The sequence below is a fragment of the Dermacentor andersoni genome, chromosome 2 (genome assembly GCF_023375885.2).
Source record: "Dermacentor andersoni chromosome 2, qqDerAnde1_hic_scaffold, whole genome shotgun sequence".
Taxonomy (NCBI): domain Eukaryota; kingdom Metazoa; phylum Arthropoda; class Arachnida; order Ixodida; family Ixodidae; genus Dermacentor; species Dermacentor andersoni.
Window position 1 is genome coordinate 189,022,365 of NC_092815.1, and position 72,089 is coordinate 189,094,453.

At 45.5% G+C, this 72,089-nt stretch overlaps 2 long non-coding RNA genes and 1 other non-coding gene across 4 annotated transcripts; 1 reads left to right on the forward strand and 2 right to left on the reverse strand.

Moving 5' to 3' along the window:
- Positions 1–2,523: 2,523 nt before the first annotated feature.
- LOC126540317 (uncharacterized) lies at positions 2,524–22,791 on the reverse strand. Its single transcript, XR_007601516.3, has 3 exons — positions 22,420–22,791; positions 21,543–21,654; positions 2,524–7,493 (listed from the first exon to the last, which is right to left on the reverse strand). It is a non-coding gene; the product is annotated as an uncharacterized lncRNA (long non-coding RNA).
- TRNAS-GGA (transfer RNA serine (anticodon GGA)) lies at positions 21,084–21,158 on the forward strand. The gene has a single exon. It is a non-coding gene; the product is annotated as a tRNA-Ser (tRNA).
- A 9,928-nt stretch (positions 22,792–32,719) lies between the features above and the next one.
- Positions 32,720–37,333, reverse strand: LOC126540316 (uncharacterized). Of its 2 annotated transcripts, none has more exons than XR_011892618.1 (3): positions 37,141–37,333; positions 35,037–35,164; positions 32,720–32,974 (listed from the first exon to the last, which is right to left on the reverse strand). It is a non-coding gene; the product is annotated as an uncharacterized lncRNA (long non-coding RNA). The 2 variants fall into 2 exon arrangements; XR_007601514.3 differs by lacking the exon at positions 37,141–37,333 and adding an exon at positions 36,153–36,355.
- Positions 37,334–72,089: the final 34,756 nt, after the last annotated feature.

A 72,089-nucleotide genomic window follows, 5' to 3' on the forward strand; every position in this document is an offset into this window, starting at 1 on the left:
AGCCGATAAGTGTTTATAAGGGCCGGATCACGTCCGATAAGGTTTATAACGACCGATAAGGGCTGATAAGTATCTGTAGTAGTCGGATCAAGTTTGAAAAGATTGATGATGACCCCGGGCTGCGCAGAGATGGGCAAGCGACAGAACGCTTACCCATATTTAGACAAACCAGTAGAGTTTCTGCGTGAATTTTTTTTAGTCGTGATCTGTGCTATTACGCATTGTGCCGTGCAATGTTGTGCTGCGATGTTGCCTCGGTCCTTCACTGTCGAAACGCTATGTTTCATGGGCTTGTTGCTATGTTTACGCGTGTGCGGTATTGCATTTGGCATTTTGTCTTGCTCACGTGTCGGCTTCATATTGCAACAACTGCATTTTATGTCATCACGTGCATCTACTGCGAACAAGTGCTTCAAAAGTGGTCGTATTTAGGAAATAACGCTTATGCCTTTAGCAGTTATCTTGCCTATTTTTCTTCCAGCTTGTTGCCATGTTGCAGCGTGACACGCAGTGACATCGGTACAACGCCACATCTCTCAGTAAGCGCGATACGCGACGCGTGCAATTCGGTGCCGGCGACCCCTCACCGTGGAACATCGAGACAGCCCGAAAGCCGCTCTGTGGTCGACGGGACGCGCGAACCTGGCAAAGTTTCTGGAATACTCATCGGGGTGCAGCAGTGCACGCTGGTAGTGCTCCTGTCCGCGCTAATCTTCAGTCTGTCGGCGTACTACACGAGCAAGGTAGGCTGAACCATAGATATTCCTCAAACTGTTTCTCCAGGTTAAAGTGTACTAGAACTTACATATAAATCTCGCACTGCAGCCGTTCAACCACTGCAAGAATGATGAGTATAGCGCCGCGCTACGTAAAGGCACGTAAAACCTGACAATTATTTATCCTTTTCTTGGGCACTGCATTTCACCTGCTCACAACTTAGTTTTCGCTCAGCGCAAGACGCGCCGGCGTGATTACGTACTGACTCGAATGTTAACGTTGATTGTATCTGTTGTGTATGTTGTCGCCGAACCTTTTATAATCAGATTGTATGCACGGTACGAATTGTGTAGTTGTTTCTGCAAGGCACGCGGGCGCCAGCGATCACGCTGGAACTTTCTACGAGTCGTCTATAAAGGCACGTTCACACAGAAAGTGAAGTGGCCAAACAGATTTCCAAAACGGGTAGGCGGCCAGAGCGCGCGGCTGTTCATAGCGTCAGCGTTGTCTGGCTGCCCGCGCCGCCCGGGAGGCGGCGCATCTCGCGATTTCACGGACGTGCCGCCGCCTGCCGGCACTTTCGTCTCCATAGAGAACCCAGTCGGTGCAGATGGGGTGGACATCATTTGCATTCTATCGGCCAGATCTGTGCATTCGTTCACCAACGCTTCCACCGTCTCGGGTTTCGATTGGCTGCGGCCAAAGGGGCCAACTTTTCCGCGAGGAAAAAAATAGGTCTGCGGGCGATCCGGCAAAGTGGCTGCGGATTTTCGCTGCCGCTTTGCCGGATCCGCCTGTCCGCTTCACCGCTGCGCCTTCAGTGTGAACGTGCCTTAAAAGCCGACGCGCTTGATCCGCAGACCAGATTTTCGCCGATCGCCGACGTGCACGCCGCTAGAGCTCTGCTTGGAACGCCACTTGCTTTTAGGGGCACAAGCTCGCCCAATAATGAATAAGTTTTATTACCCACTTTATATTTGCGTCATTCGCAAGCCTTTATCTTCTCAGCTTGTCCGGGAATGTTATGTCGTTCTGCACTGTTAGCAAAAATGATCCGAGATGGGAGTAAATGGCTTGTCCTCTAGCGCATTCCCTGATGGGAGGTAAATATACTCCGGGTAGGCGGAGTAAAAGATTTACTCCGCTGCTGAACGGAGGTTGTGGAGGTACTTATGGGAGTATATGTTTACCTCCATCGCGGAGGTTGTGGAGGTACTTATAGGAGTATATGTTTACTTCCATCGCGGAGCTTCTGCGGGCAACTATGGGAGTATATGTTTACCTCCATCGCGGAGGTTGTGGAGGTACTTATGGGAGTATATGTTTACTTCCATCGCGGAGCTTCTGCGGGCAACTATGGGAGTATATGTTTACCTCCATCGCGGAGCTTTTGTAGGGAACTATGGGAGTATATGTTTACCTCCATCAAAGAGCTTTCGCAGGGAACTATGGGAGCACGTGTTTACCTCCATCGCGGAGCTTTTGCAGGGAACTATGGGAGTATATGTTTACCTCCATCAAGGAGCTTATGCAGGGAATTATGGGAGCATGTGTTTACATCCATCACGGAGCTTTTGCAGGAAGCTATGGGAATACTTTTTTTACATTCGAGGGAGGCTTTTCAAAGTACCATAGTATTTCTTTACAATGATCATGGAGGTTTTACAGGAACATATGGGAGTATCTGTTCACATGACTCGGCTAGTATGCCAATTTAAGAATTTTCAATATTGAGTTTCCACACTGAGAAATACACAATATATTGGTTTGCAAGCTAGAAGATGCAAACAAAAGTAAGCAAAGTAGTGCTTTGTAGAAAATAAATTTATTGCATAAGCAGAGGCAAGGAAGAAATGGACGACGCAAGCACAATCTCTTAACTGGTTTTTGATTCTTTCTTGCCCATGTGTTATCTGCACAAACCAAACAGTAAGAATAGAAAGCAACTCATCCAGCTGCAGGTTTAAGCACAGACCTTATGAAGTACATAAAGAATACATGGAAATCAGCCACAAGTGCCTGAACAAGGTGCAATACAGTAATTGTAGAAATAACGTAGCTATAACAGTGCATTCTCTGACAAATCTAGACTGTGGTACTACAAAAGGTAAAGAGGACATCATTTCTCATTAATATTGACATGTGCAAGAGTTAAAGCAGCAAAAAGTTGAGAAGACGCCAAAACACTTATTGCACTTCAAAATTAAATGATTAGGAAAATGAAAGTTCTGGTAGGCACTAACAGAGCCATTTTTACTGTGACAAGCTGGCAGAGTGGACTAAATAAAGCAGAGTTCAGCTTTGCTTTTTTCCCCCATATTACCGAAAGGCAAACATAGTGGCTAAGAGAGAGTCGTAAGGGATGGTAAAATGTTCATTGTATTGTACCCCGATTTTAAGAGCGGGTGAAAGTGCATGCTTTTAATAGCAGCACCGCCTCACAATTCCTTGCGCAGACTGACTCTAGGAACTTTGAAGCCGGTGGATCATGCCCTTAGCTCCAAACATACGTCATGCTTAAATTTCTTAACAATAACATTGAAAGAAAAAACAGTCTCAAGAAAAGCAACAAAAGTGGCAGAATAATGACAAGTGGGCTTCTGATGGCCATCATCCAAACTTCCTTACTGATATTCCACCTGGACAATGCTGCTGGTGCAAGAAGGCTTACAGAGCCTTAGAACCACCATGGGCTCACTTCTGACGATTAAAGGCAAAAAACAGGCAGTGCTGAAGACCGCATCATAAAAGAACATGTGGCCTAGTTGAGATGACAACTTTTGGAAGCTTCATTCCGTAATATCTTGGGAAGGATAAAAAGTAAAAAAAAAAATCTTTTAGAGAAGTGTGCCAATCTGAACTTAACATTACAGCGCAAACACCTAAGACGAACCACAAAAAGACACGACACACACTGGCGCTTTTTGTGGTTCGTCTTAGGTGTCTGCGCTGTAACGTTAAGTTCAGAATTATGTACCAACTAGGCCCAAATGAAGTTTTACTGTGCCAATCTGACAACACTGTTATAAGAGATTTCTCACACCCTTCAGAGGAATAAGGGATCTGATTGCTGGCTCACAGCCTTGCTTGCACACAGCAAGTGCTGCTGCGCTCGAGCATGGTCAAGGCTGGTTGTATTAGTGATAGCCTGCATGCAGGCTAGCAGCAGCTTGGCATCTGCTTTTATGGCAGCAGCCGTACAAGGTCCTTGCCGACTTTTAACACAAAGCCAGTATAATAAAATGCGAGAAACAAAAATTATGAATTACTTATTCAGAAACCGTGAAAATAAGCTATGTATTCAAACAAGGTATATGCACGCAACTTTTATTTTATAATTGTTGATAATTATGTCTCAAAACAAGTTCAAGGCTCCGAACCAGCGTTGCATTTACATTTAATGTGGCTGCATCCACATTGTAACTTTTCTTAACAGCATCGCTTAAGATGTTGGATGCCTCAATGGCACTGCATATATTGCACATAATTAAAAAAAGAATATAGACTGTAACCATTGTGAAACACCTCGTAACAGTGTCGCTGTAAGACAATGACACTGCAGATATTACACATAACTAATAAGTAAATAAAAGGTACATATAAGCAACGAAATAAAAAGTGCACTAGTAGCAGAGAAGGGAGGCATGTTAAACATCACATTAAAATGGCATAAGGCATTTGAACATAATGCTGAGAACACTTGTGGTTTACGATAATCATCAAGTGAAGCATGCAGAAAAGTGTTAGCCATGTTAGCCAATTCCACGGCCTTCAAGACCTACAATGCCATAAACTAGTGTCTCAAGGTGTACACTCCTGGCCATTTGTGCAACTGAAGTCAACGAAGTATGCTTCCATTCAAGCTAGGGTACCATCTCTTTTCCGGTTTGCACTGCACTCTTTTCATATGTTGAATACATACCTTGGCCACCTTGGCAAGGAACAGTACCAACAGATGAGATAAAACAAAAGACAAACACAGTGCTGACTGACAAGTGGATACGTTTGCTGCCATGCTTTCCCTTTTCACACTGTCACGAGTCACCGGCAGAGCATGTGCGATAATGTGGAGCAGACGACATTGGTCAGTGAAATGGAGAATGGATACGTGAGGTGAGGAAGCATGTGAAGTGTCAGAGAAAAATTGAAGGAAAAGGGGAGGAAAACCAAGGAGCGCGCATTGCTGACATGGATGAGAAGCAAGGCAGTTGCATCTCTAGCTGTGTTTGGAGATGGGAAGTAGTAGCTTGGGACCACGGACAGACGAGAGGACATCCAAGAGTTGGCCAACAACAGCTTCCAAGACCTGACTACATCGCCATGACTATGCTCTGCAACCCCAACCCAACGCCACACTGCCATAACCGGCCTTGTCCAGTGCCACAATCACCTGACCACGTCGGCCACACAATGCCTGACTAGTCCAGACTGCGTCCTGTGCAATGCAAGTCTCGTAAGGGGGCGACAACCTCGTCACTCACAACGAAGGTCTATGTCTACGTCATGTTGCAACTACGCAGGCTGACATCTTGCACCACGCCTTGCCGACGTTCACTGCTACTCTGACAGTCAGAACATTCAATTCTTGGGGACTGTCACTTGGCCAGTCAGACTATAAACATTATACAGCTAATTTCTCATTTGTTTTGATTATGTATATACCTAGTTTTGTTAATCTCTTTTGTGTACAGGGTATATTTTGTGCACACTTACTTTGCTGGTCATTTGTTTTGGGTTACATTGTGTCTTGGGAAAAATATTTAACATATTTGCATTGCGTCTCTGTCCATTCCTGAAGCGCTGAAATTCGTGACAGTTGGCAAGCCTGTCAGGATTTGTTCTTCCTGCCGTGCTCTTTCACATGAGCAAGGGTCTCGCTTATGCCACGGATGTACGGTATTGAAGCCCGTTTTTTGGGGGGGTCCAGGGTGGGTGGGTACTGCGTGAGCCAGCTGGCACCCTACTGAGTCAATGAAGTACTCAGGGTATCCCCAAGCCATCAATTCCCACCACACAAGTGAATTGTCTGCCATGTGGTCTTCTGCTGTTGTGCACACATTTTTCACCCAACGAAGGAGAGAGCAGACAACAGACCTCTTCTGCGAAGCAGGGTGCACCAATGTGTAGTTGAGGTAGCGCCCCGTGTCAGTTAGCTTCCTAAACACCTCAAATAACAGGTTTGGCCCTTCGCATGGCACAAGGGAGTCCAAGAATGACAGTTGACCTTCACATTCCACTTCTATGGTGAACCTAATTTTGCTTGCAATTGTTTAAGTGAGCCGTGAAGAGGTCGAGGTTTAACTCAAGGTTAGCTCGTTTACATCGACACCTAAGGTCTTTTTCAGATATGTCGACTGTTTCAGAGTTTTGCAACAACAGAATATTCACCTCCTCACGGCTCACTTAAACAGTAATGCAAGCAGCAATTAAGTTCACCATAGAAGTGGAATCTGAAGGCCAACTGTCATTTTTGGACAGCCTCGTGCAGCATAAAGGGCCAAACCTGTTATTCGAGGTGTTTAGGAAGCTAACTCACACGGGGCGCTACCTCAACTACACATTGGTGCACCCTGCTTCGCAAAAGAGGTCTGTTGTCTGCTCTCTCCTTCGTTGGGTGAAAAATGTGTGCACAACAGTAGAAGACCACATGGCAGACAATTCACTTGTGCAGTGGGAATTGATGGCTTGTGGATACCCTGAGTACTCCATTGACACAGTAGGGTGTCAGCTGGCTTGCGCAGTACCCACCCTCCCTGGACCCCCCGAAAAATGGGCTTCAATACCATAGGTCCCCTGCATAAGCGAGACCCTTGCATGCGTTGTGGTCATATGATGTGCAGGCTGTGCACGTTCCAAAACGTAAACACGAGCTCATGCATGTGAAAGACCGTTCGGAAAAGGGCAAGTTCCCAGGCGTAGTGTAGGTCCTTCGGTGTGCGAACTGTCGGTACGTCTACATCGGAGAAACCGGCAACTCCAAAAAAAGACTTAAACAGCACAGGAATGATGTCCAGAAACGATACTTTGCATCGAATGCCCTGGCCAAGCACTTCGCAACTACGTCACAATTAGCTAGGAAAAATATCGCTTGATTGTTAAGGAATGAAATCATTTTACGCGTCTTTATCTTGAATCTCTAATCATCCATGTCCATGTATGCCAAGTACCTTAATCATGTTTTGAGCTGCAGATAAGAACGTTACCTACTCTGCTGCTGGTTTCATTGTGAACAAGGCTCCCGTGGGAAGCCGAAACATAAATATATATTTTAAACCATTTTGGTTGCGTTTGCTTAGTCCTGACATTTCGCATGGCCCCCACGAGTTCAAATTAATGAGGTTTACTGCATGTACACATGTTTGCAATTACACGCTTACTTAATTTCTCTCAGCATGTCTGCTAGGCTACGGTCCATTTTGAGCACCGCGATTTCTCCTCCTCAGGGGCACCACATCTCGAAAGATATGCATCAAGTGCATCTGGAAAATTAATCATTTCGCTGTAATACATGTATTGTTACAAACATTACACAAACAAATTTGAAACAATGTCGATGATACTGTCCACAGCTTCCAATTTATGGAGGCTCAATGCCGGCTTCTCAATGAAATTGCGGTCGTTCAGGAAGCACCACCAAAGAGCCCCTGTGATGCTCCTATCCTGAGTGCCAGAACTCCGCACACCAGTTTCGCCAGTTCTTTGCAGAACAGGGAGTCCTAGCCATGGCACTAGAGCAGGTGCCACTCCTCGTCAATGTATACATTTGCTAGGTGTACCTGCAATAAAAGGGCAGAGACACGTTAAGACTGCTTAGGTGTGGGAACGTGAAAGCATCTTTAGTGAACCAGATGGCTGCAATGTGACGCGCACGATATGACACACAGTAGGCACACCTTAAAGGGACTGACAACTGATTTTTAAAGACCTAGTTCTTGGCACAACACAAAGCTCACCCTCAGTAGCGTTTACATCTGCAACGGTTACTTCCAAAAGCACATGGATATTGTGGCATCACAGAAGTGTCCTTGTTTCACACCCCAGGTTCTATTCCCACCTAGGCTGCCAAACTTTCTCATTAAAGCAGCTAATTTGCTTTGTTTACAGGAACCTGAGAAATCTGACATCAAGCATTTTTTATGCATCTTTATTGTTTGCGCAATCAGCCATTGGCTTTATGTCACTAACTGCTGGCAGCAAAAAGAAGTATGTCCAGTGGCATTAGTGTAGGGGCTCCACACAAAATTATATAGCTTACCTCTGTTTGAAAGTAATCTTTAAAGAGACTACACAAGCAATACACAACGACTTTCAGTGAGCCCAAGTTGACTTTCAGCTTTGTGAAGCGTAGAAAGTGGTACAGGTTGTACGGCATGGTGTAGCACGAAAAACTGGAAAAAGAAAGGTTCTAATGGACAGAAAAAAGGGAAAGACGGCGCCACACTCAACTGTTTATTAGACACAAAACTTGCTACATATATACCGCGCACACTCTCGACATCAGGGGAAGAAAAGAGCAAGTGTCAGATCATCTTGTTTTCGTCAAACCCAACAATTTCTTTTTGCATCATATGAGAAAACAGATGTTTGACTAACACACGCTTGACCAGTTATACGAATGTGACATGCCTCTAGCAGTTCCTGCGCAGTTTTATCGCTACTCTTACCTAGGATTCTCACCACAGAACAACTTGGCTTACAGTACAGCAGCACGGTATACAATACACAGAAAAATGGGCATTCATATGCGCTTTTAAATTGTTTGCATGTTCCCTCATTCAGTCGTTCACACAACGGCCAGTCTGCCCGATGTAGGTTTTCCTGTAACTTAGCGGTACATGTATCTGGTAAACCACAGCAGTGGAACACTTTTCCACGTAGCACTTTGCATGTTTGACTTCGTACATTTGCACTGCACTTTCTATGATTCGGGGACATAGGCAAGACAGCGTGTTCGAGGAAGAAAACAACAGGTACCTCATACCTGTTCGCTGCCTTGAGGCTGTGGCTCACCCTGTGGTAATAAGGAGCCACTTGAGCCTTTCTTTGGGAATCGTGCTTACTTCCCTCACTCCCCTTCGGATTATTGTAACATTTGAGTTGCTGCAGCGAGGTTTCTGCCACTAGGTGATGACCGAATGAGGAAATCTGGCATTTAAAAGCTGCTGGACACGATGCTTGAAACTAGACAAAAAAGCTATGTGGAAAAGCAGTCCACGTGATTTACCAGACACCGTTAAGTTATGGGAAAACCTATGTCGGGCAGATTGGCCATTGTGTGAATGACCGAATGAGGGAACAAAAACAATTTAAAAAAGGATATGAACACCCATCTCTCTGCACATTGCAAATCGTGCTCCTGTAAGCCACGTTTTTCTGAGGTGAGAATCCCAGGTATGAGTAGAGATAAAACCGCGCGGGAACTACTAGAGGCATATCACATTCAGATCAGTGGTCAAGCATGTGTTAGTCAAACATATGTTTTTATATGATGTGGAAATGAAATTGTTGGGTTTCACACAAACAACATGACCTGTCACTTGCTCTTTTTGCTGCCCCTGATGTCAAGAGTGTGCGCAATATATATGTAGCAAGTTTTGTGCCTAATAAACAGTTGTAAGTGTAGTGCCATCTTTCTTTCCCTTCTTTCTGTCCTTTTGTATCTTTCTTTTTGCAGTTTGTTGCACTACAACAGCATGGCATTTAGCAATGACCAAGTCGCTCAAGAGAAAGTTACTGTGTGGTACAGGTTGTACCAGCCAATCAGAAGAGCTCTCTTAGTATCCGCCTCTGATCACCCTCTGAGCAATTAGACGGCTTGTATCTCTACAACTTTTGGCTTGTGCTGTTAGGCTATCATTACATAAACTATAAATGCAGAAGTACATATTAGCATGCTTTATGAAAAGCCAGAGTAGTACTATACTGACTGGATGTGACATAAATGGTAAGAATGTTCTGGCTGGAAACATTGTGAGTTTATCAACACTGACTGACGAGTAACTGAGAAAGTTGGTGCATTAGCATGTTTAACTTTTGCATACAACACAAGGGACAGAAGAGAGACCACAGTGCACAAAAGCTACCAATTCAATGTTTAAATGTTTATTTTATGGGAAGGAATACAGAAAATATTTACACTGCATGTGCACTTGTACTGCACAAACGTTCTTTTAGAATCAGGGCAAATGTTGCAAACAAATAGAATTAGAAAGCACAGAGTGATTGCTATTCTGTGTCATTTAGAGAGTGTTCCTCTTTTCCACACAATCATAATGAGAGCGGACTGGCACGTCCCAGTATTTAAGTGATATTCCTTACTGTTATTGTTGGCCATTCCGTTACCAGAGGTGAAAAGAACAGATGAACAATCTAAATCTGATGCATAGCACCAGTCATGTTGTATGGTCTCCCTTCCCTCCCTGTGCAAATTCTGTCCTGAAAAGTTACATGAACTGAATGGCAAACTCATAAGGACACTACAAATTTCACCTAGTGAACACAGCTGGTTCTCGGAAAATGCACGAATACGGTGATAGGTATGTGTCGGCATAGTGTAGCACGCTAACTTCGACACTACTGCAATACTTCAGCTGTCACACGACTACAGTGCTTAAGAGACCACAGAAGTGTAAGTGCACAACAAAAAAAAGCAGGTGCATCAACCATAAATTTGACTTCAGCAAACACAACATAGGCTGTTTCGTGTGGCTAAAATACTAGCTAATATGTAGAAAGTATATGCACAGGTATACTTAGCTATAGGTACTCGCCCATCCAACTTAAAAACTTATTATCAGTTGCTGTGCATATGATGCTTGCTCTAGACACTGGTGGTTACAACAAAGATACTTTTAGAATGAGATAAAATGCTTTCATCTGCCCAGTAATCGAAGTTTTATTGATAGCATTATAATTTAGACTTGCTGGTTGAAGATATTCTGACCTCAACAGCACCAAGCAGATTGAATATAAAAATGCCCACTGCGCTGACCAAATACATAGTGTGAAACAGAACACATGAAAAGGGACCCAAAGTATTAGAAATTATTCATGACAGCTGTTGAATTAGGGCTTGTTGGTTGATTATCACTATTAAAATTACAGAAGTGCCAATCGGAATGTTCTATGTGGTGCAGTTGAAATTAAATTCATTTGATGAGCAACAACGAGCAAATGCAACCAGACAATTTAGCACTATGTATGAAATAGTGTTCTTTAATGATTGAGCATCAATACACGGATCTATCAGCTAACTATGTGATCTATACTGTGTTTACTTAAAGTGAAAAATAATGTAACTGGACATAGACTCTTAACTGCTACAATGCCTATTTGCATGAATGGGCATAGCTTGCCAAATTTTTTTTTATGGGAGAGAAAAAAATCAAGCTTACTAGAAAACACCTCAGCACAGCAGTAACGTCATCAATACTTCCTTTTGGGAGAGTTGGTTCATCTCGAAGCATATGGGTAACAGCACAAAAAGACCACAAGAAGGCAGACACGTACACACAGTGCTGACTAACAACTGATTTTATTGGCAAGGATAGCACACCTTGTAGGGTGTCTCACATAACTTGAGCCAAGAATTTTTTTTTAAAAATGAAAGGCACGTTGGAAGCGAACTGAACCAAATGCATACTATTCGCAATAGCCTATAGTAACTCCTACAATCCTTTGTTTTCCCCATAACTTGCCAATTAATTAAATTTAATTACCCAACTCTAATTATTGGCTGAGGACCCCAAGTATGGCACACAGATTTGTAGAGCCCCTTCAGCAACCACCGATCGAGTTGTTTGCTTTACGATACGTCTCACATAGTCATTTCTTCTGAGTTGCAAAGAAAGTCCGCGAAATATGAAACAAGGCACGTGACAGAGTGCTTGCGCAGTGGTATTGTGCTCCTCTCAAGCGTGCCTTCGGTGAACAAGGTCGGCTCCCGTCGGATGATGGCGAAAATGCATGCTGCAGGCGGAGCGGTGCCAATGAGATAAAGAATGCCCTGCCACTTTCTCGTCACCAGTCACGATGCAGCCAACCTTGTTCACCGAACGCACGCTTGAGAGCAGCACAATACCACTATGTTCCATCACGTGGCCTTCATATTTCATGGGCTTTCTTTGCAACCAGGAAAAACGGACTACATGAGACATTTAGTAAAGGAAAGAACTCGATCGGTGGTTTCTGAAGGTGCTCTACAAATCTGCGTACCACACTTGGGGTCCTCAGCCAATAACTAAAAGTTCTGCAATTAAACTTATTTAATTAGCAAGTTATGGGGAAAACAAAAAATTGTCTGAGTTACTATAGGCTATTGCGAATAGTATGGGTTTCGTTCAATTCCCTTCACACGTGCCTTTCATTTTTAAATTCTTGGCTCACGTTATGTGGGACACCCTGTATATGCCAGAGTGAAGCAAGGGAAATGAAAGGGAAAATCATGTCAAGGGTGACAGCGTGCCAAGTTCACAAGCGCAATGAAGCCAACCAAACACAACAAAGCGCAAACAATTATTTTTCTTTTCCTTTGCAATCTGAAGCCCCGATAGCCGCACCCAGAAGATCAGATTCAGCATCAAAGAGAGCAAAGTGAGGGGTGCTAAACAGTTGCTACCGAATTTTCTAATGTGGAAGGTTTTTAAACTGATGTGCGCAGTCTTGTCACTGCTCTTTCCTAGAATCGTCGTGACTTTCAACTGGGCCACACAATCCGTATACTTGCTAACGTGCGCAACTAAATGTGCATATTTCTCATCTAGTGTTTTTTTTTTTTCAGTTTTTGAGGGTGTTCCCCTGAACGGTCATTGATACAGCGAGCAATTTCACGGACAGAAAACATCCCACATGACATGGGGATGCAATACACCACTCCAGTGGAACATTTTGCTAACGGCGGTTGGTGCTTCTTCTGGCATCCACATTTTCTGGCATTACATATACGTTGACACAACTTTCCCAGCTCATTTCGGGCATAGAAACAAATTGGCACACCGTGCCTACTTGCCACCTTAAGATTGTGGGAAAGTTTGTGGATGTAAGGGACCACCTCTGTCTTAGGTGCCTTCAGTTGATCCTCAACCATTGCACTTCCACATCCACACTTGAACTTTTCAAGGAGGACTTCTGAAATGGCAGTCAAGACCGAGATGGGGAACCCTGCAGCTAAAAGACGGCTTACCTGATTATGAAAACTGAGCTTAATCTGATGTGGGCACGATTTTTGGAGAGCCTATTCCATACGCAACACCTGTATACTTCTCTTAATTGTCTTGGAGTGTGCCGAGTGAAAGGGCAGCAATTCCTTAGCCCGTGGGTTGGAGGCCCAGCCAACATGTCCATCGCTGAACGTAATCTTTACGTATAAAAACTAAAATTGAAAGGTTCGGAAGTTCAAGGGTGAAAGGCAACTCACGTCTATGTTTGCTAAATATAGATAACACTTTGCCTACTGTAGAGGGTAGGTGAAGGTGGGCTACTGTTTATAAAAGCACCAAATAAGTGTCAACATGCCGAAAAATTTTTAAAACTGGCCCCCCATTAAACACTTGTTCCAGTGTGTTGTCCACCTTTACCTGAAAAATGTCACAAAGATTAGGGGCTACGCAAGACCCTATGCAGATGCCATCACACTGCAAAAACAGCTGCTTGTCAAATACAATAAAAGTCGAGTTCAAATAAAACTGCAATAAAGATAGAAAATTATGAATGGAAAACCAACGGTGTTCTGGAAAGATACGTCGCCGTTATCTTCTATGCACTCTTTGACACATGCTAGCAGTTGATTCTGTGGAACAGAATTAAACAACTCCTGCACGTCTTCCGAAAAACCGAAACCAACATGATCATTTCGCTCTAAAAACTGTACTACTGAGACTGATTTCTTTAAAAGTGATTGGTCGTTTAAAGCTAGCGCCTTGAGCTTCTTTAGCAAAAATTGGCTAACACTTCTGCCACGATCCCTGTTCACTAACAATAGTGCTAAACGGAACTTTGGGCTTATGTGTCTTGGCTGTGAAAACCCCCCTCAAACTGTTCCCTCTGCTGTTAGATATGTCCCTGGCAAACTTTCCAAGGTATAATTGGTACAAAACTCAACGAACTTAATTTTTCCTCGCACTTCACTTTTCTCTCCAGGGACACAGTTCTTATTAGCCGCTACCAAACATTTTTCATTGTAAATTCCCTTGGGTAACGTATGGGATTCCGTCTGGTCCTGCTGCCGACGTGACCCATCTTGGCATCGAATCATGACGTCTTCTTCTATCTTATTATAATATGACGTGGGAGACAGGAAATGTTCCAGATTCTTGGAAATGCAGTTGCGTTGTAGGCCTGCTTAAACCGGGGAAATACCCTAACGAGCTCTCCTCCTGCAGACCGATCACCTTAGCCAGTTGCGCCGACAAAGTAATGGAAAGAATGGTCTTGTCAAGGCTGGAATGGTTTCTAGAGAAAAATAATTGCTTTCCTGATTTTATGCATGGATTTAGAAGAGGCCGTTCTTCCATTGACGGTGTTATTGACTTGGTATCCACTGTTGAACAAGAAAGAAGTCGCCGTCGGTTAGTTGGAGCTGTTTTTCTGGATATTAAGGGTGCATACGACAATGTACTCCATTATGCAATCCTTGATGCACTGGAAGATTTAGACGTCGGTGGCCGGCTATATGCATGGATTGTTAGCTACCTCAGTGGCCGCACGGTGTATATGTCGACAAGTGATGGTGACACCGGACAGTACCATATACATTGAGGTGTTCCACAAGGAGGAGTTCTCAGTCCAACTCTTTTCAATGTTGCATTGATTGGCCTTGTATCCGAACTTCCTAGCACGGTGAAGATTAGCGCATATGCGGACGACATATGCATATGGACATCTGGAGCCACCTGTCCCCAAATGCGTGCTAGGCTTCAACGTGCAGTGACAATCACAGCTAAGTATCTGCGGCGTCAAGGCCTCCAACTCTCAACAGAAAAATGTTCTGTGATTACATTCACGCGAAAACAAATGACCAGGTATCCGATAATCATTAACGGAGTAGCGATACCTACGGTTACACACCACAGATTCCTTGGTGTAGTCATAGACCGGGGATTATCTTGGTCAAGACATGTCGCCGCACTGAAGTCAAAGCTGAAGAGTTTTGTTCACGTCCTTCGCATCGTTGCAGGAACAAGATGGGGCCCCTCGGAGTCGTCGTTACTCCAACTGTACCAAGCACTATTCGTAGGGTATATACGGTACAGCATTCCGGCGCTCTCAAGCATGAGACTTAGCTGTGTGCGCGCGCTGGAGAGCATTCAAGCTCAAGCATTGCACACATGTTTAGGCCTCCCACGATGCACGTCAACCAATGGAACAATAGCGGAAGCTCTTACTTGTCATATTGGGGTATACTTGCTCTGCGAGCCTCTTCGAATGTACCTTCGCGTGTTGACCCGACACAGGCACCATCCTCTGTCATCGCTCCCTGCCACCCACCCAGGTTCCAGCTTTTCAAGGACTATATCGCGCCATCAACGCGTTTTGCAATCGAGATTTTCTCCCGCCTGTATTCCAAGAATACCCCCGTGGGTTCTGCCTAAACCTGTCGTTACATTGCAGATACCTGGAATTACTAAAAAGTCATATCCGTTGCATCTATTGGCCTCAGGCAACTTGCCCTGTGGCACATTTCTGCAAAGTACGGAGATACTGCACACGTGTATACCGATGGCTCTGTCACACCATATGCCTCCACTGCAGCCTTCGTCATTCCACATATGATCATTGCTCGGCGGTTTAAACTAGGCCATAGCTCAACATCAACTGCCTGCCTCAGAACTTGTTTCTATCCAGGAGGCACTTCGATTTCTCTCCGAGGAGCCTCCTCACGCATGGACAATATTCTGCGATTGCAAGCCAGCTCTTCAAACGATTGACTGTGTCCTCAGACGGGGCCCGTATTATTCCATGGCTATAGAAATTACAGAACGGCTCGACCACGCAACTAGATATGGCCACAATGTCACCTTTCAGTGGATACCCTCACACTGTGGCCTGATCGGGAGCGAACAGGCAGAAGCTGAAGCGAAAACTGCTTTAGATAATGCTTGTAAAGTACGCATTCCGTTCTCACGTGCAGACACAAACGTCCTACTTCGTCGCGTAAACCGCAACTCTACGTTAGAAACACTGGACCCAACCAGATCGACGACACAAGCGATTACACAAATGGGACCAAGAAATGAAATTTCGTATGCCTCACAAGCTCAAAAGAAGCCACACGAGCATGGTGCACCGGATTCGCCTTGGTGTCGCATTCACCAACCGTTATAGACATATGATAGGTGCCAGTGATACTAGCCCAAACTGAATTCTGTGAGGTGCCAGAAACGCTTGAACATATATTTTGTGTGTGTCCCACCTACGCGCAAGAACGCCAGCAACTTGTCTCTTCCATTGCAAAGATCCATGAGAGACCGCTATCGGACGAGTTTCTTTTAGGTCCTTGGCCTAATGCAAACAGCGCAGCCCTGGTAACAAGAGCCGCTGTAGCTTTTCTCCAAGCCACTGGGCTGGACGCACGGCTTTAGAGAGGCCACAACTCTGAATTTGTATATACGCACCTCTTCCTTATACCATCATCATTCATCAGCCCTTTCCCTCCCCGTCCCTCTTCCCCAGTGTAGAGTAGCAGGCCAGAGCAAGTTATAGCTCAGGCCGACCTCTCTGCCTTTCTGTAAATAAATTTCTCTAACTTGGGTAATACGATGAGCCCACTCTCTTTGTCAGCTTGCGTAAGCATCAGGTTGTTGCTCTTAAAAAAAGATATGTCATTCAACAATCTACTATAGTGCGAGTCCGGGGTTTTTGGAGCAAGCTTTAGCAGGCAGTCAACACCTTTGAGAAGGCGGTGGTCCCGATTATCATCTTTTCCTGAGTGGCCACTTTCCAATTTAATGCAGTGAGATCATGTGCAGGAACATCAGCTTGGACCCCAAATTTGGATCCTTTCTGAAGATGATGCATAATCTTCCCTGGTATGTGGACGTCCCCCATGACGACATTGCTTCCATCTTGCGTCATTTTCCTCCTGAACACCGGAGCAACTCATTCAAGATGCAAGCATCTTAATCGCAAGCCAATCAGGATGGTCCTTAAAACACAGAAGATGGAACCAGTCCTGAAAAAGTTGGACTTGTTGTCACAGTTCTGAGTGACTTATTCTGCAAAATCTTTTCACATGCCCCCACACTGGTTTCACAAGGCTGAAGAGGGTACTTACTTCATTAGGGACGAGTCCTTTCCGGATGCAAAAGGTGAAGTGTCTTTCCTTCCTCTTGTAAGGTTGTAAGGCACCTTTTCCACCATCAACCTTCTACTCAGTCACATCGCCCATGCAACATGCTAGTCAAGACAGTTCGCCTTTTCCATCCGGAAATGACTCGTCCATAACGAAGTAAGTGCCCTCTTCGGCCCTGTGAAACCAGCGTGGGGGCATGTGAAAAGACTTTGCAGAATAAGTCGCTCAGGACAGGTTGCACCTTCTGTGATTTAAGGACCATCCTGACTGGCTTGTGATTTAGAAGCTCGCGTCTTAGAAGCGCCTAGTGGCACAGCTCATGGAGTGCAGGTGGAGGTGCATCTTGAATATGTTGCTCTGTTGTACAGGAGACAAGAAAATGACGCAAGATGGAAGCAATGTCAGCGTCATGGGGGACATCCATATACCAGAGAAGATTATGCAACATCTGCAGAAAGGATCCAAATTTGGGGTCCAAGCTGATGTTCCTGTGCATGATATCACTGCAATGAATCGAAAAGTGGCCACTCAGGAAAAGATTATAATCGGGACAGCTGCCTTCTTGAAGGTATTGACTGCCTGCGAAAGTTTGCTCCGAAAACCCCGGACTCGTACCGTACTAGATTGTTGAATGACATCTCTTTCTTTAAGAGTAACAACCTGATGCTTATGCAAGCTGACAAGCAGGGTGGGTTCATTATTTTGGCCAAGAGAACTTACAATGAAAAAGGTTTGGTAGCGGCTAATAAGAACTTTGACCCTGGAGAGAAAAGTGAAGTGCAAGTAAAAACCAAGTTCGTTGAGTTTTGTAAGCAATTAGACCTCAAAAATTTTGCCAGGGACATATCTAACAGCAGAGGGAACAGTTTGAGGGGGTTTTTCACAGCCAAGACACATAAGCCCGAAGTTCCATTTAGCACTACTGTTAGTGAAGAGGGATCGTGGCAGAAGTGTGTTAGCCAGTTTTTGCTAAGAAGCTGAAGACGCTAGCTTTGAACGACCCATTTCTTCTAAAGCAATCAGTCGCAGTAGTAGATTTTAAAGGGAAATGATCATGTTGGTTTCGGTTTTTCAGCAGACGTGCAGGACTTGTTTCATTCTGTCCCGCAGAATCAACTGCTAGCGTGTATCAAAGACTGCATTGAAAATAATGGCGACGTATCCTTCCAGAACACTGTCGGTTTGTCCGTTCATAACTTTCTATCATTATTGCAGTTTCATTTGAACTCTACTTCTATTGTGGTAATAGTTCTGCGGAAACCCGCAAGGTGGAGATAAATAATTGATTATGGGAAAATGAGACATCCACTCAATCGTAGCAATTAATTGCTACGATTGACATCTGCTACCCTACTACCTGCTAGCCACCGGGTTAGCTGGTAGAGTGGCTGCCCTGGAAAGGCAGTGGTCCTGGGTTCTAGTCCCGGACTAGGACAAGTTTTTCTTCAACTGCGAGGCTTTTCTTTAAGGAACCCGCATGGGTTTCCTTTGTAGCAATTGCTATGATTTGGTGGATACCTCATTTTCCCTAAATTAATTACATTTATTGTATTTCACGAGTAGTCATTTCTGTAGCGCGATGGCATCTGCATAGGCTCTTGCGTAGCCCCTATTCTTTCTGACATTTTTCTGGCCAAGGTGGAAAATGCACTGGAACAGATGTTTAATGGATGCCAGTTTTAAAATGTTTTAGGTATGTTGAGAATGTTTTAGTGCTTTTAAAAAAGCAGCCTACCTTCCCCTACCCCTCTACATTAGGCAAAATATTTTCCATTTTTAGCAAACATAGACATGGGTTGCGTTTCACCCATGAACTCCCGGACCTTTCAAGTTTACAGTTTTTAGACCTAGAAATCATGTTCTGTGATGGACATGTTTGCTGGGGCTACTACCGACGAGCTAAGAAGTTGCTGCCCTTTGACTCTGCACACTCCAAGACAATTAAGAGAGGTATAGCGGTGTTGTGTATGGCATCAGCTCTCCAAAAATCGTGCCCACCTCAGATTAAGCCCACGTTTAATAATCAGGCAAGCCGCCTTTGGCTGCAGGTTCCCCGTCTTGGTCTTGACTGCCGTTTCTGAAATCCCACTTCCAAAATTCAAGTGAGGATCAGGAAGTACACTGGCTGAGGATCAATGGAAGGCACGTAAGACAGAGGTGGTCCCTTACATCCATAAATTTTCCCACAATCTTAAGAAGGTGGCAAGTAGGCACGGCGTGTCAATTTGTTGCTCTGCCCCAATTAAGCTGGGAAAGTTGTGTCCACATATCTGTAACGCCAGAAAACGTGGATGCCAGAAGAACCACCAACCGCTGTTAGTAAAATGTTCCACTGGAGTGGTGTATTGCATCCCCATGTCATGTGGGATGGTTTACGTCGGCGAAACTGGTCGCTGTGTCAATGACCGTTTAAGGGAACACGCTCAAAAAGTGAAAAAAAGAAACTAGATGATAAATATGCACATTTAGTTGCGAACGTTAGCAAGTATACTGAATGGGTGGCCTGGTTGAAAGAGACGATTCTAGGAAAGGGCAGTGACACGACCGCACGCATCAGTTTAGAAGCCTACTACATTAGAAAATTTGGTAGCAGGTGCTTTAGCACTCCTTCCCTTGCTCTCTGTGATGCTGAATATGATCTTCTACATGTGGCTACCGGGGCTTCAGACGGCAAAGAAAAATAATTGTTTGCATATTGTTGTGCTTGGTTGGCTGTATTGTGCTTGCGTGGTTAGCACGCTATCACCCTTGACGTGTTTTCCCCTTCATTTCCTTTGCTTCACTGGCATATATAAGGTGTGCCATCCTTGCCAATAAAACCAGTTATTAGCCAGCACTGTGTGTATGTGTCCCCCTTCTTCTGATCATGTTTGTGCTGTTACGCATATGTTACAGCAGTAACTGCAGCACAGTGAATAATGACCTTCATGTATCATTTCAAAAAGTTCCGGCTCATCAAATGTGTATTTGCCAGTGGCAGTTATTCTGGGAACAAGAGATAAATAATGGCAAATATGAATGTTAAACAATGGTAAGCACGCCATGTGCTTAGACATGCAGCATAGTTGTCCCACTACACTTTGAATTCTTATGTGCACAGAAACTGCACAAGCGTGTAGAATAAACAGAAAAGAAGATGGAAATAAAAGCTGCAGCATAGGAAACAGTTTCAAAACAATAAAGCCAAAATAAAAAAGTCAGAAATACACCGTGTACTAAGCAAAAATAATAACTTTTATGCTTTTAGCGCACAAAAAGGGACGAGAGACAGAGGTACGACACGAACACAGCGCTAACTTCCAGCAATTGTTTTATTCTACAAAGCGGTACACATATTTATGGGTAACAGACAACAGCATAAGCATGCACATATGCACTGGTTTCTAATCAAATGAGACAGCAACGAGACATGTAATGGAAAGTTAAGATGATATCGAAGATGAAAAAGCAACCATGCATAGCCAAAAAATTTTTGTAATTGCAAGATTAAAATGCCATCTCCATCAAGCCACCCTCCGTGACACGTTAAAAAAATCAAATTCTTTTTTTGAAAGATCGATTGAAGGTGCGCTAACACGAGCGTTCCCCAAACTAGCGATCTTCGCCGCTTCAATAATCTGTGTTAGCACGCCTTCAATCGATCTTTCAAAAAAAGAATTCGATTTTTTAAACGTCACAGAGGGTGGCTTGACGGAGATGGTATTTTAATCTTGCAATTACACAAAATTTTTTGGCTATGCATGGTCGCTTTTTCATCTTCGATATCATCTTAACTTTCCATTACACATGTCTCGTTGCTGTCTCATTTGATTAGAAACCAGTACATATGCGCATGCGTACGCTGTTGTCTGTTACCTATATATATGTGTACCGCTTCGTAGAATAAAACAATTGCTGGAAGTTAGCGCTGTGTCCGCGGCGTACCTCTGTCTCTCACCCCTTTCTGTGCGCCAAAAACCTAAAAGTTATGGAATGCCAACATGCCCAAACCTACGCTCTTTCAAAAATAATAAAGGGAAAATCAGACAGAATTTGTCAGCTGTTGACAAATTTGACTTCACCCTACCATTTGCTAGCCGCCTGGTTAGCTCAGATGGTAGAGTGGCTGCCCTGGAAAGGCAGTGGTCCCGGGTTCGAGTCCCGGACCATGACGAATTTTTCTTGAACTTCGAGGCTTTTCTTTCGAGGAACCTGTACGGGTTTCCTTTGCGAGAATTGCAATGAATGGGTGGATGTCTGATTTTCCCTTTATTAATTACTTCTCTCCACCTTGCGGGTTTCCGCAAGAACTATTCTGTCAAACAAAAATGAAATTTAAATTGCAGCCAAGCAATTGATGCAAGAAAAAATACTTAACATCAGGACATGTTAGATCTAGTTTTATATAGAAAACAATAACAGCTATGAACACAAATAAGCAGCAAGTTGCAAAAATACTTAGCCTACTTAGTAAGCTGTGTTGAGTAATATGTTGATAAACTTATTCACGAATGATACTGAGGTCCTACTCTTTGGAACACATACACATCATACATACCTGAACCAAGCAATCAGATTACACACTGCGCTATGGCAGTCATTCAAGGTTTCCCTGCATTTCTGCTGGCTCCTCCATTATGTGGACACTGGTGTGGGTTACGGCCTCGCCACTACAAAATAGGTTCGGAAAGTTCGCAGTTAATTTATAGCAGTGGCACATTAACGCTGTCACAGTGTGAACACACGCAAGGAGCATCTAAAATAGTCACGAAAATAATGTTTGCATTAATGAAGGGTGGCAACAGAGGGACCCCTTCATCACCGTAAAATTTTTAACACACACACAGCAGCAACACATTACAAAGAATCTTTGTTTACATACCAATTCAATTTTTTCATGACTTAGTTTAAGCAACTGTCTCGGGTCATGTTTAGTTATGCATAAGTTATGTCAACACATCTTGTCTTAAAAATATTTAGTAATCTGCACCTGTTGCAAGCTTTGACTGCTTACGTTTTTCTTTTTCCAAAACTGCTCGTAAATTCAGAACCGCGTAAGCACAGATTATTTACAACGTAGAAGCATTTATACGCGAGGAAACGTCATTGCAGTAAGAATCTGTTAAAATGCAGATGAGCGTTGTTATGCAACTTAAGCAGAAAAGCGGGAGCTCACGCACAGGCGCACATGATGAACACGATTATTTCCGAACGTAATATTTCTCAACGGAAGAAAACGCTTATAATGATTTTCAATTTCGCATTAAGACAATAAACTTGCCTAGCTAAATTCTGACAACCAGCGCTCAGCAAGCATCAGCACGGGTTCCACTGTTGCCGTGGCAGTTCTATTGGTTCTATTCTACGCTCGTGCACTCTGTGCACACACGAGTGCACGCACAATACACGTGTGGTTAGCAAGCACGATTACTTACCTTTTGAATGGTACGACGCGGTCGAAAAGCGCTCTCCAAGTTGCCGGTGCTGCGTCGACTCCCAGTCTACACGCCGTTACGTAGTGGACGAGCTGAGGCACGCTAATAATACACATTATTTCTTTGCGACGTCCAGCGAACTTCCCGCAACCAGACACAAAAGAGAACGCACTCCAGGGCATGAAAATCGTTGGTCTCCATTTGCCTGGCACGCCACGCATATGGCGAGTTTCAGAGAGACACAAGCTATCTTCTGGCACTTCTGTGTTCGCGAACTAAGTCACATTTCGTTACACCAAACACAAAACCACACGATTAGACAAACACGCCACAACGGCTCGCGCAACCGCCCGGCGACCGGCAGTTGCAAAATAGAGAGCAGAGTAGACGAATGAATGCTATGAGCGTCTTCTTTGAAACAGGGTGGTGGGTTGCGCCACCAACCGATCGCATGGGGCGAGCGTCATCTGTAGACCTTTGCGGTTGTGTGGCCCTCGTGATGCCTTAATATTAACCAGTACCCACTCATTTTGTGCCGTATTGCGCCCAACTACGTATAGTTGCGAGACAAAAAAAACGAACATTGAAGCGTCTATATTGCACGCTATACTTTACTGTAGAAAAAAATTTTATGGCGTATTTTCGATTTTGAACAACTTCTGCCGTATGCAGCCAGCAAAAGCATGGCCTCCGAGAACCGCACTTCAAGTCAGCTGTATTGAAGTTTTTTCATGGCGTTATGAGCTCCTGCCCGTGCTACGTGCGTTGTCACTTCGTTTTAAATAACTTTCTGCTGTCATCAACATCAACTGTAGCCTCAGGAATTGTTGACACGGTATCAGGTGTACGCTTGTGCAGCGTGCGATGTTTCCGAGCGTGTTGTAGCTGTTTCAGTCGGAAAGCATCAAATCTACCAGGGTTCATCACTCGTGTAGCGCAGGTTACACCGGTGTCGTCCGCATTTGCTTTCGTGCCGGTGTGTTCAATGTGCGCGGGTTGCGCGCCTGTCGCCCGTGCCTTCTGTGTTTATCGTGCGACTCACGAACATTCCTCAGAAAAAAACACATATATCTGCAGCGTACATGTGTCCTACGTGGTGTGTACTAGAAATCTGCGGTGGTGTACGATGTTTTTACAGCCAAGTGGCTGCAGTGCGTTCCAGCGAATAAACGCGATTACGTAGTGTTTCCTGGTTATCTTTGTGATTTACCTGCATCTGCGATAGAACCCACGAGGCGTTTGCATGACCTTGCATTGTGATTGTGGAATTTAGTGTTTTGTTTGCCTTCTTCAATGAGTGGCCTTTTATAGACGTTCTTGCTTGATAATAAAAAAAATAAATATCTGTAATGGGGCTGAAATAATCCGGCTTTTTATTCCTTGAAAATTGACGTGAGTGGTAATTTTACAAGATAATAGCAATCCAGCTCTGGACATCGAGCTGTAAAGCAAAATATCTAAACTTGTTACAGTATGTGAATCTTGCTATGATGTGTCAATATCTCTAGCATGTTCTCAGTGCTGAGGGCTTTGCACTATGTTAAAGGCAAATGTAATTGTCTACTCATCTGAATTAGTATATATGATTTCTTCATATCATTTGTTCCAACTACAAAAATTTCATAGGTGCATTGTTGACTTCTAGAGTTAAAAAGACAAGAGATATTACTCAACAGTATGCGTTACAATCTTTCGACATGAATTCAGGAGTATTATATGTTGTGCCATGCATAGTTACTTTGTACGTACAAAGTATTTATATGAATACGCAAAATCTGATTCCTCCATCGCCTGTTGTTTGTAAGTCATGAAGCAAATAAATAATTTCAGCCTGCACTGATTGCTTGCAATACACTTCTTATTCAAATGTTTTCTAAAAATCTGCGACAAGAATGATCTACCTTAGTTTTGCTTCTGCTGCTGACATTGATATAGCAATTTCTGTAGAAAGATGTGCACCATGAGCAAAATACGGATGCAAAATAAATAGCTGATTTTGGATCAGTTTTTCGAAAGCTGCAATACCATTTATACTTTGCGCAATAAGTGCAATGTAAAGGCAATGAAGGTAACTGTAGACTTGTGTTTCGTCATTTGACGGGTAGAAACAATTTCTGGTACCCTATCTGAGCTGATGCAGCAACCTAACCCATACTTCACAGAAAAATGGAAAGTTTCTTCACAAGTGACTGATTCACACAGGCTTGGGAATGGGACTAGCATATTTAATGAAATCATTCTGAAACATAATTAATCAGCATTCTAAAGATGAATGGATAGTGGTAACATCGCCAGTGGCTCACAAGTGGTTGTGTTATACTCCTGTCACAGTGGACATTTTAATGTCATTCGAATCGAATGGCATTAGCATTGAATGACATTATTCGGTTGTTACGCAGCAATATTTAATGCCATTAGAATCGAATTACTTCTGCAATCAAATGAATCTGAAAAAAATCAGTCGGCTTTGCACTCGTGGCGAATGACTAAAATGACATTGAGCATTCATAATTTCAGAAGCAGTAATGTAAAGAGGTAATTAATTTTGTGTTATTTAAGGCATCTGCTATTTCGACTAGAGGAAAGCTGTACGGCAGGCTTTCACAAAATGTTTTTTACTCTCCACCTCAGTGGCGTCTGGCGGCTGTCGCTTTACTGGTCAGTCATACTGCAAGCAGTCGAGTGCCTGTATGCATCTATTTGACAGTCTCGCCTCTTCCTCCGATTGCTTTGTTCACAATGCAAAGCACACAACAACTGACGGCTTCGGCTACTGCAACCGAGCGTCGTCCAGCACTGCCATGTCAGCCGTATTGTTTGTCTTCAATTTATTGGCTATGGCTACTAAGCTGGTCAGGCCTTGTTTTTGCTTGTAGTGGCTAGAAATTCTGGAATTGGAAGTTTTAAATTGCGTGTTATTCTGGTGAAGTGACACGCCATATTTATGTTAAAATAAGTTGACTTTCTACATAGACATTCTACATATACCTTGCTCTTGTTCTCTCACCAATTTTTTTGCAATGATTGCCATTGATATCATGACCGAATGACATCAATTTTTGTTGTGTACCACCACCACAGGTCGAATGGCATTTATTGCACTGAATGTAATTTGCATCTAATGACATTAAAATGTCCAGTGTGACAGGTATTAGATATGGTATAGCAGCTTACACTTTGAACATTAGCATGTTCCATAAGCTAGGGTGAATCGATACGTACTGGCCCACCTGTCACACGTGTAAAGCTGATGTTATTAAAGCTTAGCCTTAATTTTCTATGTTTAGTTAGATTAGGGCAGTTTGTCTTGGCGTAAGCTTAGAGATTTTATTCAGCATAGCACATATAACTTTGGTAACATGAGACGCTAGGTTACACTATTCCTCATCTCTGGTTACAGTTACGTGATTATGCGTGTTCTGCTTAAATATGTTGGCAGTTTATTTATGTCATGGCCAGACAATGTCGGCTGACGGCAATTTTTCTTGGTTCATTGGTTCTGCAGCTGTGCTTGAAGACCACCTCGACGTATATAAGTAGCCAGCTCCAAAGGACCTGGCGTTTTAAATGTGGCCCTCCCGTCCCTGAGGCACGACGTTAATTAATTTAGTCACAACTCGAGATCCGCGATACAAGTTGACTCATATATAGGCGGGCAGCACAGCGAGCGTGAGTCGCGGTGGTTTGCGTGGCTTGCGTATGTGTTTGCTCATCGCTGCCAACCATGTCAGGACAGCCAGCGGCATTTTCATCAGACACGACAAAATTGTAGAGACGTTTATTGTCCTGACGAAGATAGGTTCTAAGCCTAGTGGCTCCCAGCGATATCAGCGGCTGCAAGGGGAGCCTAAATAGACGGCACTCCGCTGCGGCGACACTCGCGTTGATAACATCGCGTCGACATAACATCGACACTCGCGTTTAGTAAGATCGTTTTGTGTAAAACGAAGGAGTGCTGAGCATAGACGTTTGTTTGCAGCTTCTTGGCTGCGAAGTATTCTGGTCGTGTTTGCAGGGGCTTGTTCGTATACCACACGAATCGCCGCGGAAACCACTCCGACGCGTTGCACGGTGGATCGCGCGCAAAGCAGGTGTTTCCCGAACGCGACGGAGAGCGCCGCCGCTCAAGTCTGTTGCTTCCAGTGCCTTCCAGTGTGAAACCAGCACGTTTTTTGACACTGGATCGCACATGGGGACGCTGGCGCTCGCTGGGACTGTCTGGGACACGTGAGAACGCTGGGTCCCACTGGACGAGACGCTGGTTCCACTGCCATGACTCTCGGGCGCACTGGTTTGTGCTGTACAGGCGCTGGTTCTCGCTGCAGTTCGCTGGTTCGCACTGGAAACTGCGCTGGGTGTGTTTGTGCCGCGCTGGTTCCAGTGCGCGAGGACGATCGCTGCTGAATATTAAATGCTTTATACAATTTCATCGCTTGATACTAGTCTCTTGTCCTAAATAACGTTATATCTTGGGGTCATAACACTCTATTTCGTGTCGCAGCTTGGTGCAAAGGTGCGTAAGTTGCCCTGTTTATACATGCACATTTGACACTGAAGATCACTCTCGTTTTTCTTGCATTTTCCCTTTTGACTGGGCGGATAGCTAAATTCTTGAACGAAATCACGCATACGCAGAGGACGCCGCGTTTTTTAGTAGTTTGGGCGTAACATATGACTGGGATTTGTCGCAGTGTTGTGGAGTGGACATGAAATCCAGTTGTTCAGACGCGCTCGAACGGACCCCGAGTTCGAAGCCTACCGCTGATTGATATTATCGCACCGACAACGAAGTTGAGGCGATTCGCGCGCTTCCACTTTCCCTATCGTACTAAAAGAAGGTTCTGGGGCTCAAATACACGCATTTTAGCTTTCGCCAGCTACCCGCGCCGAGATCGCTCCCCGCCACGGAGTGGTCCCCACGGAAGCTCAGGCGTATCCGCCGAGTCCGTCTGCACGCTATCGGCGCGTCTGTGCTCAGGAACCAACAAGACTAAACAAGGATAAATCACTCCATATTTCAACTTTCGCATCGGTGTTCTTAAATAAACTGTTTTTTTCTTTCGTGTCTACGGTGCCAGTACAAGAAGCGATGCGCGCCGATGTGACGCGTCATAAACACAATTAAGTATACGTGCAGTCGCCGAAGGCTGCCAGCACTAGCCTGCGCTTCTCTGACGAAGATATATGACTAAACGGACGTGTCAATTGAATCGCATAACTGAACTTAGAAAACGTTGCATATCCCATGCCTGAAGAACAAGAAACGGCTATCGAAATCAGTAGTAACAGCCCATACAGCTTCCCGTGTCGGCGGTTAATTTAGGACTTTTTTCGTAGTTAAAGTACCTATCGCAAGTGCAAATCGATGTCGTGACACTTCCAAGCATACTACTCAATAAGAACAGCAACTTTAGTTCTCTGGTACAGGCGTGAGTTTTAGTTGGTGAGCAATAACACATTTACTATCTGTACGAGACCTCTCTCTGCCCAATTAAACTATGGTGAATTATCCTCAGGCATAGCCACCTACATAGGCGGCTATGCCTCAGGGTACCACCTCCTCACATGTCGTAGTGGTAAAGCACCGCGCTTGGGATCTGAAGGTCAGTCGTTCGATTCCTAATCTGACCTTTTTTTTTTTTTTTTTTTCACTAGTACGTTCTTTATTGCTTTCTATAATATAAAAATATATATACGTTTCCGGGCACCACGTATTTAACGCGCACGAGCTCTTTTTCGCACCAGTACGCCGTGCCTGACTAGCGCCCCAGCATGCACCGCGCGACACGGGCCCATAATCCGGCGTTGAATTGGACACTGGGCGGTTTTGCAATACTGGGCGGTTTTGCAATACTGGGCGGTTTTGCAATAGGATTGCCAGGGAAGCGGCAGCGACAGCTGCAGACGACGCAACGAGGAGGCAGCGTGATACATTTCGTCGTCTGTTTCGATTAGTAAACGTCGCTGTGACGAAGAAGTCGCACTTTCTGCTGCAATTTGCTCAAGTTTGTGAACTGCTACCGACAGTTGTATACCACGACTTGTTTTGCGTTCAATGTACAAACGGCGCGATCTCGTAGACTGAGCGGCTGTACACAGCCAAAACATGCCTTGCACAGGCGCACGACATCTTGTTGCATTGGCGTTTTCTCGGACACCGAAAATATTATCGCGGATTTTCAAGCGTACACACTAAACATTTTAACACCCTTAGGGGTGTAAATCAGTTTGTCGCCAGACGAACACCCTAAGGGTGCTGTTGTCTACACCCTACAGTTGGGGTGCAGTTATATCACCCTAGAGGAAGGGTGTCCAGCAGAATAAATTTAGGGTGTAGGGGTGCAAGTCCATATTAGCACCCATCTATGTGGGTGTTGGAAGGGTGTACACCCTTCTATTGCTAGTGTGTATGGAAGGCAGGTTCGGCAGTACACGCCTTCAATTACTACTATGTACAGCGATCCACGCGTAACTCTCGCGTGTGCCAGAAGGTTCAAGTTCGGCTACCAAACACACCGTCGAACAGCCGGCCTTGAAGCTTCCATGGGCACACACGCACGTATACGTGTGGATCACATTACATATTAGTAATTCACGGTGTATATTGCAAAACCTGTCTTCGCTGCACATATACAACCTAGCAAATGTCACTTTTGAGCATGTATATCAACACCAACGGTTATCACGATTTCCAGATCCACATAAAATGCAACACAGACTGGTACGATATATGGCATTTTCAAGAAAAATGTAAATATATTTATTGCATGCTGCAATACAGAGTACAATATATACATAAATCACATGAAATATAAACATGCACAATCACCAAACACATCGGTAAGTACAAGAACATGTACATTTCCCACAAAGGTATCTAAAATATAAGTATTGATCAAATCTGTTATTAGAGAAGAAACTATGTATAGCAGCACTGAAAGAGCCTGAGTTGACCTCGCAGTGTTTTGGGCCACATAAAGGAATAAATTTTCAGTATAAGGCTCAATGAACGAAAATTCAAGTTTTGATGCCTTGAAAAAAATAAGGGACATTGCAAAGGTGAATTAGGGGAGTAATTGAAATGCAGAGCAAATGCACCTGTTACTTTGTACACTAATGTAATCGCAAAGCATTATGAAAAGTTTGGAAAGTCGATGTAAGCATAACTGGCCAACATTTTTCGGACTGAAACAATACTTTCCAAGCATAGACGTGCTTTAAGTGAGGTTTAAGCCAGCAGTATTATTGCTAATTTTCTCTTTCCAACAAGATTACTTGAGCATGAAAAATATGTAGAATTTTTTAGTGCCTACATAGTTTTTCCTCTTTTGTGAAACGAGATTTCTCTGTGCTAAAAGTGCTGTGTAGGAGATTTTCTAACTACAATTCCAGTTTCTATAAATTTCGGTCTTGTAACCCGAAGGCACTGGTACATATACAATATGCAGTTTGAAAATAGCTTCTTTTCTTACCATAAATCAAGAGTGAGTATTCCACATTTACTATTGTGTGGGTGCAAGGTGCAGTAAAAGGCCTGATAAAAGCAAACCACCGTTGATTAAACAATTTTGCTGAACACGAAAGGTGGACAGTGTTTTAAAATACATAGTAAATTTCTAAATTATTTGCACTTAGATGCAGTAATACAAGATTAGGGCTTGCTGTAGCATGTGAGTATACAAATTAGCAAATATGGTTTAATAAATTAGCCATACTCTGGTTACTAAAAGAACACAGGCACAGGCAGTCATGTAAAAGTTCAAGTTAAATATCACACTGTTAACATTTGCCAGCAAATGGTCGTATCAAACATTATAAATATACTGAAAAAGGTGCTTTCTTGGGATAGTTGGCAATTAATGCGAAAAAATTACGTACAGCGTGAATTACAAGGACTGCGAGAGACAACATAGACTGCGCTGACTTCCAATATTTTATTGTGTTGCCACATTGTGTGTATGTATACAAGAGCGGGCATGCGCAGAAAATGAGTCACAATGGGCGTCTAACAGCAAGTCATTGTACTAAGGACGTGGCCACCTGAAAAAAAAAACATTACAATTTCTATCTTTTGAGATACAAGACTTCACTAGGGTCAGCGTGATAGAGGGGGCATTAACGCACACACTACCCAGTTTTCTGGTGAAATTTGCTTCTATAGTTTCCCGGATGACCTGTTAGCTGTGTCTCACTAGAACTTCCGTATATTCTAAGAGGGGCTCGCAGTCACAGTCCCGGGGCAATGGATGCCCAAGTGGCCTTGAACAGTGTTATGGACGTTATAGTGCTCTCTTAAACGATCATTTAGGCACCTGCCTGTCCGTCCAACATATTTACTGCCTCAAAATAGGGGAATATGGTAAACCAAATTCGTTGCACATATCGCAAAATGTTTTCTGTGCCCGACAGAGCAAGAACTCTGACGAGATTTGGGCGCGTTTACACACTTACAGAGCTTTACCAGCTTTTCTGGGGTTGAGAAAAGGCCTGTGATTCCTGGAGGTTGCCGAATCTTTTTTAGCCTAAAGGAGACATCATGCACATACCCACCAGTGGCACTGCGAACCTATGTCTTTCAGCCGGTTGGTTCCTTGACTGAGCGGGCTCATCACGGTTTGTGCCCCTCAGAAGCTGTTCCACTATGGCTGAAATTAAGGCCAAAGGGTAGTCAACCCTAGAAAGGTGATCAACCTGTGCAGCAAGACTGTGTTGCATCTTGTGTGAACAAGATTTATTGAGGCTGTTAACGAGGGAAAACTTTTAATACCTCATTTAACGAGCTTTGAGTGTGCAGAGTTAAAGGGCAAGAGTGACTTCTTACTTCTCAGATCGAAGCACCAGCCTGAGATCTACAAAGCGCGAGGAATCATCAATGGGGACCTCATGCGTTAGTTGTAGAGGCTTTCTTAAACATCTCCAAGACTCCCGAAGCAACAGGCTCGAAAGCGTGATCAGCGCAATTAATGAATACCACGTGGTCATTCACAAACCTGCACACTTTGACAGGAGACGCATCTAGGTGACCTTCAATATTGCAATCATGATGAGCGATATAAATATAACATAGTGGCGGCGCCAGGCATGATCCTATACAAATACCATTTATTTGTATATTGTGCAGGATCATGCCTGGCGCCACCACTGAGTGATATTTATCTAGCTAATCATGATTGAAATATTCAAGGTCCCCTAGATGCGTCTTTCGTTGTCAAAGTGTGCAAGTTTGTGGATGACTACCTGGTATTTATTGATTGCACTGATCATGCTTTTGAGCCTGCTGCTTGGGAGACTTGGAGATCTTTAAGAGCTGCAGCCTCTAGAACAAACAAATGAGGTCCCCACTGATGATTCTTTGCGCTTTCTTGATCTCAGGCAGTGCCTTACAAATAAACAGGTGGGCTAGTGCTTTGAACCGAGAAGTAAGAAGTCACTCTGCACATTCAAAGCTTGTTAAACGAGGTATTGTAAAGATTTGCCTCGTTAACAGCCTCAATAAATCTTGCTAACATGAAATGCAAGATAGTCTTGCTGCACAGGTTGTTCGCCTTTCTTGGGTTGGCTACCCTTTGGCCTTAATTTCAGCCATAGCGGAACAGCTTCTGAAGGGCACAAAACGTGATGAGCGCACTCAGTCAAGGAACCAGCCGGTTGAAAGACTGGTTCGCAGTGCTACCCTATGTGCATGATGTCTCCGATAGGCTAAAAAAAGATTTGGCAACCTCCAGGAATCCCAGTCCTTTTCTCAGCCCCGGAAAAGCTGGCAAAGCTCTGTAAGCGTGTAAACGCGCCTAAATCGTGTCAGAGTTCTTGCTCTGTCGGGCACAGAAAACGTTTTGCGATATGTGTAACGAATGTGGTTTACCATATTCCCGTTTTGAGGCAGTAAATATGTTGGACGGACAGGCAGGTGCCTAAATGATCGTTTAAAAGTGCACTATAATGTCCATAACACTGTTCAAGGCCACTTGGGCATTCATTGCCGGGACTGCCGCTGCCTGCCCCTCTTTGAAGATACGCAAGTTCTAGCGAAACACAGCTCACCCGGTACATTATTGATGCTTATTTCACCAGAAAAATGGGTAGTGTGTGCGTTAGTGCCCCCTCTATCACGCTGACGCCTAGTGAAGTCTTGTATCTGCACAGATAGAAATTGTGATTTTTTTTTTAGTGACCATGTTCTTAGTACAATGACTTACTGTTAGAACACCCCTTGTGACTGCCTTTCATTTTCTGCACATGACCCTTGTGTATAAACACACGATGTGGCAACGCAATAAAATATTGTTGGAAGTCAGCGCAGTGTATGTCATCTCTCGCAGTCCTTGTCTTTCACACTGTACGTCATTTTTATACTGAACAGTGAATATTAATTGATTCAAAATTAGAAAAATTATAGTACACATCTGAGCTGCAAGAATGCAATTGATACAGCAAATGACGTTTAGCTTTCCAAAAGAAAGAAAATGTTCACGTTTCACCACGAGGTGCAGGGACTCCATTCTCTGAGCATCTTGACCAATAAATGCAGCGCATGGCATTGCTGGAATCTTGCATCCTGCATTAGCAAAATAAGAAGAGAATCGTGAGAGTGCAGTCTGTGCAATTACACATGTGCACTGTGGAAACTTTGATAAGGCAACAAGCTCCTGAAAGTAACAAACTTAATTAATACGACTGGGAACAATGAACAGCTCAGGCAACTGGGCAAGACAGGTGAAAGGTAGGAGAAATTTCTATTTTGCAAATTTAGGAATTGCATTTACTGTGAACACTAAACCACTATGTCACTGTGAATACAAGGCACATACAGCAGCAAAAGCAAATAAATTTACAGTAGCCTTTTCACCATAGAAAATAAGAGTGAATAAAATTTAAGGACACTACCAATGACATCTCTCACCAACAGAAATTTGTCCAAGAGTGTGTATGTGACCTTAATATAAAATTGACATGAAATGTGGAATATATCTCTGCATTACACGTTATAAGTACTGCAGCTGAGAACCTTACGGGATATGGCATATTAAGACTGACATGCACAAGACATTAAAAAATGGCTGTTTTTACACAACATTATTACACTAGGAGACAAAGAGTAATTTTACAGAGTGCACACAAAATAAAAATGAGGGAACCCCCACTGGCATTATCATTTGCCCTGCAATACATGCATTCAGCCCAACAATCTCCAACTCCCCAATGCAGTTTATTAGACCCTTTCTGTATCCTAAAATTTATTGTGTATTTCTTATTTACTAATTTAGTAAGAATTGACAGTTCGGCATACTTTCCTTAAAAATTTAGCATGTGTTAAGTATTTTTTTAGAGCAGGCCCCTTTCTTTCAATAGGTTAGCTTGGCAAACGGTGACAAGTAGTATTCTCAAAGATCATAAGTTTAAATAAACTTATGATCCTTCGTCATGCTCCCACTTTCTACTTCATGCTCTAAACTGTGATACCCCTCCTAGGCAGTTTATGTTATTCTGTGAATACATACATGCTCCTCCTTTGTGTAGCATCTCAACTAGAGCTGAAATTTCTTGTCTCCTAAAAAAATCATCTTTACCACCCAAAATATATTGCACAGTTACCCTTCACTGGGGGGGTGGAGAGGGATTGTACATAAGTGTTCACATATTCAATGAACCTCAGAGCCACAACCATTTCTCATCCTGTGTTGCCACTACCCGCATGAGTCGCAATGGTTGTAAATTGGCTGCCCGCCCTCCCCCGCCTAAAAGTACATTTTGCCACATGGAAAATGACCACAGCATTGCATTTGATTGAATGAGTCCTCCTGTGCATGTTTTTTTTTCTCGTCTTGTAATGGCTAGGTTCAACATGGTCAAGTCTGAAAACTGCCAAGCCCCAACCAATACTTTGTGTAGTTTCAAAATTATGAAGCATTCATTTTTCAAGACTTGTCCCAAATTAAGCATGAGGCAGATTTTCATGATGCAAATGAGGAAAGGTTGTGCTTAGTGACAATGATAGGCCTGCTATATCCTGCAAAACTGTATGAAATGACATATGCCTGCAATTTTCATGAGCAGCTAGCTCAGTACAAGAAATAGGTGCAATGCCTGCGGAAATGTTTTTTAACACCCATGAGAGGTCCTAGTTTCTTGTAATTTCTTCAAATCCCTTGCAGTCTAGATTGCAATCCGGCGCATGTTAATATTGTATTTGAAATAAAAACAGCTCAAATATTAAGGTTTTGAGAATTGTACGGGATTAAATTAAAGGTAGACGAGTAATGCAACGAGCAAATAACAAGCTCATTGCATAGAGTAAGGAAATATTCCTTTCCTGCAAGAACATTGGTAGCAGGAAGGTCATACGAAATTAGCACTGAATGCACAATAAAGAATATCATGCTGGAATGCCCCCATCTGTGAATATTCTTGCACAAAGAAAATCCTCATTATGAAAGGCCATCAAGAAAATGCAAGTGTATGCTTTGGATCAACAGTCATACCTGCAGTATGCACTACAATCGGCAATATTTAAAAACACACACAACTTCATGATATCAAGCTTAGGCCGCCAAAGAGCCTCAGAGTTTTAAATTATAACTTTACTTACTATATTAAACTACACACCTATATCTACTTACAATGTAGTCTTCCCAACTGCTTCCTAGAAGACATCAACCATCTGCCTGAAGGCGAACGCAAGTGGCTTGCTCTTAATGGAGGGCACCAAGGCTGGGCATTGTGAAATTGATGCTATCATCTGCATGACCTGCGAGAAACAACACTCTAAGATAAACAAATGCTATTAGAATGAAAGACAAGATCACTGGTAATGAGCCTCGTTTTGGTTTGCACGAGAAAAGCAAAAAATATGGACATTGCGCTGCTTACTAAAAAAGAAGCAAGCTTCCTTCCAGATGTTGCAGTCATGCATTAAGATTGTCACACAGCTGCATGTTTGTATGCTCATATGCTGCTGTCGCTACTGTGCCAGCATGCTTTGCATAGCTTATTATTTCAAGTTATATTGATTATTGTGTTTTCTTGCCAATTTTTGGCAAATAACACCAGCAAAGAAGTAGCCCACTTACACACACACACTCCCTTGTGAGGAGCGAATTCACACACGCACGCATGCATGCACGCGCGCACAGACACACACACACGCACAAGCTTCTACCACATAAGCAGCTTCCCACGCTTGACACACTGCATTTTTTATCCTTTGACACTCCTACTGCTAAGGCATAAAAAGCCTTCGTGTGACCAACCCTAAACTCCTCAACCTACGCTTCCAGCTTAAACACTTTCTCGAGATCCAGGACAAGCCTTGTAGCTTCCCTAGTGATCCAAACTGTAGTTACGAATTTCAATAGGGCTATAGCCGACAGCTCTCGAAGAGCATGCAAACTACCCGGAGAGACCTAAAGCTTGCATATATATGATACCTCTAAAGCGCAACAACAACACTTCAAATTTTCAAAATTCATTAAAGCTCCTGAAGACAATTGCTATATACGTAGGACGGGGGGTCTTCAATAACCTGCTGTTCACAATTTCAGCGGTTGTATGCATCAACGGAAACGTGGGCTAATGGGAAATTCACGTCTTTAAGATCAGAATTAGTGTAATGGCGAAACACACTACCATAATTCCTAATCATTTATTTGTGCTCTGGATGTAACGTTTCTTTTAGAATAACAATCAAGGATATCGATTCATCAGGGCAGAGGCGGGAAAAAGGAGGAAGCGTATACCTGACGCCTTCCCACTGATCCTCCTGAGAAACAGCGCCTCATACAGCAGTTGTCCAGGTTGGCTTCAAACCAAACTCGGCTTTCAGGCGGCAACACTCGCTGCACCAAATTGGAAGAGTTTTATTGCGAGTAAAACTCTACCGGCCTTATGCAATACATACGCACGCACACAAAACGCACTCGCGCGCACACAAATATACACACACTCAAAGCGCAGACACAAAGGCACGCACGCGCACATTGATAAACACAAACAATCACACATACATGCAGGCAGACACGCTAACACGTGCAACGCACACACAGTGACCCACACAGAAACACGCTCACAAAACACGTACGCACTAGACACACGCAAGCACGCCGGCCCATACAAACCGGCATGTATGCGCGCGCAAGACGCACGCATGCACACACACATATACACACACACACACACACACACACACACACACACACACACACACACACACACACACACACACACACAAAGCGAGCTGAGCTGAGCTGAGCGCACGCACACGAATCGAGCCGAGCGCGAGCGCGCACACACGCACAGACAAAGCGAGCCGAAAACATGCTAAAGGCGCCCGGCAAGCAGCAACAGCAGCACGCGACCGCATCAGGGAGAACCAATACCGCGCCAGTTCTTTCGAAAGGTGGCAAAGTCAGTCGTCCTTTTTTTACGCGACGCAAAAGTGGTCGACCACATTTAACTTAAGTGCGAGCGACCGTATTACAAGAAGCCGCGCTGAACGCACAAAAGACGCTTATCTATGAACGTTGAAGCGCTGAGAAAAACGTAACTATGCAGGCGCATCACGCCCGATGTAAGACGGGGCGCGATCGAGGTAGTTAACTTGCCCTACTAAGAGTGCAGCTGCTCTTGCTCTTACATTAGTGAATCTACGAGATCACAGTAAGATACTTCTAGAGCGAACAAAAACACGTAACCCGCCAAAGAAATACCAAATAAATGGGCACTTGCCTGAAAATTTCCATTATGGCAGTACTACCGACCGCCGACACAGGGCACGTTGCAACTGCTCGTCTCAGCGTCCGTGGATCCATCTTCCAGTGCGTACGAACGGTTTGCTTTGAAGTGGAGCACGAGTAATACACAAAGCACGGGCCACACCTTTTTCTACACCGCGCACAAAACTAATCACACGTTTAAAATTATGTCGCAAAGCGCGAGACGCGAACGCATTTCCCGTAGCTAAAGAATGCAATAATGGCGTAGCTTCCGCCTTCCCATCGTACCGCGCGCCGAAGTGACTGTACAACGTCGTTCCGTCACTTCCGGTCGCTTTTCATTGGGCAGGGGGCGGGCGCGCAAATTGAACGTTTATTCTGGCATGTTTGCTTGCTCGAATGGCCGCCTGTTAGCTGCTGCTTCGTTGTCGTCTCCAACAAGAGCGGTGAGGCGGGTAGTTGCTACTACGGTTCGTGCCGAGCATTTTTTTGGGGGGAGGGGGGGGGGGGCGCAGTCTGCGCTGCATGACTGAGGGTACAGTACACAAATCGGGACCGTGAGCGAGACGATCGGCGCTCTTCTGCTGGTGCGATTATATTATTCGCTGCGTCCAAACGAAGCAACCTTGCGAGGTCACAGCGTAGTTACAGCGATATCCTGGCTCGATAAAGACCCTCACATCTTGGTCGTGCGACAGCGACGCGTAAGCATTCATGAGGCGACTGAAGAATGCGTTTGTAAGAGCGTATGCTGTGGATAAGCAATTACAGCTTTGACGACACCAGCCCCTAATATATAGGCTGAGCCTTACACACTGTGTCCGAGGATGCGCTTAGAAGGCAGACCAGTAGCTTAGTCAAACTCTGAATAACTTAGGCAAGGTACGTGGAGATTCGGATTTGAGTACTTCCAGCGTGATCTCGCCGCTATAAATGTCTTCGCTATGGCTTCACCAAGCAAATTGTACGTTGATGCCATTGTACATCAGAGGCTCGTCTAATAGCACGTCCCTGTTTGTTCAGCAATGTATCCAGACAGCTTCTTTAATTTCGCCACTTCTTGTTGGGCTTTTTAGGGCACCGAAATATTCGTGCAGAATTGTGCAAGTTGCTCGCGCGTTTTCATTCTGCTACTGCAGTTAGTCTTAGAAGTGTTTAATTGCATGATAATATAATTGTGAGCACAAAATATAGTGATAATTAAATTGTAAGTGAAAGTGCGTACATTTTCTTGATGATACATTTTGGAGTGGCCGTCATGCCAGTAACATCAGAATCCTAGAAAAAGATCGACAGTCACTTAGGAATGCGAAAACTTAATCACTTCATGGATGTACACTTGCAATTATCCCGTGACCGTGATACGTCATACATTGTCACGTGTCTTCACAATTCTACCTTCATCTGCCGTAATCCACCTTGCTACAGTTTGTACGAACCTTAACCGAATTTATTCCACCCTAATTCACATTATTTACCCATAATTGCTCATAATTAACGTTGTTCTATTTACTACCTTCTGTATCACTACTGACGTCATACAAGACGCTGATGACGTCACATTTTATTGCTTTGTATAATAAAGCAATAAAATGTGACGTCATCAGCGTCTTGTATGACGTCAGTAGTGATACAGAAGGCAGTAAATAGAACAACGTTAATTATGAGCAATTATGGGTAAATAATGCAATAATGCCGCAATTTCACCCCTTCTTTCTGTTGTGTCTACTAGGCCTTGAAAGTATGCATAATATACTTTCAAGGCCTAGTAGACACAACAGAAAGAAGGGGTGAAAGTATACAATATTTGCAGTGCCGGGCAAGAATAGAAAATTAAACTGTAAGACACTTTGAACAGCGATGTTGAATTAGTGGTGTCACAAATTGAGACTGTGGAGGCGGGAAGGCGGTTCCATTCAGTGGCTGTTCTTGGCAAAAAGGAAGAATGGCCCATCAATTTTGTGTTGATGGTCGATGCGAGACGAGATACAACTTGGTGTGGTGAAATATTTTCTTTAAGAGAAGGGTTAAAGTACCATATTCTATGAAAAATACACAGACGAAGGTACCTACGACGTAACCAAAGGTCAGGTTGACCTAGTGTTCTTTTCATGGACGTGACGCTAAAATGACGTGAATAATTTGAGAGAATAAAAGGGCGGCGCGGTTCTGAATGCTTTCTGAATGCTTTCAAGGGAAATGACAAGATTGACATGAGCAGGGTCCCGTATGGATTGTTGTTGCGGAGAACGCCATCTTTCCTACCTGAAAGGCCATAAAATGCTTTATCATTAAAAATGCAATACCTACACACATTGCTCAATGCGTGGACGTGTACACGTTACTTAGATTTATGCATCAATGCGTTCAACACCCTTCAGTCGTCGATTTAACACCCTTCTTCTAGCAAAGTCGCATTTATGTGTAGTGTACACCCTTGTGATAGGGTGTTTTGACCGAAAAGGGTGCTAAAAGGGTGTCGACAGGGGTGTAAATGCAGAAAGCACCCCTCTTAACACCCATAAGGGCGTAAAAATGTTTAGTGTGTACAACCCAGGGAAGACGTCCAGCGCGTTTGAGCAGCGAGTGCAAATAACCTTGACACGTTCACACAAAACACTAATCGGTCGTTGCAGCTACTCGGTGCACTGATGATACGTTCTCTCGGCAAATGATCACATGAAATAACCAACGAAGGCACTGGAGCTTCACAAGGTTCACACGGACGCGCGCTGACACACGCACGCACGTCGCTATTTACTCCGTGGGGAGTTTCCAACCACGTGACCTGAAACTCCGTGCGGAGTATAATCGTGTCATGTCGTTTTTATACTCCGTTCCTAACCTATCGGAGTATAATGAAGACATGTGCCGTCTTCACTCCGCTATGACGGAGTAAATGCTTGGGGCATGGGAGGTATTGGGGCTGATAAGCCGATAAAACTCCCATCTCGGCTAATTTTTGCTTACAGTGTGTGCTACTTTCTTTAACTTTCTCTAGCGCCCGGAATTTACTCATTTCATTTTGATTTGATTTTCTCAGACGCTTTTCGAATCTTCGTATGGCGTCGGTGAAAGCACGGTGGCGCCTACGAGAACAGTAGTTGGGATACCGGCAGTCGTTGTAGCACCAATGGCAAGACAAGCTGCACCGCCGGCAAGTATTTCAGCTCTTGTCTCCTAAAAAAATCTGCAGATTTAACGGGCTTTGTTGGAATCGATATAGAGCGAAGCCCACGAGGCAGTGTTCACGCGTGTCTCCTCATCAGGCTCAAGGATGCCCCGAACGAGCAGCTCTGCAATGCAATGCACCTTTGAACGCAGCCAGCGTCATAGGAATTGAAAGGGGCAAGCTGGCTTCGCCAGCTGTTCGCGAGATGCGCCATTTAATATTTAAGGCTTCCTTTAAAAAAAATATGTTTCTCTTTCTCTGACCGTATCGCCTGACGTGAAGTTGAAAATAATGTTGCAGTGCTCCGAAGAATAGAAATATTTGGATAATGTGAATTTCAGTACACCGCACGATCAGAAGGGAAGCAGGCCCAGTAGTAGGTTGCCACGGGGGCAAGGCCGCGAAATATAAATAGATTAATATCTTTACTTTTCGTTTACATTAGCGGAAAGGACCATTGCTGAAGGAGAGGAGCATTGACTAAAGCTACAATACGTTTAGTAGCTTGACGAGGTGAATGCTTCCTCGACACGACGGCAACTGACATGGCAGGTATAGGCCATAATTAGAGACGATTTGTTCGTGCAGTGGTACAAATAAAAAGAAATAATTACTTTAACATAAAGACAATACACGTGGCGTTCTCAGCTTTCAAACATAAAGACAAAGCATTTGCGAGAAAAAAAAAAACGATACGAAGGAACAGTGCTCTTTCCGTTGAAATTTGTCATCACAAAATTTCTCGCAGCACTTTTCCCGGTATTGCTGGCACATCAATGACCTTACCTTGGAGCTCATTTAGCATGGCCGTCCTTGCTCCCTTGTTAGGCAAAAGCACTCAAGGCTCGGATAGAGTCGCAGCCACGTACCAATGAAGCGAATGCATTCTTTCTATTTTTCACTATCAGGATACCCGCCTTCGTGGTCGTCTCCTATTCTTGCGGTGACGACCCACGTCAGCCTGGCGAGCTCAGTACACCTAACCTGTCCAGTTTCTGAGATTTTCCGACGATTCCAGCGTTCTTATGCCTAACGAAATGGGTGGGCGCAGAAGCTGCAAGATGGCTAGTTCTCGCAAAAGTTTTTGCGTTTAACGCAATTAAGGCAACACATGCTATTCTGAAACTGCCCATTATAGGACCTTTACGTTGACAGTAATTTCGTCTACATTCACAAATTCGTTATTCGTAAAAACAAAATGTGCCATTTATACAGTTCTCTGTACTGGTTGTGGATGGTGGTCCTCGTGATTTAGATATAAGGCTTTTTTTTTTCAGCTAAGGCATTAATACCTGCAGAAGGGACGTTCTTTACATCTGATGATTGCTTTCGTGTTCTTAAATTCATAATCAGATGTCGTATAAAGTTTGTACACAGGGATAAGGTGCCTCAGAAAGGCTGGCCAACGTTTCGATAGGAGGACCTATCTTCGTCAAAGGCGGCCTCGTCGTCCTCGGCGTGTTAGTTTTAAAGGGTTGGTGCAGTGACGTCACGTGCGGGTGTTGTCGCTGGCGGCTGGTTTTAAAGAGAGAGATTACCAGAGGAAACAAGCGCTGTCGTCCGACGTCTGTGAGCTTCATTCCCAAGACGAGGGGACAAGAGCGTGAGAGTGGGCACGCGGGGAGAAAAGAAATAAAAGCAGAAAAAAAGAAAAAAGAAAGAAAAAAGGGGGGTGGCGGAAGCCAGGGCGGCACCAAGACAGACAAAAAAAAGGGGGGGAGAGTGAAAGAATAAGAAAGAGAAAAAGGAAATTTTTAAGAAATACCCCCCGTATTTCTTAAAAATTTATATTTGAAACCCCCTCATCAACACATTCCGAAGTCAATATGCCTTTTTCGGCGCCTCAACCCAGAGTATCGCCATTTCTGGATGCCGCCGTAACGACACCTATGTTGAGCGACTGGGGCAGTGCCCCTTGAGAGACCATGCCGCTGCCTTTCAGTCACCCCATACATAGTACCGCAGACGCCTCGTCGCCATCTTAACTATTTCAAAATTACTCGACGTATTGCTGCTATGCTACTCACTTTCAACTCATGTTTTTTTTTTCTGTCTGGTTTTCGTTTCTTTTTTTTTGTCTTTTGTGTTACTCGCGCACTGACCGCTTGACCGGCCCTTCTAATGCCACAAAAACATGCCGCCAACGACTCCCCCTGAATACCTCCAAACCTTTCGCATCCCCAACACGCTCCCAAGCCCCCGTATTCCTTAAAAATTTCATTTGTCTCTTTCTTTTTCTTTCACTCCCCCCCTTTTTTTTTGTCTGTCTTGGTGCCGCCGTGGCTTCCCCCCCCACCCCCCCCCCCCTTTTTTTTCCCTTTTTTTTCTGCTTTTATTTCTTTTCTCCCCGCGTGCCCACTCTCACGCTCTTGTCCCCTCGTCTTGGGAATGAAGCTCACAGACGTCGGACGAGAGCGCTTGTTTCCTCTGGTAATCTCTCTCTTTAAAACCAGCCACCAGCGACAACACCCGCACGTGACGTCACTGCACTAACCCTTTAAAACTAACACGCCGAGGATGAAGAGGCCGCCTTTGACGAAGATAGGTCCTCCTATCGAAACGTTGGCCAGCCTTTCTGAGGCACCTTATCCCTGTTTACAAACTTTATACCGCAGTGTGCTATTCCATCTGTCAGCTGCTTTCTTGTTTTTGATAATCAGATGTTGTTACTTGAACAGCTGTTGAGGGCTTAAATAAGCGATTGCGTTGTGAGCCCGTGAGTTTCATTATGCCACTCCGTGCATCATCGTGCCGCCGTGCTCATCGGACTGCTCTATTAGTTGTGACGTCCTGTTTGCGGCGTACAGTAGGAGGAGTCGGCGCAGTGTCTCAGAAGTCTTGCGGAGAATCGAAGGCATTCGAAGAAGTTAGGGGCGTAGCCCTTGTTGCATAAATTGAGTTAAACACAGGAGAAGGGTTGAGGTCTGTTGATACACTTTTTTCCCTAATAGTGCTTGACCCGCCGCGGTTGCTTATATAGTGGCTATGGTGTTGGGCTACTAAACACGAGGTCGCGGGATCGAATCCCGGCCATGGCGGTGGACATAGGGCGTAATACGAAAACATGCTCCCGTCTACATAGATTTAGGGGTACATTAAAGAACCCCAGGCGGTCCAAATTTTCGAAGTCCCCCATTACGGCGTGCCTCATTATCAGATAGTGGTTTTGGCACTTAACGCTCCATATTTAATTTTGGATATTGCTTGTCCTTACTGCTACTAAATTCCCATCGACATAGCACGTGCATCTGTGGCACAATCAAGGTAGTATTGGCTCCAAACCAAGAAAACATGGCTCCACATGCTCGCAAGCTGTCTAGTATCCAGCCTCTGGAGCCTGGCTTTAACAACCACTGGCACACGGTCAGTGGTTTTGCATGCTTACGCTGTGCCACGCTTTCCGATTACAATGAGCGTCCCGACGCTATGTCCAGGAGTCTTCCCGCAGAACGTCACCAGTCATTCTTGACGCTCTCCTAATCACCCTGTATAAGGTATCCTTGCCAACTGAAAATGCCAAATCTAAAGCAATGGCAGCTTTACAGGTCCGTAAACGTTATTAAGCAAGCGAAAATTTATCGGCCTCTGAGCTCGTGTGAAGCGCGCAAGACCACGCTGCTTTTCGAGTGATGGTGCTTGTATTAATTTCGATACGCAATGCCAACACTTCGCACGCCGCAGGGGCCACCAGCCACCGGGTGGGCGGAGCCACACCTGTACAGGTGGATGCCAACGTGCGAAACAGCTGCATGTCAAATTCAGGCGAAGTGGCTCGTTCCAATGATCAGCAAGCAGGCGAACCCATGCTGGGAGACCAATGCTTTTTTCTGCAGCCACACACCATTGCCCCGTGCCAAGAAGTCACGCATTCAGCAGGTACACGCTCCTTAACAACGGGCTCTAAGTGCTGCTCATACGTACACCGATAGAGGACGACCGCCTATTAGGGGCGTTGCCCAGGTGTGCTCTAGCGAGCACGACGCAAGAATACCGTTAGCGTCAGCTAGCTGCGCCTGTAAGACGCACCACCCAGACACACTGCCATCAGGTGCACACAAAGAAGCAAGCAATGTCTTCCTGTTAAATTGCGAAGAGAACTACGCACAGAACCTTGAGCGCTCCAGATGAGCGTGCGGCTGAAATGTATTCACGCGAGTCTCCTCGCAGCAAGACAGCGGTTTTTGCGTCCACCTCTGCCTGCCAGGGGGCACCATAACGTGAGACTCAAAATGCAAAGTGCACACACGATTAGCCCAAGCCAATGACGTCAACTTGGCATTCTTCGTGCGAAAGTCTCTTTCATTAGTCCGTAAAGTAAAAAGAAATCCTGTCTATAAAGTCAAAATTTGTTCACGAAACGCTGCGCAAACAATGTACACGATACTGCAGAGGTACAGCCCAAGCACTGTGCAATTAACTCCCGACACAATGCTTTGTCTGTCTGCTAGACTCTAAGGCTCTCTTTCTGCGGCTGGCAAACGTGCGACTCGCGGGTTAAGGTGTTCGAAATCTTGTCACCTGAAACAAAGCAGCTTTGCACAGTCGGACACCGTCCGTAGTGCAACCGGCGCAGATATTTCTGGTGTGCGCGCTTCGGTAAAGAAGTAACAACAAATAGCATTGAGCTAATGAGCAATCTTGGCTACCTCATTTTCTTGTTGTTTTTCCATGCGGCAATCACCTCAGCTGCAGCGTCGTCATGCTGCTGAGGCTGTGGCTAAGGAGCTTAGTGCGTGGGAGGAACCTGAGAAGAAACGTGCTGTTCCCTTGACCAAAGAGACGCAGCGTCTTCTGTTCGACATAGACGCACACGTTGTCACGATCGTCAAGCAGCGACGAATGACGAAAATTCCCTTAGAAACCATTGCCTATGATTACAACGATAACAATCACCGGAATTTCATTGCTATACCATGGCAGTTGTTTTGCCTTCTTCAACCCTATAATGCCGAACTAATGCAATTGAATACCTTAAAGCTATGGCTTACTTTGATGACCATAAGCAATTATTTCAGCCACATTTCTTTTTACTTTATTTTAAACATTTCCCCGCCACAATCACTGATTGTAACGTTTTCGCGTGATGCATATGTATCTATGTGACGCAGACTAAACACCGTGGTAGAGCTGTCGCAACTTTGACTGTGAGCCCCTCCCTGGACGTGAAACACAACATCTTGCGGATGGCGCCACTTCAGACAAGGGCTCCCCCAAGCGCCCAGCAACTGCAAGATGCCTGCCTCATCTACGCATCGCAGCGGGTCGACGACGCGGACAGCGTGCGCAAGTTCATGAGTCAATTCAATCTCGACCTCACTTCGATGCAAGACGACAGTGACGAGGATGTGCTAGGAAGAATCCTTGAGCTCTCCCTGCAGTACGGTCTCGGCGCCTTGATCCATATGCGACCCGTGTTCGACCTCATCGAGGACCCGGCGAAGCCTTTCAAGTTGATGGTGAGGCAATTGTAGTAGCATTTGAACTATACTGTTTGCAAGGGAATGTCAACACACTGCAGAAGAAGATGGATAGGACAGCACAGCGTTAAATTACAGGGCACATAAATGAACGAAAAAATCGCAAAACGTTGAAAATTGAGTGTGTGGGCGCGTGGCTGCTGGCTTGGGAACAGTGCTAAACAACGGAACAAGAAACGGAGTACATAATCGCCCATGGGATGTCTTTCTAGCCCCATCATTTATCGCTTGTCTCTAGTCACCCCATAATTAAAGGATAAAAGTAGACGATGTAAGAGAATCCTGGTGATAAAGATAGCGAGCGTGAAGAGCCAATAGAAAAGAAAATGTGAGTGAAATCGAAAAACGACAGGCTCTTCTTGGGTGTGAAGTATACCATGTGTCTTCTTGTCTAGCCTGCACTATCTTTAAGATTGGCCCACTTTTGTAGCTTGTACATAGCTCCACGCTATGCCTTGCAGTGTCTTTCTCATTGCAAGATGAATTTTGACAGCTTTTGGTGATCCTATACCTGCACCGGAGAGCCTCAAGTCGTCTATTTTGACGATACGAAAGTGACCAAATACCCAGACTCCAGGAGTTCCACAGCTGTCTTAAGTATTCAAAGATGTCTTCAGAAAAAAAAAATCTGCATCCAGGCTAGTTCAAGAAGGCGTACTGCATGCACAAGGAGCTCGGTAATCGCAAGGGTTTATTATGTACACTCCATTTTGGCCGCGGGTGTCACGTGGTAGAGCTAACAATCGCGCACAGTGGTTGTTTCGGATGGCAACAAGGCCAGAGTTAGAGAAAAATAAGCGTTAGGTAAGTTTAGCGCTCACGTAGGCCTTAGAAACTAAGGTGGATATAGACAGGAGCGGCTGTTTGTCTTTCTCGCAATGTGTACGGCGTGGCGAACAGATGCCATGTCAACGCGCTGTACGCAGCTTTCCATAGTGGTATCTTCCGGATTCCTCGCAGCCTCTCCTATGCGTGCATTTCTTACCAGCCCTGTCTACTTCATGTACCCGCTGTGTGTTAGGGCTTGGTGTGCGAGGAAAAAAGAAACGTCTGGCGCGCAAAAGTGCGACGCATTGCTACGCTGAGCGTCGGCGGGATATTTGTGTTCAGAGAGGGCCAAAGGAGCGGATTAAGCGGAATTTACAAGTACCGCCTTTCAACACCTCCTACATGTTTCACGATGAAGCTGGAAATGCAAGGATCTTATCATAGAAAAAATGCACATAGAATAAATTGTGAATTAGTTGCTGCACAACGTTTACTAATTTATTTATTTATTTATTTATTTATTTATTTATTTATCAAAAATTTTTGCCGAGGATAGCACCCACTGGAAACACTGTGGGCATTCAAATCGCGACATTCTATTGCGACCGCATGCACACGTTCCACTCATTCTGGGTAGTCTAAACGTTTGATGTTACCTCCGTTATTTGTGCTCTGTAGCTTTTCAATTACTTCGGAGTATTGGAAACAGTCTATACTGTACGGTGCTCAGGGGATAGACACTCAGATATTGCTCCCATCTACTCATGAATGACAGCATTTTTCGCTCGTTAACAGGTGGCCGTTGCGAGTGTTGATATAGAGATGCTGTCCAACTGGAGCCACATCGCCGTAGATAAATGGGAACCTGTCTACACATCGTGCCTCGGAGATTACGGACCGCAAGCAGGCACGCCGGAACATGCCCAACTCGTGCACGATTTGATGGCTGCTGACAAAGAAGGTATGATGAATCGTATGATGAAGCGTAACGTAATCGGCGGTCTTGAGGGAGGTAAGTCGTTATGTTGTGAGGATAGTGTCGTGACTTTAAAGCAATCTGACGCCATATGACAACGCCTTCAATAAAAAAAATTGCAGCAGAACTTATCTCACGATGACTGTCCACTGTAATGCGATTAGCATTCAAGAAATGCAGCGACACACCCGCCGTGGTTGCTCAGTGGCTATGGTGTTCGGCTGCTGAGCACGATGTCGCGGGATCAAATCCCTGCCGCGGCGGCCGCATTTCGATGGCGGCGAAATGCGAAAACACCCGTGGTACTTAGATTTAAGTGCACGTTAAAGAACCCCACGTGGTCGAAATTTCCGGAGTCCTCCACTACTGCGTACCTCATAATCGGAAAGTGGTTTTGGCACGTTAAACCCCATAATTAAAATTCTTAATGCAGCGACACAGCATTTTCTTGAAGGTCACTTTTATTTAGAATCTGTAGTTGTCATTTTGAGACTTCTATTGCTGCGAACCCGCCGTGGTTGCTTAGTGGTTATGGTCTTGCACTGCTAAGCACGAAGACGCGGTTTCCAATCCAGGCCATCACGGCCGCATTTCGATGGGGGCGGAATGCCATCGCGAGTCCCTCATTACGCCGTGCCTCATAATTAAAATTAAGTTGTGGGGCTTTACGTGCCAAAACCACTTTCTGATTATGAGGCACGCCGTAGTGGAGGACTCCGGAAATTTCGATTACCTGGGGTTCTTTAACGTGCACCTAAATCTAAGCACACGGGTGTTTTCGCATTTCGTCCCCATCGAAATGCGGCCGCCGTGGCCGGGATTCGATACAGCGACCTCGTGCTCAGCAGCCCAACACTACAGCCTCCGATCAACCACGGCTGGTCGGCTCATAATCAAATCTTGGCTTTGGCACGTAAAACCTCAGCATTTAATTAAATTTAATTGTGTTGATTCGAGTACATACGCGTGCACATAGGCGGGGTTTCATTGGTCCGGGGGGGGGGGGAGGGGAAGGGGCTAAAGCTCGACCAGTTTTCCGAACCCCGCCTTGAAGGATTGAGCGCTGAAGTGACAGCGTTATATGAGTATATACAAGCCCTCACAGTAGCAGACAGTTCAATTTCACAGCCTAAGCCCTCTCGGTGGTGTAACCTTCCTTCATGTAACTGTCGTATACTTCGCTATCATTAATGTTGCTTCGCATTTTCGGCGAAACTGCAGCCTGTCTCTGTCTTCTTTTTCATTTTCTGTGAGTCCTAGTGTAAGCGCTCCTGCGCATGACTGATGTTTATTCTGATTTTGAGTGAATCCGGCTTGGCCTCATTTTGGTTGCTGAGTGAATGATACAGTGTTCCCCAGCCATCATGCCCCGAGACTTAAAAAAAGAAGAGCAATTGCGTTGCTCTAAGAAAACTCAGTGCATATTGTTTCCAGTACAGTGGAGCAAGCAAGCGCCAGTAATTATTTCGTTACTGAGATTTATTTCAGTCATCATCATCATCAGCAGCAGCAGCCTGGTTGTGCCCACTGCAGAGCAAAGGCCTCTCCCATACTTTTCCAACTACCCCGGTCATGTACTAATTGTGGCCATGTTGTCCCTCCAAACTTCTTAATCTCATCCGCCCACCTAACTTTCTGCCGTCCCCTGCTACGCTTTCCTTCCCATGGAATCCAGACCGTAACCCTTAATGACGATCGGTTATCTTCCCTCCTCATAACATGTCCCGTCCATGCCCATTTCTTTTTCTTTATTTCAACTGAGATGTCATTAACTCGCGTTTGTTTCCTCACCCAAGCTGCTCTTTTCTTATCCCTTAACGTTATACCTATCATTCTTCTTTCCATAGCTCCTTGCGTCGTCCTCAATTTAAGTAGAACCGTTTTCTTAAGCCTCCAGGTTTCTGACCCGTACGTGAGTACTGGTAAGACACAGCTGTTATACACTTTCCTCTTGAGGGATAATGACAACCTGCTGTTCATGATCTGAGAATGCCTGCCTAACGCACCCCAGCCCATTCTTATTCTTCTGATTATTTGAGTCTCATGATCTGGATCCGCAGTCACTACCTGCCCTAAGTAGATGCATTCCCTTACCACTTCCAGTGCCTCGCTACCTATAGTAAGCTGCTGTTCTCTTCCAAGACTGTTAAACATTACTTTAGGTTTCTGCAGATTAATTTTTAGACCCACCCTTCTCCTTTGCCTCTCCAGGTCAGTGAGCATGCATTGAAATTGGCCCCCTGAGTCACTAAGCAAGGCAATATCATCAGCGAATCGCAAGTTACTAAGGTATTCTCCATTAACTTTTTCCCCAATTCTTCCCAATCCAGGTCTCTGAATACCTCCTGTAAACACGCTGTGAATAGCATTGGAGAGATCGTATCTCCCTGCCTGACGCCTTTCTTTATTGGGATTTTGTTGCTTTCTTTATTTAGGACTACAGTGGCTGTGGCGCCGTTATAGATATCTTGCAGTATTTTTACATACGGCTCGTCTACACCCTGATTCCGTAATCAGACACACATACAATAGTTAGTCAATAAAGAGAAAACATTCACCACTTATACAGACGGAGTGAAACAATCTATTGCAAAAAAAATTAAACAATAAAATCGAAAATAGAGGCGCTCAAATGGTCATACAGATGTTCAGAATTATTTAGGAATAACCAAGCAAAACATAAAAGACATAAAATCCCATTTCAACAAAATATTTCCGCAGCTCAGCTTTAGTATATCTTATTGTGTGTTTATGTGTTTAGAACATGGGGCAGGTTGTAAGACAATTGTAATTTATAGTTAGTACGAAAACGTGGTATATTCCATGTATTAATAGTTCTTGTGTGTATGTTAGCATGCCGCATGTGCAAAGATGCCAGAGTCGAATAAAAATCGGCAATGGATGCCGTCGAAAAATACATCTTTTGTCACAACTTAACGTGATACAAATGGTTGACCCGGACAATGTTATATGTTTCAAAAGCATACTTGGAGGCAGTTGTATTATCAATATTGGCGATTATTCGAACAATTTTCTTTTGCAGTACGAGAACCTTATGTATGTTAGTTTTGGTCATTGCGGCCCATACTAAATTGCAGTAGTTAAGGTGAGAAAAAAAAGTGCGTAATAAACTTGTAATTTACATTTTAAAGGTAAAGTTTCACGACGTCGCGATAGAACCCCGCAGATGGAAAAGAGTTTCTTGCAGACAAAGTCAGTATGGGCATCCTAGTTTAAATAGCAGGAAAAATGTACTCCAAGTATCTTGTGCACTTCAACTATTTCTATTTGGTGATCTTCAAAGTGATGGATGCAATGCGGTACTATCGGTTTGTTTCTTGCGCGAAATATTATATCCTCGGGCTTTGTAGGACTAATTCTTTATTTATTCATCCTTGACCACCTAGAGCATTTCATCAGTAGGTCATTACATTTCACCATTAAATAATTAAGGTTAGGGCCTGAAAGAAGTAGTGTGCTATCATGCGCGTATATCACAAAATCAATGGAAGGATTTATGCTTACAATATCATTTATGTACGTATTGAACAAAAGGGGTCCCAATATGCTCCCTTGTAGGACACCACAACTGATAGGCAAAAGAGATTTAGAGCTTCTGTTTTGGAGATATCCTTCAAGCAACGTGAGTAGTCTACCACGGATTCCGTACATTTTAAGTTAACAAAAATCGTGTGATTCAAGCAGTCAAAAGCTTTACTAAAATCAAGGAAAAGGCCCACCGTATACAAGTTCTTATTAATATTATTATTAATATTAATAATAATAATATGATTATTATTCAAAATTTTATTTCCTTCATTGTTAATAATGCTGTTTCTGTAGATTTACCAGTTCTGAAACCAAACTGTGACTCATATATTACTTTATGTTTGTCAAAAAACTTACTTATTCTTGAAGAAATGACTTTTTCCAGGCCTTTGGAAAACACAGGGAGTACTGAAATCGGTCTATAATTTGTTGGTACGTTTTGGTCGCCCCATTTAAGAATGACGGATACTTTTGCAGTTTTCATTGCGTTGGGAAAAACCCCGCACTCAAATGCAAGATTGTAGATGTGTGAAATCAAGGGACAAATCATGGGTAGCACATATTTCAATGGTTTCATCTGCATACGGTTGATATCTAAGGCTTTGCTGTTACTAATTCCCATGTACACGTTATAAACTTCATTTGCATCAGTAGGCTTGAAAAATATAGTGTCACTAAGCTGACTAGGATAAGTGGTGATTGTAATATCGCTGAGGTCTTCAGATGAAACGTTATTAAGAAAATGTTTGTTAAAGTATTCTGCAAGTGCCCTCCCTTTTATATCGTTGCCATTTACTAGCATAGATTTTGTGACAGAGTTATTCGCACGACGACCTAGGACATCGTTTAAAGCTTCCCAGGCAATATCTGGTCTCCTTGAACTGACGTTACAAAAGAGCTCCTGATAATATGTCTTCGCTTTCCGTACCTCAGAGTTTAATCGGTTTCTGAACTTTCTAAAATGAAGGACTGTATCCTCTGCACGTGTTCGAAGGAACGTTTGATAGAGACGATTTTTGTCCTTTATCATTTTGAAAAGTTATTTTGTTACCCATGGTTTTCTTATCTTTTTTGTATTTTTCGTGTACGTTTCGAGTGGAAAGTGCTTGGAATAGTAACGAAGGAAATGGTGAAAAAAAGGTCGTACGCATCTTTGACATCAGTTTTCTTCAGCACACAGGACCAGTCGAAGTTCATAATGTCGTGCTTAAAGGCTTCCAAAGAGGCATCAGTTATGCTCTGCACAGTAACAGATTCTTTAACACAGTATTTCGCTTAGCATTCTCATGCCGAAAAACGACGAACACAGGACAGTGATCGCTCACATCAGAAGTGATTGTACCAGCAGAGAGCACACCCGTTTCAATGTTCGTAATTATTAAATCTAGTGCCGACGCAGTAGCGCATGTGACACGTGTTGCTGTTTCTATTAAGTTGACAAAACCACAGGAGAAAATCTTCATGTTGAAATCATGTACAGTAGCGTTATGGTCTAGAATATTTATATTAACATCACCGCTGCACAAAAACGGACATTTTTAGTGACGCATAATCTAGAATCCGGTCAAAATAATCCGTAAAATTTTTCATGTTACCATTTGGGGGGTGGTATACCACTGAAATGATTTGATTTCGATTTTGTATTGTTAGAACTTCATAATCATCGGTAACGTCAATAAGATTAGGCAGAATGTGGCACCTTTTGCACGCGAGAGTATAGATAGCAGCACCGCCACCGCGTTTGTTAAATCTGTTAAGGAAAAACATTTCGTAACCAGGCAGCTGTAGCATCTTGCTATCAGATTCATACCACGTTTCGGTGAGCATAAAAACCGTAAATTCGAAAGAGAATTGTTTTAGAAGCAGAACGATTTCGTCTTGCTTGTTGGCTATCGAGCGGACGTTAAGGTGCAAAGCGGTTTCACAGTTTGGGTCTATTAGCTTCACCTGTTGTGGTAGGGCTAATTCGTGATAGGTCATTTTGTTTGTTTTGTGATCAAAGAGCAGAACGATGACGGGTTTCAATTGACAGATGAGCTATGATTATCGCCTATTACTGGCTCTGCACGACTGCTTTCCAGCGAGAAGAGCTTGACAAGGTCTCTCTCGCTGGCTATCGGCACAACCGCTTAGCCATCGGATTGCCCCATGAAAATCTTCCCATTCTGTGACCACACAGACTTCCAGTGATGCTCATACTTTTTTTAACAGCGAATGCAAGCAGATTCTTTTGTGCCGGGCAGAGGTGCTCATTGACGTATGCAGGATAAGAATTTTCCAGTCCAATGTCAGCGTTTTTCATCCTCATCTTCTTGGCTTTCTACAGACCAGTATCATGTTTGGCTCGAGACCGGGACTGAACTATAATATTTGTCTTATCTGCTTTTCGTGTTGGTACCCGATGACAGGATTCAATGTCCCATTCTTGAATTGACTCACTGATTGCATTTCCTATCTTTCAGACTATGTCAACCATAGATTTGCTGTCACTTTTGACGACTCCTTGTATTTCAAGATTGGCCCTTCTTGAATACTGTTCGGACAGAACAAGTCACTTGTCCAAATCGAGCACCTTTCTTTCCAGACTGGTGTGCATTGATCGAAGCGTCTCATTTTCAGCAGTAAGGTTGTTGCTTTTAGCGATTTCCTCGTTTAGTTTTCCCTCAAGCTCTTTAATAGAGTCATGTGCAAACTCGAGGCTTTTAACTAAGCCTTGCTTTTCACTTTTTAGTTCTCGAATTCCATTTCGCATTTCCCGCTCTATCATTTCACGAAATAGCTTGATTTCAGCTTTGGTTTCTTCTTTGAACTTTTAGAAATCAGCTTTTAAATCCTCTTTCATTTTTGCCACTTCATTGCCAGTCATTTTAGACTTGTGTCCCCTCCCCCTACAGCCAAAGAAACACACTCAATAAGTTGGCGGACAAAACAGCAAAAGTTGGCGAAACACTTGGCAGCAGCGACAAGCGACTAATAGGAATGCGTATAATGAATGCGTTCTTTGTACTAACCTGCGATGACGGCAAGACGAGATTAGGATGCTTCCGACGCGCTCATCGCTACTGCCAAATGCCGCAAAAGTCGACGAAGGTGCCTCTTTTGTAAGTGTGAAAGGTCAACTGGGAGCCAAAGTAGCAGGTCACTGCAGAGCCTACGGTGGCGCCTTCCCAAAGCAGGTGGGTCCAGCGTAGTCCGTGTTTTCACAGCGGCAGGATACAGGACGAATCAAGGCTGGCGCCCAGTGCGGCTGCGTGGGTGTCCCCTGCGATGATGGCAAGACGAGATTAGGATGCTTCCGACGCGCTCGTCGCTACTGCCGAAAGTCTTGAGTACCGCCCAAGTGCGCTTGCTGCTTTAAGGTACCTTGAAGCTTGTTACATGTTTCGCGCCATTTCTTTCTTTCAGGTTGTTCAGAGTACTCGCGTTTCCCTGATCAGCTTGGAGATCCAAACTTTGAGTTTCCGGTTGCACTTGTTAAGCTACCCGCGTTTCGCGAGTCCCCTCCGCGCCTCCCACAGGTCGAGTAAGTGGGGTTCGAACACGGGGGTGTCTTGTAGCAGTTGGATTGTCCTCATATGCTTGTCGGCTCTTTCCACGGCTCCTCTGATCAATATTTCTATGTCGTCTACTGTCGCATTAATGGCGCTCTCGTCTTTGCGAAAGGCCTGCCAGTCCGTGATCTTTGCTTTTCCGATCTTCAGTGTCGCTTTGTGGTGCGGGATGATCATTTGCACTATATAATGGTCGCTACCCAGATTCTCGTCCATGCAGCTCCATTCATACTGTTTGAGTCCGTGTACGAATGTCAGGTCGGGGCTGGCGTCTCTGATACACTGCTGCCGATGCATGTGTGTGTCTGCGGGCTGCTGAGTAGAGTGAAGTGTTAGGCTGTGTTGTGCACATCTCCTTTTTTTTCTTTGAGGCCGCATGGGGGGCATTACAATCACCGACGACTATCAGCCCCTTACCCTTGCTCAGCTTCTTCACTTTTCACATTACCTTGCCTAGATCCTTTAGGTGGTCCTTTCACGGGCTGTATACAGTGAACTCTCACTTGAGTGAACTTCAAGGGACCGAAGAAAATAGTTCACTTAACTGAAAGTTCACTAATCTGAATATTCACTAGACCAACATGAGACGTGGCATAAAGAGTCAAAAGTATGACGTGCAATTTGTGGAGCAAAAGAAATGGCATCCATAGTGTTAGAAATGTGTGAAATGGAATTTGTACATATCAACAAGTATAAGGTTCATAACAGTTATAATGCTGCCTTTCTCACTCAGAAAAAAAAATCTGTAACCTTCTTCTGCACTTGTACTTTTAAAGCACAGGAAGTAACAAACTGTCCAAAGAGGCAATTAAAATTACGGGGTTTTACGTGCCAAAACCACTTTCTGATTATGAGGCACGCCGTAGTGGAGGACTCCGGAAATTTCGACCACCTGGGGTTCTTTAACGTGCACCTAAATCTAAGTGCACGGGTGTTTTTCGCCCCCATCGAAATGCGGCCGCCGTGACCGGGATTCGATCCCGCGACCTCGTGCTCAGCAGCCCAACACCATAGCCACTGAGCAACCACGGCGGGTTCCAAAGAGTCAATGTTCTTCTACACTTCTTCTGGCACAGCTTGCTGTTGAAAGACAAAGTCTTTCAACTTTCCAATGTACCCTACAACCTCAGCTAGAGTTATAGGGCTTGAAACTGGCTCGGCAGTTGCCTCGTCTTCGTCGCACTCTTCTTCTTCTTCAGGACGAACACTGGAAACAATCTCCAGGTCCGTCTGCCCAGCAGAGGTAATCAGTGCACTGTCACACTGTGCATAGTCTTCAAACGAAGTATCTGATCGTAACTGATAAGTTACGATCAGATAACTGAGTAAGTAACTGATCGTAAAAATAAGCCTTGGCCCTCTGAGCGAGTTCGTTAAAGTGAAATATTGACTTCCGAAATTCGTTCAAGTGAAAAATTTTTGCATAGAATCTATAAGAAAACTGCCGCGGATTTTTAAAAAGTTCGTTAATCTGAAATATTCGATAAACCGACGTTCGTACAACTGAGAGTTTACTGTACACGTTTAGCACAAAGATGCTTTGCTGCTGTGTTTTCTCCTTTACGATTACGACGAGGGCATGTTCGATGTGGTGTTGGACGTCGTGTCATTGAGCGTTGATGGCCTTCTTGGTCTGGATTGCTGTCCTCGTCTAACCGTCGGTGACGTGAGTGAGGTAACCACTGACCTTGAAGTCTTCAGCTTCGGTTTTTTGTAAGGCTATAATATCTGGGTCAAACTGCATGCTGAATTGTACGAGATTGCTTCTCTTACTTCGGATAGAATGAAAGTTCCATTGCCAAATTTTGAGCAGTGGCTGTTCCTTGTAGTCATCTTTCTCATTAGTTAGTCTCGCCATCTTCTTCGCTTAGGGTCTGCATGATCTTGGCTTGTCTCGCAGGGAACTTAGCCTTCTTGCGAGTATTATCTCTTTCTTCTAACATGTGGATGCGTCGACTGAAACTTTCTCCCGATTGTGTCATTTTGGTCTGTAGTGCCTGAATCTGGTTCTCCATTTCGCTCTTGAAAGATTGGAACCCGGTCTGTATCATCTGTGTTACCGTGGTTTGCATAACCTGCGTTACATTGTGGTTTCCATCATGACAGTCACGTCGGCGTTGATGTGGTCTGCAAGTGTCTTGAGGTAGTTCTGGGTTATCACCGCTTGGTCCGACAGTGTTGCTGGCTCTGGTCGTGTTAGTGATGATGGTGGAGGTGGGGATGAAGGCCGCGGTAGTGGTGTTTGCGATTGCTGGGTCTGTTCTTTCCGTAGTTCTATTTCTCGCATGAGGTATTCGAGCTGTTTTTTTGTACTGGCTTCCTTCTCTTGTCTTCTTCTTTTGCTGTTCTAGCTCTCGCTTCAATTCATCGTTCTGTCTTCGGAGAATCATTATCGTGTATTCGTACCTCGAGTTTCTTGTGGTTTGAAGGCCATTATTTTCCCTCGATGTATGATTGTGCCCTGTGATGACGTTGACCCTGCTTAGCTTGCGCTGGGTGTTGTGTTTCACGCCCGTTGCCGCTCTCCGGGGGACGCTCTCTTCTGTTTCCCTCGATCTCGATCCCGACTTGGATCTGGATCTTTTTGTATGTTCGGTCTCATTGAGTGGCTGTGGCGATGGTGACATGGTCATCATGTGCTCGTTGTCGTTGGTAGTTACTACGCTGGCCTGGTACCAGAAGCTTCTCTGTCTCGATCTTTACCGCTTCCTGACTCTCAACGGTGGGGGGGCCGGTTTCAGCTTCTTTCGACAGTGTCTACTCGACATTTCATGGGGCATTCCGCGGAGCTTAGATTTCGCCTCGCATTGGTGATTCTCTTGATCAGCGTTGTGTTCTCCGCAGTTTTCACATAGTTCGTCGTTTGGATTAGGGCAGACGTCTTGTCTGTGTCCTATCTCCCCGCAAGATCTACAGTACTGGACTGACTTTCTGTAGGGTCTACAGCGGGTGAGCGTACATCCAACTTTAACGTAGAACGGCATGTACGGACCCTCGAAGGTGATCAATGCTGACATCGATGTTCCCAGCATTCTAGCGTACAGGATTTTTCACTTGTTGGTCATTGCTAGTAGATCTACCAGCTGCTCGTCGGTAGTGCCTTCCTCTATTCCGTGAACGACGCCACGTACAGTGTCCGGAATGGGCTTGATGTACGGTGCGACTTCGTATGTTGCGTGTCCTATTTTGATGCTTGTTATTTCTGCTAGTTTAAGTGCGCAGTCCTCTTCTTCGGTACTTGCCAGAATAAAGTTTTCTTGCCACTGTGTCTGTATGATAACTTTGGCGTAGAGCTCCTGGGGCGCGACTCCGCATGCTTAGGATAATCATCTTGCTATCTTTCCAGTTTGATACTTTCACACCGGCTTTAGGTCTGTAAACAACCTTGTAAGGGCTTTCTGGCAGCGGTGGGGTCGTTGACCAGCTAGAACGTGTCTTGCTTGCGTTGTTGTGGGCCCATGGCTTTTGAGCAGCTTGTTGCTGTTTTCCATCATTCGTGTTCTGCCCCTTGTTGTGTTCGTATGAGAACTCCTTCTGCGTGTTCGACGTTGTGATGAATTCTTTCTTCTTCTAATGTCGTGCTAGTAGCATCACCCACGGTCCGGTCTTGCATAGTGTTTCTCCGCTATTGCTGTCGAACGTCGGCTCCGTGTCGTTCATCTCTGCTTCATTATTTGTTATTCCTGCAATGGAGTTCGTCCGTTCAACTTTCATAACGCTAGCTTGCGGCTACGTTTGAAGAGAGAAAAACAAAGAAAAGCCGTTGTCGGCCGGCATGCGTGCATGTGGATGTCGAGGCGCGAGGCGCGTGGACTCGGGCAGCGGGGCTCGGCAATCGTGAATAGGCTAGCTGGGCACGGCCGCCGCCTTCCAAGTTTCAAGATAAGTACTTGCGTGAAGAATAAACTCACGTCGGTGCACGTGGTCTGTCTGAATGGCGTTTCTTGCGCTGAGTCGAATGCTGTGGGTAGTCAGGCGTTGCGAGGGGGCGATCCGCAGGAGCGCCTTCGATGCATCGGGAGCACATTTAGAGTAAGTCTGCTGGGATGGCCCTCTTCTTCTCCCTTTCAACGCACACAAAAGACCATCTCAAGTTGGGAATCTACTACACGTTCGAAGAAATTGTTGAAATTTTCTCAGTTTCTCAGACTCTCCGGTACCCCAGCGGGTCGAGCCATACTTGGCATTGCAAGCTGGGACGTAACTCCACGGTCGTCGGTCCCGACGCTGTGAAGCTGCTCAACGACGTAAGATCCAAGATTTCCATACACCAGATGCCACGGAATATGCATCCGACCTACAACGAAGCACGAAGACGAGCTAGTGGTAAAGCTCTGCCCGCCAGTTCCCGCTTGGACACAGAGGGCAGTGTGGACACAGAGGCAGTGGGGCTGTGCCACTGCCAGTCCCATTTTCACCCAATAGGAAATGATGAAGTTCGTTAGGGCCCAGGACCAGACCTCTCAAATCCTGGCAGTCAAGAAGGCCCGCGAGAGGGCCGTCAGGTTTGACCTGATGGTCCCCGAGGGGGCCTAGTCAGGTGACGCTGAGTTTATTCGCGTCTATTGTGGACCGAATAAAGTTGTCTCACTCACTCACTCACTCACTCACTCACTCACTCACTCACTCACTCACTCACTCACTCACTCACTCACTCACTCACTCACTCACTCACTCACTCACTCACACAGCGCAACTGTTCAGGACTACTTTCCACACTATCGTGTCCACATGTAGAAAACAATCCCGAAGCTTCTGCAATGTAAAGCCGACACGCGCCGGAGGTGACACTCCCCACGTGGGCCGATCTGCTTCGCCTCCGCCGCGTGTCGGCCCATTAGCGCATTAGCTTCGGCATTGTTTGTCTACACATGGACACTAACCTGGGGGAACTAGCCCTTAACAGCTTGGATGTAAAACTAACGAAATTGATTAAAATAATGTTCGCTGTCGGAGAAAGTGCCATGAACTTTTCAAGTAAGATTCCGCGCGCGCGTAAGTAACTGCGTCACACAGCCGAGCTGCTTTTCGGTAATTGCGTCACAACGCCAGACGCGGTGAACGCGCCCAAAAACTACAAAAAATTAGTTACAGTAATGTGGGACCAATAGCAAGCGTCAGAAACATTTCCCAGTACGAGTCGGTAATTCAATTTACCTGCACCTGGACGGCTGACCTGTTTTCCCCTAACTGCGTCACAAGTCTAGGTTCCGTGCCGTAAGCCTTACTAAACAAAATTTATCACCTTGCCGTAGTTCAATAGTGCAATGGTGCCCTGTCGAAGTGCAGAAGGAACCCAAGAATGCGCCGGGAGCCCAACAAACCAGGCCACATGCAAAAGGAAAAAGAGAGATGGGTCGCCGAACAGGCGAACTTCACAAGCGCAGCCGGCCTCGCTCGCTTCGGTAGAGCGTCTGGCGCATGACGCATGCATCTGGATTGTCTAGCGTGCTGTTGGCTTGTTGCTAGGTAAGACAATAAAAATAAGTCGCAAACTATAATTTCATTTATATGCAAAGCTTTTTAGTTTCAGCGGGAAAGAATAAAAAGAAATAAAACAATATCTGTTAGCTTCACTTCACATTCTTATTTTCCGTTGCTCGCGGTAGCTAACGGACGGCATTATTAGAGAATTTTAGTGTAGCGTAAAACGCTTGCGTTAGCGTTAGCTCGTTCCGCACGCTAAACGTTTGCGGGACGCTATTCGATAGAGCTTTCAGTACAGCGTAAAACAACGAAGCGCCGCAAAACGCAAAACTTCATCGCGCCATCTATAGGTGCGAGTAGTCAAAGCTCTTAAGCTGACAGGTTTGCCGTCTGGCTAAGAGTAGTCAAATCAGCATTTTTTATAGTTTCAGAACAGCGTTTGTCGCCTTACGTACGCTAAAAACGCAAGCACATATGCGCCGTCTGGTGCCTCGTGACGAACGAATCCAAGACAATACATTATAGGAACCATTTTGTTGTTGCTATGCGGACGCGTCTCGTCAGGCCTACGGACGCCAGAATCGCCGAACGATCTCAGAAATTAGATGCGCTATGCGCTCATAACTAGCGTTTCTGGTGAGTTTATAGGAAGTGAAAGCTTCCTTCAATAGTTACTGGCGATCAAAGAGAGTGAGTGCGTAGCCATCACGAGGATTGACAGTGAAGTGAGAGCCATGGGTGCCGCCATGTTTGACAACGCTATTTTTTAGCGCGCGTGCTTAGCGGGCGTTAGCGTCTCCCGCTAAATTCCGAAGATCGCTGAGGCACGCTATGCACAAAGCTGCTATAGCGTTCTGCTCATGCGCAGTGTGGCCCGGCTATATTTTAGCGTGGTGCCACTTACACTATAATAAAACTGTCTAATACTAGCGTGACGTATTTCCTGTTGTCAGTTTTTGACGAGTGTCCCCTCTTCTCGAATTTGTTTCTCTGTGACTTAGCCTTGATTTCAATGAACTTCTCGGGAAGAGGACCGTATTCCGGTAGGAATCCTTGCAGCCTGCGGCTAGCTCGCTGGTCCGTGGCTACGTTGGCATTTTCCTCGCGGTTCGGGCTTGGCTCACGGCTTTGCAGGGGTGTCCGGTACATGAACGCAGAACACCTCCTCCATATGCCATGTTGTAGTGCCAGTCAAAAACGCAGTGGCTAACGGTGAATGACGAAACTAATTGTTTATTGGGCGAACCTGTAGCCACAAGAGCAAGTGACAACCCGCCGTGGTTGCTCAGTGGCTATGGTGTTGGGCTGCTGAGCACGAGGTCGGGGGATCGAATCCTGGCCACGGCGGCTGCATTTCGATGGGGGCGAAATGCGAAAACACCCGTGTACTTAGATTTAGGTGCACGTTAAAGAACCCCAGGTGGGCGAAATTTCTGGAGTCCCCCACTACGGCGTGCCTCATAATCAAAAAGTGGTTTTGGCACGTAAAACCCCATAATTAAAAAAAATTAAAGAGCAAGCGACACTCGAAGCACAACGATAGCGGCGAGCATAGCTATGCTCATCTGCGGGTCAAGCGCGTCGGCTTTTGTAGTACATGTCTCGTCGAAGGTCCCAGGGTAATCGCTGGTGCCCGCGTGCATTCCAGAAACTGGTACGCAGTTCGTATCGCGCGTACAATCTGTATATACAATGTCCGGCAAGAGCATACACAACATATCGAACGAACGATAACGCTCGAGCAAGCTCCGAATCATGCAAGCTAGCAGGTCTTGCGCTGAGCGATAACACTAAGTGTTAGCGGGTGGAAGGCTTTCCTGGAGAAAAAGATCAATACACGTGTCATTATGGCTTAGTAACATACCTAATATATTGTATAATTGGGCGCAGCTATTTATAGAATTGTAATCTCACTTGGAAATGTAGATTTAGTAACCCAACACGGCTACAAACAACTGCAGGAGACTAGCAGTATTCTTTGTAATACTCTATCTTTAATGCTTCATTCAAGTTATGTGGAACAGCTGGTATACGCGCATGGCAGCGATGCGCATCCACTGACCCCGACATTGATGGCGCGCACAGTACAAGTGGAGTCTAGGACGCGGCGCCCTCCAAGCAGCTGCTTATAATTCCTGGCACCTATTTATTTCCTATATCGCGCGAATTTGACCAACGTAGCATGTGCGGTACCACGAAATGTGGACAGAAAGAAAAGAATTGCCTTGCCTGTGTATGTCATTTTCATTGCTCACACCTAAATGGGATACTAACGGCCAATTTTGAGACACCCAACAGTGATTTAATATTTGTCCAATCGGCACGCGGCTTGACGTCGGCAAAAATGACCAACATTTTCTGCGGCGTGTAAATGACGTAAACAAATTGGCGTCACCACTGTAAAAAAAAAAAATTAATAGCTGCTGCCACAAAGTGCAGCACGTTGCCTTAATAATTTGTAAACTGCACTAAGCTATAGCCATATAATCAATATCTAATTGAGTGCAATTAGATATGATAGCGCAATTTTGACAACACAAGAGTACACTAATTTAGAAGGGCCCGCTGGTAACTCGCCTTCACACCGGCCTTGGTCTTTATTTAATCTCTTTTAATGTGAAAGACAGCCACTCTGCACACCTGCTTAGGGCTCGGGATAGGGGCATGCGCCCGCCTAAAGCCATAAAACGATTTTTCACGCTGGTATATAGAGCAGCCTAAAGAGGGCCTGAAACGTCTTTTTCTCTCTCTTTTGTTTTTCTTCCTGAGTAACCTGCTGGAACAAATCTGAGCCCTTTAGTGAATACATTCGCGAAGAAATTGTGGAAATGTATCGGTGATGAACGCAGATGTCATTAGCGCAATGACTACATTCCACATTACCCCTGAACTCCTTGTCTCCTATCAGCCAGGATTGCGCCGACAGCAGTGGCCAACCTATTTTACGTTTCATTTTTCTTTTCTTTCAGCGGTGTGTTAGCGCTAAGCTCTCAAGGCGGGCATCTGAAAAAAGAAAAAAAGAACACGTGCGCTTGAGTGACAAACGACGGCGAATAACAATCGGGACCTTAATATTAGCGATTGGGTTCCGTAAAACAAGGTATCCGAAGGTATCCAGTATTGGATTCCATATTCGAAGTTAAATTTCCTTGACCATTACTAGTCGGTTAGAAAATTTCGCTGTTTGAATACCCCCTAATTATTAGCCATACAGGGAAGCTGAAGAGTTTTCCAGAAAAAAGATGAGTGAAGAGATGTACGTAATGGTTTTCAACCCTCCGAATTGGAATATCGCATCGAAATTGAGCGAAAGGAAGCACAAACAGATTTTATTTCGACGAAAACTGCAGCAGTAGACTCGGGGCAGCTCGCGCGCCTCATTTCCGCCTGTGATTCGTCGGCCGCCTCGTAACGTCAACAATGGTGTTCGTCCGGACCGACCGCTGCCGCCACACATGAAGCACGGTGCAAGGTGGTTTGGCGCTGTGGTTTGGTGAGACGGTAATGGTAAATTTCGAGAGCTTGCGTTTCTCTGAGGAGTTGGGCGTCGCTCCCTACATGTACCTAGCCGGCCTCTACAAGAAGCAAAAGATGCTGGTAGCAAGCAGTGCTTTCGACGCGAAGGAAAGCGAAGTGTTAGCTTCTCCTCGTGTTAGAAATGTTCTTTGGCTAGCATGTTTTTTTACAAAGCTGTATTCAGCGATCCAGTGAGTTCGTTTCTGGGCAAACAACTGTACCGTTATGTTCCTGCATGCCTCCTCGTGGAACGTAAGCAGGGATGCGATCGTCGGCATTTGTGTGCTGTCCCACAGATGTCGGCAATCTACACAGACGGTTTACATGCGGGAAAATTTTGCCGGCTCTTGTAGCACGTGTAGTGACCTTCATCAGAGCACCATCCGCACGCTACTCTTAACCGCCGTAAAGGCGGCGAATTCCGTCGGCTACATGGGAGAGCCAGTTTCTCTCTGTGGGCGAGGGGGAGCGCAGATTCCTGGCGTACGCCGGCTTTCAAACACGATTTTTTTTATTCACTGCACACGTGCGAATAGAAAATTGACGGCGGTTTGCGACGAAACCTGCGTCAAGAGAGAGAGACAAAAGGGAAGGAAAGACAGGGAGGTTAGCCAGTGTAAATACCGGCTGGCTACCCTGTGCTGGGGAAAGGGGTAAAGGGAATAAAAGGAGAAGGAAGAGAGAAGAAAAAAAAACAAGAAAAATGCACACAGTAACGCGATGTTACGCGCAACAATAGTCAAAGTCGTTCGCACAAGTGACATGTCCTTAAGAACTTGAGCAAGGCCCTTAAGGCCTTGAGTGCCGAAACCCGTCTGGACCAGGGTCCTAGAACTTTCTCTTCTGTGAAGGGGCGATTGTCCAGTTTTTCGAGCACGGTCACGAGCACTTTTCTTTGCACATTGTAACGTGGACAGAGGAGGTCACAGAGGAGGTGCGCGATCGTCTCTTCGCAGCCGCAGGTGTCGCAAGCAGGGCTGTCGGCCATTCCAATACGGAAGGAATATGAGTTCGTGAATGCCACGCCGAGCCATAGGCGGCACAGAAGTGTTGCTTCCGCTCGTGGCAACCCTGGTGAAAGACGGAGTTGCAAACCTGGATCCAATCTGTGAATACGTGTGTTCGTGAATTCGCTGGTGTTCCACAGAGTTAGCGTAAGCTCGCGTGCGAGGGAGCGAAGACTTGCGGCTGCATCTGTTCTTGACAGCGGTATGGGTACAATCTGGGCACCATCATGGGCCGACCGGGCAGCGTCATCCGCACTGTCATTCCCCGAAATTCCGCAGTGACCCGGTATCCACTGGTAGATGATGTTGTGTCCCTTGTCGATTGCGTAATGGTGGAGTAGTCGGATGTCTGCGACTAATTGTACATTTGGTCCGTGGTTACCTGCGTCAAGGGTGGGAGATAAACATGTATACCTTCCATTCAGCATGCTAACGCGAAGGAGCTAGCATTAAATCAAAATCCAGGTTTGGACGAGTGCGTGTATACATAAGGTCTCGCAAGACCACTTACCATCTGTCCGCCCGCACACGTCCCGGCTTTGTGTGTTCGTTGCCCCGACCTTTTCGCGCTGCGTTTAGAAAGCCTGCTGGCAGAAAGTCGTACACTCATTCATTCACGCATTATTGATAAACTCTGGTAGTAATCGTCGTCATCGAAGTGGTTACAGCACAGTACTGGTCTTCTTAAGCGCTTGAAATTCTTTCGATTCACAGCAGCCTCCCACTTAGCTAGAAGCTTCTTGTCTTGCGGGAAGCAATGGAACATCGGAACGCCGTCGCGGCCGCTGGTGTTCGTGCAACAGTAGGCTGCACAGAATGCCGGCATGATCGGCCCACCACTTCAATTGATGGTGCGCAATTCAACTCTACATACACACAAACAAAGGAATGCAGGGTCGAGCGAAGCAGATTATGACGGCACGCACGCAGAAACAAGCGCGTTCAGGCACGGTCGCGGAGACTGTGAAGGAACGGAACACCAGTGCTGACGTCCCTACGCCGTGGTTTCCGGTCTCTGCCCGCATCGTCAGCGTCAGCAGAAGCGGGTGGCGCTCGACGGGGGGTGCAGCGACAGCGCAATTTTAACCGGCGATTACGTCGCTCCTAAGGGAAAAATCCCGCCCAAAAGCTTACCTGCGTGGTTTATGAGGCTCCCGCATCCGTATACGAGTGTCTTATTGAATTCGACAGACACTTCAGCTTCCCTTTAAATGCAGAAGCAACGCTTCGCACAGAAGCAAATGCTCAATAAGCTTGTAATATTGGCATCAAACACCCCTGCTTGCTTTTGCTCTGTTTCAGCTTCTGAAGTGTACCTTAGCGTCGTCGATCCAACTGGAATGAATAGGTGGCATTCCTTTACCAACCTATGGGACTTTGAGGAAATTTCTGTGGTGAGCCAGATACCGTCAGGTGGGTATGATTGGTTCACGATATGAAAAACGTTAACATAGACAACATTTGTGAGCATGCGTAAATACGTGTACCACTAAAACATATTCTCCAGACGCAATGCAAAGATGCGAAGAGAAAGAAAACAAAGCAACTGTTAAACGCAGCGTACGCTAATAAATGATTTGTTACACAAATTATCAACTGATAATTGCTGTTAACGTGTTTGAAGACATCTGGACACATTAAAGGAGTTCACACTCTCCGCGGAAAAGTTAGTTTAGGAAGACTCAGAAACCTGATGACTCAAAAAAGAAAGGTAATCTAAGCAACGTACAGGGTCCGTCCTGAAAGTAATGTCAGCAGGGCCATTAAATATCATTTATTGAATTTATTGTTACAGGTGTTTAAAAATCTTCAAGATACTCCCGCTTTGCGCCGATACATCGGCTCCAGCGAGACCTCCGGCTCTCAAATTCGTTGCGTCAGTCCTCCTCCGGAATGGTCTATAATGCTGCGGTGCAAGCTGCTTTGATCCCGTCCACTGTCCCAGAATACTTGCCTTTCAGGGGTGTCTTGAGGCGTGGAAACAGAAAACAGGTGAGGGGAGCCAAGTCTGTGCTGTAAGGGGGCCGGGGAATCGTTGGCATCCCTGCTTTAACCAGGTAGTCGATGACGATGAAGGCATTGTGGGCCGGCGCATTATCGTGGTGCAACGTTCAGTTATCGGCGATGTCCGGTTGGATGCGTTGAAAACTGCTTTTCAGTCTTTTGAGGACTTCCACATAAAATTTGCAGTTCACAGCGGTTCCAGGTTCTACACACTCGTGATTAACCAGTCTGTGGATGTCAAAAAAAGAAAACGATGAGCATGATCTTTATCTTTGATTTGTTCATCCTGGCTTTCTTCTGGCGAAGGGACGAGTGCGTGTGCCACTCCGATGATTGCCTTTTGGTCTCTGGGTCGTATTCAAACACCCAAGTCTCGTCACCTGTAATGACGTTGTCCAAAAATTTTCGATCACGTTTGCACATGTCGAGGTTTTCTTGGCACGTTTCAACGCGACGTGACTTTTGGTCGTCAGTGAGCAATTTTGGAACAATTTTTGCGCACACATTCGGCATGCAGATATCGTTCATGAATTTGAGTTTTCGGAATGTTTGACATGTCGGCCATTAAACCAACACTTAGTCGTCGGTCTGAGTTTAACCATTCCCCGAGTTGCGTCACATTGTCAGCCGTAGTGGTCGTAGAGGTCCGTCCGGCGCGGTCCTCACCGTCGACCTTCCAAAAACGCCCTGTGCCACCGAAACACTTGCCGATCTGACAGGGCATGTTCTTTGTAAGCAGTCTTGAGCACAGTAACAGTTTTCGGAGCGGTCTTGCCAGCTTTCACGCAAAACTTGATCGCAAATCTTTGTTCTAATGAGCGCTGCATTTCCACTTGCACAAGAATAAAAAACAGCTCTCACGCGTACAGGCCGGTCCTACACTCTCCAATGCTCGGAGCACACTGAGCGACGTAACGCTGCTTAGCTTGGTTTCCGCACTACCAGTTTCAACCGGTGAGACCACGCTTCGACGTGCATTCGCGTCAGAATAAGTTCACTGACATTACTTTCAGGACAGACCCTGTATGTTCTGCACGGTTGCTCGGTACATTTTTTTTTCCAAATTTGCTGTCACTCCTAAACTTCTACGAGTATACCCTGACTGTTGTGTGGCATTTGTTGCTCGATTACTCTATTTAGAAGCTTCCCAAGTACAGGTAAGCCCAGCTCGGGCAAACTTTAGGGACTTCTAAGGACAGAACAATATTGCTCAGCGAACAGTGTGGTTTTGTCGTTCAATTCAATTGTTCAATTCAGTTTTCACATATCTGGGCAACAGCTTCGTTACATGGCACAAAATTTCAAAGTTAGGCTTCGACCGGCGGTGTTACGTTTCGCCTACGACGCGCGGTATAGCCGGCGCGGATGCAACGGACGCCGGGGCTTCGTTCAAAGCGGCGGACATTTTGGCCCGTTCAGCGCCGCCGATACGCCTCCCCGCCAAGCGCGTCCAGGCATGTTTCAATGCCACGTGTCTTCAAGTGTGCGTGTGTGTGTGTGTGCATGTTGGTGCCCACGCTTGTCAAAGCGCGGCAGCCGGGGAGAGGAGCTCCCCAAGTGTGAAGCGAGGAGGTCTGACCGGCGCCGGCCCGGCGGATGCGTCACTGCACTCGTCTCAACCTGTCTCTCAGCGTGTCCGTGCCCCGTCACGTGCGCCTCTATCGAGGCGTTCCTTCTTGCCCTCAACTCCGAGAGTATAAGAGCAGCTGCCCCCGGACGCCAAGAGAGAGGCTTCGATTTCTTCCGTTGAGTAGCGTGCTCTCCCGTCTCTCCACTTCGGTCGACCTGACCGGCCGCTCTTTGCGATGCTAGAATAAACAAGTTGTTCTGTTAGCAGTCGACTCATGCTTTGCCAGGACCTTCGGATGCTTCCAGTTGTGCCCCAGGCCGCCAGGCCAACGCTACCCTTGGGGCTTGCGACCCATTTGCAACAACGGGTGTCAGCGCTGAGATTCCAACAACTGTTTGCCAGCGGTGAGATCGCGACAACGGAGGCCAGCAGCGAAGATATGCGGTTGACTGTACGCTGAGCAGCACAACGACCATCCGGGAGCAGTGCAACGAGCCCTGTGTGATGACTGGTTGCCTGCAGCGGAACGACTGTGCTGAATTCTTGGCTGCGAGGTTTGGTAAGTGCGGGACTTTCTTCTTCTGAGTTTTGCCAGGCTTTTGTTAGTGTCAGAAACAGAGCTGGTAATTGTGGTTGTCGTTGCTGCCGGGTTAGTTTGCGGCAAAACACAATAGTAGGCAGTAGAGAAAGCAGCATTCAGAGCAGCCATGGATTTGAAGTCGTTGCGCAAACCGAAATTGCTGGAGCTTGCACGAGAGTTGGGTCTGGATGTCTCAGACAAACTCAGACCATTCAGAGCAGCCATGGATTTGAAGTCGTTGCGCAAACCGAAATTGCTGGAGCTTGCACGAGAGTTGGGTCTGGATGTCTCAGACAAACTCAGAAAACCAGAACTGCTGAGGGCTATTCTTGAGTTAGAAGCTGAGGATGACGAGCTGTCGGAATGCCTTGAGACCATTGAGGAGCGGGCAAAAAGACAGGAGCGCGAACTTAAAGAGCAGAAAGAGAAAGATGAGCGCCAACGTCATTAAAACAGAAAGAGAAAGATGAGCGCGAACGAAAAGAACAAAAAGAGCAAGAAAAAGAAGAGCGCGACCGTCAACACGCTTTGGAAATGAAGCGTCTCGAGGTAGAGATGGAACGCGCTCGTAATGGAAGTGAGGCACACGGTGCAGGAGAACGAGTATCGTTCAAAATGACTGACCTGATGCGGCCGTTTAAGCTTGGAGAGGACATTGGTTTGTTCCTGGTTAACTTTGAGCGAACGTGCGAGAAGCAAGGGTTCTCTCGGGAAACGTGGCCACAGCACTTGCTCACTTTGTTACCCGGCGAGGCGGCCGACGTAGTCGCTCGCTTGAAGAGAGAGGAGGAAGAGGATTTCGACAAAGTGAAATCGAGTCTGCTAAAAAAGTACAGGCTGTCAGCGGAGGCGTTCCGTCGGAAGTTTCGGGAAAATTAGAAAGGCAGAAGTGGGTCATATACAGAGTTTGCCTACAGGCTTATGTCAAACATGCAGGAGTGGCTCAAAGAAGACAAAGCGTTTGGTGACCACTAGAAAGTTCTGCAGTGTTTCGGGCTGGAACAGTTTTATAGTCGGTTACCTGAGAACGTGCGGTACTGGGTCTTGGATAGGCCAGACGTTAGTACGGTGGCTAAAGCCGCTGAGCTCGCCGAGGAGTTAGTGACGCGTCGGGCTCGCGGAGCTAAGGACGGTCAAAAGGGTGAATTTGGCTCCAAGTTTGAGAGGCCGAAGTTCACGCCCATGAGAAAGCGGTTCGAGACGAGGCAAGCGCGCGTGTGTTATACGTGCCAGAAGCCGGGTCACATTTCGGCGCAGTGTCCGGAAACAAAAACAAAAGTCGTGTTTTTGTCATTAGGCAGCACTGACGAGAACATGAAGCTTCTCGAGCCTTACATGCGAGACCTCCTCGTGAACGGGAAAGAGTGCCGAGTGCTTCGCGATTCCGCAGCTACAATGGATGTAGTTCACCCTTTTTACGTAGAACCCGATATGTTCACGGGCGAGTGCGCATGGATCAAGCAAGCCGTGGAAGCTCATAGCGTGTGTCTGCCCGTAGCAAAAGTGCTTATTGAAGGACCTTTCGGAGCGCTTGAGACGGAGGCCGCAGTATCATCTATGCTGCCCTCCCCAATACCCGTACCTATTTTCGAACAGGTCCGATCACCTCCTGCGCGAGAAGGGGCTTTTGTTTGGAGAGGCTAGCGTTCAGGCCTTAACCAGATCGAAGGTTCGGGAGCTCGCTGCAAAGGCGGTAGTTGCGGGGCCGACGTTGTCGAACAATGAGAAAGGGTCAGAGGCGCAGCAAGCTGATATTCAGAGCACGTCCGAAGTGAATAAAATTGAGCCTGTAGCGTTGAAGGCACCAGATACTGGAGAGGAAATGCCCGACACGGGAAAGTTGGAAGAGCTATCTGCAGATTTGCTCATCGCGCCTACGTCAGACGGACTTAATAGGTTGCTAAAAGTCAGCCGGTCGGCTTTGATAGCCGAGCAAAAAAAGTATGGCAGCCTAGAAAACATACGCTGCAATGTCAAGGAAGGTATCGCCAAGAAAAATGCTCGTATTGTGGAAAGAGATGGGGTCCTGAACCGGAAGTATCTAGACCGCAGGGGAGTGGAGTTCGATCAGCTGATCGTGCCTCAGTGCTACCGTCAGGATCTGTTGCGCTTGTCGCATGGGGGTTCGTGGTCCGGACACCTAGGAGTTAAGAAAACTAAGGACCGTCTCTTGCAAGAGTACGATTGGCCAGGGTGTTTTCGGGACGCAGACCACTTTGTGAGGACATGTGACACCTGTCAGCGGGTGGGCAAACCAGGGGACAAATCGAGGGCGCCGTTGAAGTTGGTACCTATCATTACGGAGCCTTTTAGACGGCTCGTTATTGATACAGTGGGACCTCTGCCGGTAACAACCACGGGGTACAGACACATTTTGACTGTGATCTGCCCAGCGACAAAGTTCCCTGAAGCAGTGCCGCTTAAAGAACTCAGCTCAGTTGAGATAGTCAATGCACTACTGTCCATATTTGCGCGAGTTGGTTTTCCCGCGGAAATCCAATCAGATCAGGGCACAGTGTTTACTAGCGCTTTGACGACAACTTTTCTCGAAAGGCGTGGGGTAAAGCTGTTACACAGCTCAGTGTACCACCCACAGTCGAATTCCGTTGAGAAGCTCCACTCCGTCATGAAGCGCGTGTTGAGAGCATTGTGGTTTGAACAACAAACTGACTGGGAGCTGTGTCTGCCTGGGGTGACGTTGGCATTAAAGACCGCGCCGCATGCGGCTACGGGGTTTTCGCCAGCTGAGCTAGTGTACGGTCGCTCGCTGCGTTCTCCGCTTCGCATGCTTCGAGACGGATCACTGCCCTCTCCAATGGCTGCAGACCATCTCTTCCACAAATGGCCGCCTCCTGCGCTGGAGCCTCGCTTTGCAACAATATTCCTTTGAGGTGCGTTACAAAAAGGGGAGTCTCAACGGTAACGCCGATGGCTTAAGTCGAAGCCCCTAACGTAGGAATCAGCCTAAAAGTTGATTGTTACTGATGTTTTTCTTCCTGAGGCAGGATTTTTAACATATTGCTTTTGTTTAGTGTTTCAAAGTGATGACGTGCTTTCTAGTGCAATTTTCCAATTTGTGGACGTGTTCTGGGTGCTGCTAGACTACTGTAAGGAACTAGGCAGTAGTATAAAAGGAGAAAGAGCCTGGCAGGGCTTAGTGAGGGTTGTGCCGTGCTTGCTGACTGAGCGGTTGAGTTTCGGCGTAGTTCTAACGCTTGCTGGGAACGAGAGAAAAATGGCAACTCTCCCGAAGTCACTTTGCAGTGTCCTGTGTGAACCTGAACGTGAGAACGAGGCCTTCTCTGTGCGCTGCGCTCAAGAAACGCCGAGGGACGACCGACTTCGGTTATGAGCATCATCGAGCG